Below are 72,089 nucleotides of genomic sequence, written 5' to 3' on the forward strand. Positions count from 1 at the left end.
ATCAATAAATTTAAATATGGAGGCATAAATTGTCTTGAGAAAATTCCAGAAATATTTTTATGGCTATTCGTGCTTTATAAAGTAGTATCGATATAGATATAGATATAGATATAGATATAGATATAGATTTTCACTAAAGCTGTGTTTGGTTTGAAAGAAAACATAGAGAAATCTATACAAAATTTGTATATGTTTCCCTATCTTTCCCTTGCTTTTTCTTTCAAACCAAACACAGCCCTAAAACACCTTTCAAAGATATGTTTCATATTGAAAGATACGCATTGCCGATAACCACATGATTGTTCTATCAATAAAACAGGTAGAAAATAGAAATGTATTGTACTAGCACGCTAGGATCATGAGTCAAGAGTTTCATCAAATTCAAGCTCAATTACACACAACAAAAATGTTAACATAAATATTTTACATGGAAAGAAAATCAGGCACCCCAATTAAGGGATAAGAAAGAATGAATCTATAGCAATCAATACTACAAGCATTCTAAATGAATATAAGCTGAAATTTGTAGATATTGTACATAATGAAACAATTAAAGAAAAGAATCATCGTTTCTGGGTTTGACAACAGGAGAACGTTACACTGTTGTAACATCTAAAACCAGGTGCTATTCATCATCCCAAGTATCTGAAAAGTGATTCTTGAACCTGAATAGATGGAATGAAAGAAAAAGTCATATGAGGTAATGCAGACTTAACTGTAAAGAAATATCTTGTTAAGTAGCAAGTCGGCATTTTCCTTTCACAAAGCAATGTGAAAAACGTAAAATAAAATGTCAACTTTCATGGTTTTATATTTTTTATTTTCTCAGTTCCTACGCAAACATCAGAGGGGAGAAAAAATGTAAAAAAAAAAAGTGCTAATGACTTTGAATCACCAAACAGTATCTGCATAGCAACTCATGTTATTATTGATATAGCCAACATGATAAACATCTTTGTCAACCAACAAAAGCAAAATGCAAAATGCCTCAATGAAAGATTAGCCAAACTTGTGTCATGGTATTGAAGTGGTTGCGTGTTATATGGACAACTTTAATGAGGTCGAAATCTACTCCAGCTTGTGAGGAAGGGCTACAACTGATATTGTTTAACTTGAATATTTAAGAACGGGTTTTCTTCTTTACAGTCATCATTTCTGCCTTAGCCCACATAAGTGGAGATTTTCCTTATCAAGGCTGCGTTTGATTGCAGTGGAAATCTTGACTGAGTGCAAAACTTGTACCTGTTTCCTTTCACAAAGCAATGCGAAAAACGTAAAATAAAATGTCAACTTTCATGGTTTTATATTTTTTATTTTCTCAGTTCCTAGGCAAACATCAGAGGGGAGAAAAAATGTAAAAAAAAAAAAAAGTGCTAATGACTTTGAATCACCAAACTGTATCTGCATAGCAACTCATGTCATTATTGATATAGCCAACATGATAAGGCTGCGTTTGATTGCAGTGGAAATCTTGACTGAGTGCAAAACTTGTACCTGTTTCAGTTCTGCTTTCGTTTGTTTGTAATTATGATTTGCATTCCTACCTGATATAAAATTTGTACCGTCTCTTTTGCACTAATTGGCAATGCAAATTTTGCATCCCAAAAACTGATGCAAAATTTGCACCACCTTCCTCCTACAATTCTTTCTCATATAAAGTGGGACCACATGGTATTTAATCCTACCTTTTTTTTTAAACTGTAATGTATTCATTAAATCAAAAAGCCAACAAAGAACCCCTCTACAATGAGAAACTGAACAGAGGATATACAATTTGCTCCCTACAGCCCAAAACCCAAAAAACAACTAAATTTTCCTTACAAAAAGAAAATCCAAATCAAAGAAAGAACTAGGATGTCATTTTCTAAACAAAGGGTGAACTGCCGCCAACCAAGAATGAGCCATCCCCAGAATTTTACGTAGGATTTCTTCCTTTGAAGCCTGAATCCCTTCAAACAGTCTCCTGTTTCTTTCACTCCACACAGCCCATAACACTGCTGAAGGGAGTATGCTCCATGCTACCTTTCCAGCTCTACTTAAACGTTCTAGATGCCATGCCTCAATGAGGCCCTTCACTTTAGCTGGGAAGCACCATTTTACATCAAACACACCTACTAAACCAGATCCAATGAGTAAATTCACATTGAATCAGTAAGTAACCAGATTCGCCATAAGACTCCATATTACCATTGCATAAAGGGCAATCCAAATCTGCCACCTGTAGACCTCTTCTGACTAGATTCTGCTTTGATCTTGTCCAGCACTGCTGACCAGACAGCTAACCCTTGCATCCTACCTTTCTCCTAGACAGTTAACACTCCTATCCCCGTTGTTCTTTCATTTAAAGCAAGGTTCAAAGTATTGATATGATACGCCCCCTATCGGGTGTATCTTATCGTATCGTTGGCTTCTTGATACACCTGCTTACAGGGGTTTTGAGGAAATCGATTTTTTATTGATTAAATTATATAAAAAGCATGTAAAAAATGAACTTTTGAAAACAAAATAAAAAAATGTGGCCTAAAAAAGTATCAATACACCCCTGCCGATACAGTTGGGTGTATTGATACTTTGAAGTTTGAACCCTTGATTTAAAGTGGAGGTCATCATTTTACTTCTGACAAACAAATAAGACAGTCAAATCTGAAGAAAAAGCAAACCAGAATTTACACTCAACAGTTTTGCATTCCCATGCATTTACACTAGTACAAATGAAATTTGTACTGCAACCAAACACAGCCTAGGTAATTTGTTTAATTTTATTACTACCTTATTGGATGTTTACAAAAAGAACTGATGCGATTAGGCTTAAGTACTTTTTACGTAGAAATTCCAAATGGTTTCCTTGTAATGTGTGACATTAATGGCAACATTGTTTCATTAGCGATAGGTTTAGTTCAGCTGTCTTGACCTATGGTGTATAGTCATTAGATTGGGGCTTATATTTCCTTTTAAGCTTATCCTCTTGGTTATATACTGTTCCCAACAGTTTTCCAGTTTTCTTCTTCTTCCACAGTTTCTTCTTGGATTTATTGGAATTTCTTAGGCTTTGATTATCAGTAATTTAGACAAATCAAGCCTAAACCATCTCACGTACAAATTCACAACTACCAATAAATTAATTATCAATTAGCAGGTGGTGCATAATACATAAATAACTAATGATGGAAGTAGGTAGTACCTCAAGACAAGATGACAAGCCCTAGGTACATAGCTCCACATAGAAATAAAAATGATATTAGTCCCCTGCAATGGGATTTAAATAAAGTTAACCTCCAGAAGATGAGTTGGTTAGAATCAGAAAGAAAATCTGCATCTCTGTGTATTTTTTAAAAGAACTTTGACTGCTTGTATGAAAAACAAGCAATCTTCCCACTCAATTATGCAAAGGCAAGGATAAAAGCTCACGCTACTCACCAGATAACTCCCCATGCAACACCATTGCAAGGGCACAGGCAAAGTTCTGCAAACTTTTCTGCATCACTGGAGTGAACTCTTCGGGATATTAGATCATCATATATATCTGCATAAATACATGTGGATGATACATAATTTGACATAATAGAAGAAAAGAGCTACCCCGCATTATTAAGGTTATTTAATTGGTTAAATTCCAAAGTGCTGAACAAAAGAAACCTTAAAGCAATTTTAGTAGAATATCATACCATAAACTGAAAACAAGCTGTTCATAACACCTGCAAATTGGCAGATTAACATAATCAACATATTTTCTTCTAGATAAATGAACAAAAAAAAAATCTCTCTCATAAGGAAATGGAAACACATGCAGAAAAGCATATACCAATGAACAAAATCACATATCGAAGAATGTGGACTTTTGTAGTTTCTTGCAGTAGCCAAATTACGGCAAGGAAAATAATAAACCCTGAGAAGTTCAGTATTTGAATATTAGAAATAATATTAGATGATAATGCTAGAGAATGCAAAGACCATCAGGATCATGAAAGAAATTACCAATACAAAGTCCTCGAAGTGTCCACTGTTCAATAGGATAAAGACAATCAATAAGATGACAAAGAAGTCAAGCAGATAAACTGATGTTAAACTCAGAAGTTCTACAAAAAATAACATCAAATGTTGCATTTACATTTCTAATATATCTAGTAAGTGTGCACGTGGAAATTTAGATGATGACAATGATAGTAATAATATATCCAAAATTTTCTATAAATTTTATGTATTTTTTATTTTTTTATTATTAATCGGATGTGGATTGCAAAATCCAAATCTGATTACATAAACACTTCATCCAAATATGTGATAATCGAATCGAATTGTGAAGTTTCAAGTATCATTGACAGGCCTACCTTGGCTAAACTCTTCTTTTTGTAGTGTTTTATCTTTTTGGTGTATCCTTTTTCTTTTGCTCATATATCAAAAAAAAAATTGTAAGATTTAAATAAAGGGAATTGAATGAGGTGAAAAGTAGTAGTTCAATTACAATTTAAACCTTATAAATAAATAGTGACTAAATTCAAAAATGAGTATTTTAGTCAAAAGAAGGTTCCACAATCTTATTCATATTTTTAATAGTAATGTAAATATAGAATTATAGATGCGTTCAATTTTTTCTACAATTTTTTTGTATTTTTGTGTGTAAAAATAATTTTGATATATCACACTTACATTTTGTTTAATATGATAAATATATGATATTATACATGTGCATGAATGTTTTTTTTTTTGCAAAGTTTATGTATTTTTTATATTTTTATATTTTATTAATTTTTATTATTTATTTATGATATTAAAGGTTAACACATTTAACCCAAAAGTTAAACTATTTATTGTTAATTTTTATATTTCATTTTTGGTCAGTTTTAGATTATGTATTTCATTTTCATTATCAATAAAAATAATTATTGTTTATTACACTTATTTTTTTTTAATTTGAATAATAAAAACATTATAAATGTGTAACTTTTTCTACATTTTTTTGTAACTTTCTATATTTATTTATATTTTAAAAATTTTATTACCTAACTATGACTTCGTAGGTAGATCAATTAGATTCATATGGTTAAATTGCTTAACCACCACTTGGATAAAAAATGGTTTTGTTTTTGAGCCAATTTTAAAATATATGGGTTTATATTGTTAAAAATATGGGCTAGGGATGACAATGTTCCCCATTTCCCTGATCCCCACGGGCACCCACCCCAAATGGGGTGGGGATACCCCTCCATGGGGACGGGGAAAGCACTCCTTGCCCCATGGAAACCTCGATTCCGATATGTGTATATGTATGCATGCGTCTATATATGTATACATACGTCTATAACCTTTAATGTCATAAATAAATAATAAAAAATAAAATATAAAAATACAAAAATGAAAAAATACATAAATTTTGCAAAAAAAAAAATCAGGCACATGTATAATATCATATTAAACAAAAAGTAAGTGTGACATATCAAAATTATTTTTACATACAAAAATACAAAAATGTCTATATTTGTTTGAGAAAAGGTATAAAAGTCATTTTATTATAGCTTTAATGGCTACTAAAATGCTTATATTTGTGTATTTAATCCATCTCTAATTGTAAGGGTTGAAAATGTAATTACAATTATTACTCTCCACCTCATTTAATCCCTTATCATTAAGTCTTATACTTAAGGTATTAAATCCCATTTTCTCTTATTAAATCTTATATTTTTAAGTTAATTTTCACTAATAAATGCTACTAATTAGATCTATGCCATAAAATAATTAAAGTTTACAATCCTATTAAAAAAGATTGGTTGATAAGAGATTATATTTTTAATAGGACTGTAAACTTTAATTATTTTATGGCATAGATCTAATTAGTAGCATTTATTAGTGAAAATTAACTTAAAAATATAAGATTTAATAAGAGAAAATGGGATTTAATACCTTAAGTATAAGACTTAATGATAAGGGATTAAATGAGGTGGAGAGTAATAATTGTAATTACATTTTCAACCCTTACAATTAGAGATGGATTAAATACACAAATATAAGCATTTTAGTAGCCATTAAAGCTATAATAAAATGACTTTTATACCTTTTCTCAAACAAATATAGGCATTTTTGTATTTTTGTATGTAAAAATAATTTTGATATGTCACACTTACTTTTTGTTTAATATGATATTATACATGTGCCTGAATTTTTTTTTTGCAAAATTTATGTATTTTTTTCATTTTTGTATTTTTATATTTTATTAACTTTTATTATTTATTTATGACATTAAAGGTTAACATGTTTGACCCAAATTTTGAACTATTGATCTTTGCCAAATAGTAAAATAATTTCATTATTGGTTAGTTCTAAATTATGTATTTCATTTTCATTACCAATAAAAATAATTATTGTTTATTACACTTATTTTTTAATTTGATTAATAAAAATATCATAAATTTGTCTACTTTTTTCTACATTTTTTGGAAGTTTCTATATTTATTTCTATTTTAAAAATTTTATTACCTAACTATGACTTCGTAGGTTAATCAATTTGATTTGAATGGTTGAATTGCTTAGTCACCACTTGGATTAAAAATGGTTTTGTTTTTGAGTCAGTTTTAAAATATATGGGTTTATAATGTTAAAAATATTGACACTGATCTAATTTAATAAGAGAAAATGGGAGTTAATAATTTAAGTATAAGATTTAATGAGAGGGGATTAAATGAGGTGGGAAGTAATAATTGATGTTACATTTTCAACTCTTACCATTAGAAATGGACTAAATACACAATTATGGGCATTTTAGTAGTCATTAAAGCTAGCATTAAAGCTGTAATAATAAAATGGCTTTTATACCCTTTCTCAAACAAAGAAGTAAAGGGTAAATTTAGTCCAAAAAATGGGAGTTAATAATTTAAGTATAAGACTTAGTGAGAGGGGATTAAATGAGGTGGGAAGTAATAATTGAAGTTACATTTTCAACACTTACCATTAGAGGTAGACTAAATACACAGTTATAGGCATTTTAGTCCAAAAAAAGTTTCACATTGCATTCACACTTATATATATATATATATATAACAAAGCCCTCAGGTTAGAGAATTTCTCCCTCAGACAAGTGGCATCTTATTTTCTAAAGAAAAAGCATCTAAAAATTGGTTATTCCCACTCTCAAACAAAAGCTTCATTCCTCGGACATGCATCTACCCACTCAAGTGGTACTTACCTCTACTCTCAAAAAAGTTAGTGGTAGTTACCTCCACTAAAAAGAAAAAACAAACAAAAGCTCATTTCAAATGATGTAGGATCCATAAAGTGAGCTATTATTTAGAAATAAAACATGATTTAATCTCTTAAATTAACTAACAAGTCTATACATAAAAAAATAAAAAAAAATAATAACTTAAACTTACAACACAAAAATGGGTGTTAAACAATTATAATACATAAATAAAAAAAAATCCGAGTATTGGCCCCATACTTAGTATTGGGGGTCATTCTCTAGTCATAGTATTATATTTAGTAGAGAGTTTGACAAAGATATAAGATATACCCACATTTTTAGCGACAAAGAGCACAACAAGCAAAGCAACACCAAGACATGCAGCAGCAATTCTTGCAGTAAGAAGATTTGTAGATGCCAGTATAAGAACCATTCCCCAAAATGATGAACCGAGGTCTGGATGCAAAACAGAATGCCATTTAATTTTAACCATTAACAAAATGAATATCCAATACTCAAAAGTATCAACTTAAATCTTAGATAGGTCCAACAAAGCTTGAATATGAGTTTTGCATAATTATGCATTACTGGAAATGGAATTCCAAGAAAGCTACTGAAATAGGATTTTAATAAGCCAATAAAAAGGTTAAGAGAATAAGAGTATTACATCCAGCAGGCAAAATTAACCAATATATACCACCACGTGTTTGTGTGACTCCACCTTCATTTGCATGAACCTGGATCCCCTCCACCTGCATATTTAAGCACAATGTCTTTATGTCAGATGCAAATCTAGAGTCAATACATAGAATTGTAAGCATATAGATGGGAGCATCCTAACAAAAAGTGGAACCCAATCACCAAAAACTGTGTATACCTGTACAAAAGCTGCATGAAAACCATAACTATGTTACTAATTGTTTCATAAATAAACATATAAATAACCAACCCTGAAATTATTTAGATATTTCACTGGGGCTAAGCTAACTGATAATGTTTTCTTTAACAGTCCATTAGATACAATAACAATTCGCATATTAGAAAAAAAAACCCTATAGTTTGCAATTACTTTACTTTAATTAACCTTCCATCAAGAACCGTTTGTATTTATGTCTTGGAATGGTCATGTAACCTCTTAAAATGATTGAGAAATATGAAAGAGCATGACTCAGGGGTTTTTCATTCCAAAAATATCCCTAAATGTTCTAATAGCACATGCACTCCAGGCCTTCTCTAGGCCAAGTAATAATGGGTGGGGGATTCTAAAAGGTTGATATGTTAACTACTAGGGGTGTAGGAGTTAATGTGAAATGCAAAAGATACTAAAGGTTGTGCAAGGGATTTCTGGGTCAGTATAAGTTCTCAATTTACACCCTCAGGATAAATCTGTATATCTATTGTTTTCTTAATAGGGTTATTTTGATTCCATGATTGGAATAGAAGATAGGGGCCTAAACAGGGTGGAATGACAGAAAATAACTCGTTTATCTGAAACAAATTATACTTCAGCTTTGATCATTGATTAATTGGATGAAAATACGCTCTTTTACAAAAGTCACTTGTGTAGTTGGCACATACCTTCAACTTAAAAGTGTTAAATAAAAATTGTACTATTGTAGTCAGTCTTTTATCATCATTTTAATAAAGCATTTGAAGATCCTGTATGCCTGTGGATCTATTTATTAGACATAAAAATTACCAAGGGAGATTGCATTAGTTCCCTTTCCTTTAAAATGATCTTGAAAAGGTTCAAATAGTGCCTTACTGTGTAATTGATCTTGTGAATCGTAAGGTGATACATTGTGAAGCTTGTTGAGTGACAATGTGAAGATTAAAGAGGTTTGAAGGTGTAACAGTTGCCCAATTTATGAATTCAAGTCCCCAAATCTAGGAAACTTCAGAAGTTTGATAAAACATATGGCTCCAATATTAGAGATCTCAACAGAGTTGAACAATTCAAATCTTAGAAATAATAGGAGTACCATTGGAAGACAGATGTAGATTTAAGAGCTAGCTACAGCTGTAGTAGTTATCTCAGAAGTGGCCTATGAACTCCTTAAGTAAGTTTAGATTTAAATAAATGAAATCATTTTACTTTTGCCCCTTCTATTGAGGTGTATGTTTCCCAGCTATGTTACTCAAACAGGTAAAAGTGAGGACACAAAAGTAAAACATAGTATCACTAGAATGGGAAGCAAAGTTGAGAAGCAAAACATAATGGGTAGTCAGGGTCAAAAGGTACTTGGGGAAACACAGAATTTAAGTGCACCCCTTTTTTTTAAAGGAAAAAGGGCCATTGCCCAATGTTGGCCCCGGCTATCTGGGGTCTTGGAGGGTTGGACTGACTATGGACCTAACCTTTGGCAAATTTTTTGTACAAAGTGGCTGCTCTTATACTCAAACCTACATTCTCACGCTTGTCAGCTTGAGATCTTTTTAATGGAAGATCACCAGAATTTCAATGGTTCATTCTTTCTTCTATCTCTTGTTTTTTCCATTTCCCCTCATTGTAAATGGAAACTTTTCTTTTAAGCATTTCCCATTTACCAGATAAAAGCTTTCTTTACTAATTATTCTCCCTTTTTTGTTTTACCATTATGTTTGTTCTTCATCTTTTCTTTTTCCTGTCATTCGAAATTGATTATTTCTTTTAGTTTCCTCTAAGTTTTAGGTACACCTGTGTTTCTATTGGAAGACCACTAAAACTTTATTGGTTCCTCCTGTCTTTTTTTACCTCTCCTGATTATTGTCAGTTTTGATGAGTTCTTGTTTATTTTCTCTTCCCTTTCATTATAAAAGGGAAATATTTGTTTTATTTATTTATTTCCCATTTCTTGAACATATCAAAACTTTATTTACTAATTATTCTCTTCTTCTTATCATCTTTTATGGTTCCTTTCTTTTTATTCAAATATTTTTCCTTTTCTTTCCAAAGCTTCTTTAGTTTTTATCTCTTGACATTTCAACATTGTGCCCCAATTACTTTCGAAAATGAACCACATATCCACATTACAAGTTTTTCCCGAGATTGAATTTTTAATGAAATTTATGTTCCCAAATCGTTTTCAAGTCACTTCTTGAAATTATTTCCCAAACAAATTTCCTTTGCTTCCAAATGCACTTTCTAGGAGGTTTCCTTCCACTCTAATGGTGGTTTTCTTGCAACTGTGGTTGGACATGGACATACTGAAGCCAACATACTCAAAACTGACATATTTGTTTATTTCAAATTACACATCAGTGTTTCCATTGTTCCTTTAATGCACATGATCAAACCATACCCATCAGCTTTATTCATATTTCAAGATACGATGGTTACCTCTTGGTTCCTAGGAATTTTGTTCATTTCTTGTTTATTCTTCCTACCTTTCAATTGAATCCCGGAAACATCCTCATCTTGCATTTGAATTACTTGACATTCTTCTACAGCAGCTTGGCTGGTCTTATGGCTTTATTTTTAAACTTTTACTTCAGTTTGGTTGTTATGAATTAGTCAAATAACACTTGGAGAGCACATTCTGAGATAATCCACCTAGCACTAATTCCCTGGGCTATGTCCCCTTTATCTTCTCTTTCTCCATATGGATCCTTTCTTTGTTATGAAAAAATGTTTCAAAGATTAGGCAAAATATGCTTTGCTCAATTCATTTAGGTTTTTCAATATCAAAAGAATGTACTTTGAATAAGAAATCAATATGAAATGGAAAAATGTCAAATAAGTAATCGTTGAAAGGAAGGGATGTAATTTCTTACTTGGCCACATGTTAGTTTACAAGCAATAGCATGACTTGCTTCGTGGAGAAAAACAGTGATGAGCTTGAAAGGTGTTAGCAGTATTGTTCTCCACAGCTACAAGGTTTAAACACAAACACAAACAAAATAAATGAACTATCGTATCAAACCATAAATAACTAGAGCATGGGTGAAAATTAAAAAATTTAAGAGAAGATGGATTGAACATCTGGAATTTCTCTTCCCTCTAACATGTAATGAGCTAAACCCACCACAACATATCGTTAGTGTACTCATTTTTCTAGCACTCGGCTCCATCCTAGAACACATACAGATTCCCAATACCACAACATCTAGTGTACTGATTTTTCTAGCACTCACTGTACTATATTATTTTTCTAATCTAATGAAATTTCACAGTTATTGATCAAAGAAAATTTGAAAAATTCCATATCCCAAAAGAAAGCCCCGTCAATGTGATAACAAAAGGGTTGGTCGAAATTAAATTAATTAATCAAAACCATTTATAGTTCTAGTAAAATTCTGTCTAAAAATCTACCTTACATACTCATACGCCTCCTACCCATACTCACCCAAAACCAACCGAAACACATAAAGGAATCTGGACAACAAGAAGAGTATCCGTGAACATTAAAGAGAAGAACAGAATCATACCAGAAGGATTACAACAGTAAAGATTCCTGTGATCGTTAGAAACATGACCTGGTCATGCTTGCAACAGTTTTTGAGCTCCCAGTTCGGCATCCCCGATGTGTATTCAAGATCCAAAAAGACCAAGCAAACGATTACTGGCGTAAGCGAATCAAAAGAATGGAAGAAAACGAATGATAATCAAATGAATATCTTATATCTGTGGTAGTGGATATTTGGTGAACAGAGAGAAAAAGGGTTGAAGTTTCCCTTCTCCCTCTCTCCAGTTCGCTGTCTGTCTGGATTTCGAGAGGAACCCGGTATGTTGGTCGAAATGTCTTTTTTTTTTCCTGCGTAGGTTGGTGGAAATGTTAAGCGCCAATTGCGTGTCGAGAATTTTTATATTGTTTTTGCTGGAAGTGTTAAAGAATTTCAAATTTTGAAATTTTCAATAATTTATTTTGTCGAACACAACTGCCGCAGCTAGCAGTAGCTGCATTTACCGAGCTCACAACGTCCAACAATACATCCTATCCGTGTATTTGCAAACATCATCGGAAGATGATTCCAATACATGATTGGGATGTGCTATGGGACGTTGTTGGGCGCCATTTGATCAACCATAACCCATCTAAAAGTCCTTTGACCTGGTCATACTCTGCTGACCAACGATGTTTGGCAACACGGCTTGGGTTGTAATTTTTCGCTTCAGATCGGGTCTTAGGGTGTGAACGATACTTAAAAATTTGATTTTGGATTCGAGATTCGATATATCCAAATCAAATTTTGAATAATTTGAATATCTAATGGATCGAATTTAGATATCATCTGATTTGATTTGATAAATATCTGAATTGGACCAATTATTTAATTCTTATATACAATATATAAAATATTTAAATGTTTGATATAATTTATATATAATAATTAAATTATATAAATAATTTATATACTTTATATAAATAAAATACTTATTAATTACCTAAAATAATTAATTGGTCAAATTCAAATTTGAATCGAATCAAATATTCAAATGTTTAATCGAATTTGAATTCAAACATTAATTTTCAATATCCATCAGATATTGAATTTTCTAATCGGATTCAGATTCAGGTATTATCTTATTCGATTTGAATTTGATTTGTTTACACCCTACTAGGTCTCGATTTAAAGCAATAAAGTCTTAGATTGCCTTAAAAAGTCCTAACCTCGAGTGAAGGAAACCGGAGGTGGAGGCCTGACCCTTTGTGCATCTAATATATGACATAAGGTTTACTAGTTGACTTGTTTAGTGAGCTTCTTTTCTTTTAAATGGCAAACTTTCACCCAGGATGAGACCCAAACCTAGCCATGTTTGTAACTATTTAGCTCGGGATGGGCTAGGGTTAGCTAAATCATGGTTAACCTCAAGCCTAGTAGGAATGGTAACGGGTGGGGTCGGGTTGGGTTTTGCATGCCCTGTTCTTGACCCTGAACTCAATTGCCTTGCCTTGTCTCCACCCCAAATCCCATTGGGTCTAAAAATCCTAATCCCATCCCTGTCCTCGTGGGGAATGGGGATATTCAAATTTGTCCCATCCTAGTCATTCCTATTTGCATGTTTATAAATTTATTTTATATATATATGGCTGGGGTGGACAAATACCATCCCTACCCTGTCCTCGATCCCTAGAATTTTGGGTTCCTCGAAACCTGCCCCAAATCTCGATTAGTGATCAAGAAACCCACCTCGACTAGGACGCATCAAATTTCCATCTCTAGGGCCTAGGCCGGGACAAGTCAATAGAGTTGAGCTTGGATACGCCTTAAACCCGTGCTTGCCCAAGTTGCACTCTTACCCTTGCTTACACTATGAGATGGAGAAAAGAATAGGTGGAGTTTGGGCTTCTCCAATAAGTGCTTATTCTCTTTCCAAACACAAATAAATACTTATTGGTGTGGTCCTAGTCCATAAGTGTTTATTTAAATAAGCACTTTTTAAGAACTCCTAAACTTAGCCTTACCCTTTTAAAAGGATTTCTTTACTTTTCAACTTTTAGGCCAACAAATGTTGGGGTATTTCTCATGGTTTACTCAATGTCACTCCTTGTCCAAAATAGTGAAGCACTTCAATTCCAACTACTATTCCATAATCTCTTACCTTATGTTTGGTGAGAGGGCTCCACATGAACATCCTATAACTTATGTTTGGTGAAAGACCCAGAAGTCCAAATTAGGATGTATTGGGTATTGGTTTTCAAGGGCACTACTCTATACTACTAGTAAAAGTGTGAATAAGAGTGTGGAACTTTTGTTTGACTAAAATACTTCAATTTTTTAATTTGGTCCCTCTTTCATTGTAAGGAGTAGGGACAAAAATGTAATTTGACCAACTACTTTTCTCTTTATTCAAATCCCTCTTAGTTAAGTCTCATATTTAAGGTATTAACTCCCATTAAATTCATTGAATCCTATTATTGACTAAAATACCCATATTTTTGAATTTGGTTTCTTTCTTGTTGTGAGGGCGCAAAATGTAATTAACTACTGGATTTCTCCTCATTCAATTCCCTCTCATTAAGTCTTATATTTATGGTATTAACTCCCATTCTTTTATTAACTCTTGTATTAATTGACCATATTAAAAAATAGGTGTGACTAAGAATACTTATTTATTTGTTTTTGTTGATGATAAAAGTAAAATACAAATTTAAATTCAATCGAAAAATGTAATTGTTTTACTCTTTGGTGGCAAGTCAACAATTCATCCTTTTGGGTCAAATGTGTAAACCCTTGCTGTCATAATTAAATAATCAAAATTAGGGTAAATTGTAGAAACCTTCCTGAAAGTTTTAGGTTGTTGCTTAAAACTCCCCTACAGTTTGGTTATTGCAATAACCTCCCCTAAACTTTTTGACATAGTTGCAAGAAGACTGCCTTTGTTAGAATCCTCTAAAAAGAGGCATGAAAATGTCCACAATACCCGTAAATGTAGTTACTTTTGACCAAAATGTTTATTTTCCAAATTTCCCTTTTATATGATTCACTAGCCCAAATCCTTCCAATCTCTTTTCTACAATTGATTTATTTTCCAAATTTTTCTTTCATATTAGTCGCTCAAAGGTAAAACTGCAACTTTAAATTCTGTATTTTTTTGTTGTTTATAAAGTTCACATTGTTTTTCTGTAGTAACCAACCTCAATAGTAATTGCTTAGTATTTTGGACATTTTAGTGCCTCTTGTTAGAGTATTCTAACAAAGAGGGTCTACTTGAAACTATGTCAAAAAGTTTAGGGGAGGTGGTTGCAATTACCAAACTTTAGGGGAACAAGGTTTTAAATGGCTAAAGGCGTAATGGCCCAAAAAGGCGAGGCATAAGCCTCAAAATTTAAGAAAATTTTAATTAAAGTTCATAAACAATAAAAATAATTATTTAAATGGGCATTAGAATTATTCAAATGCTTATAATTATTCAAATGGATATTAGATTTATGGTCATCTAACATTTGGGAAGAAAAGAAACAATTTAATTGATTTGATCTATGCAAAAAAATCAATACAAAGAAAAATAAATTCATTAGGAAAATAAAGTTTTTGCGATGTTAGATCAGAATATTAGAAAAAAATCCACTTGATCTATCCAAGAAAAACTAATAACTTGATTGGCCCTTTTTTTTGCATTGAACTCTCTTAGGCTAAAATACTAAGAGAAACTGATAGAAATTGATTTGCCCTTTGTTTTTTTGTTTTTATTCCTTTTATTTGGCCCATACTTATTGAAATGCTTTTTTCTATGTATGTTGAACTATAAAAAATGCATAAAATATGTATCTTTTGCATGAAATCACTAATTAGTGTTGATACTTGAGGCTTACGCCTTTTTATGCCTTGTGTTACACCTCATTTTGACAAAGGCTTAAGCCTCAAACCAAAGTTGTGAGGCTTAAGCCATGAAGCAAAATCTGTGTGCCTCACGCCTCAAGGCTTGAGCCTTTTAAAATAATACAGGTGGGGTTTCAGCAACGGTTATAAACTTTAGGGGAGGTTTCAGCAATTTATCCTAAAAATTAATAAAGATGAAAACACATAAAAGTATAAAAAATAAAAAAAATGTAGAAAATATTTGGACACATCTCTAACATCGTATATTCATCACATTAAACAACAATAAGTATGATAAATAAGATAATTTTTGTAGACATAAAAATATAATAAAATATAGAAAACTTTAGAAACATATTATTTACTATCATCATCATCATCATCAAAAATTGTAACATGCAAAGAGTGCACACACACACATTTACTAGTACAACAAATAAATGAAATTGGGCCTTTTGAATGCTTTTGGACATTAGGCTTTGCATTTGTACAGAACATAATTGTATTTACACTCGTCCCGAATGGATCATTAGTATTTAATGGGATAAATAGTATGTGAAGTAAAAAAAAGTTTAAAAATTAACTGTATTGATAAAAAACTCTATATTTTGTATATTGAAAGTATCAATACTTTGAACTTGTCTTCAGGTGAGGATCGTTTTAGTAGCTTCTTCAAAGCAGTTAAGTAAAAGCAGCTCAATCAAAGCTCCATTTCTTACAAATAGACTCTTACAGTTTTAGACACCAATATTGGTGAGTAGGGGGAGTTTGGGTTTTCTCCTCAGTGCACTCCTCACACCATCCTTACAGCACTTGGAGCCACACGTTTGGAACATCTAGATCTGTACTTATAAATTATCAATCGTAGGGAGATGTTCCCAATGAACGACTGCAATGTAGTGCAAGGTTGGTGTGAGACATGTTCTGTGAGGAATAAATCCGAATTTGAATTCGCTAGTGTGAGACATGCTCCTCGCTGACCCCTAAAATTTGTTGGTTTTCTATTATTTTTTCTTTCGAAAAAATAAAAACAGGAGCAATTCATAGCGATCTGATGTGGTCCTTGGTAAATTTACAAATTTTGTCAAGAGAGAGATTTTCTCTTCTCTCAACTCTCTATTTGTCTCTTATTTTATATCAAACCAAGCATAGCCTTAAGCCAAAAGCTGGGGTTTGAGGAAATCAAAACCAGATAGGGCGGCCCTCTAATTTGCCATGCTTCTTATATTCAAAAGATTAAGATCCATTTAGGGGCTGTTTGGCAATACAATAAGATTTAATCACCTGCCACTCACTACTGATATTGTAACAGAATTATTATGAGAGGCATTCTCGTTTTCATGGTTGGAGGAATCTCGGCTACTTGATTCAGAGATTTCTAAACTATTAACTCTGCTACCTTGGTATCCTAGCCTTACTGGAGTGGGTACTGATACAGACTGGTTTGAGAGCATGACCAGTGCAGATGACATAATTGGTCTTTCTCTTGTCCTCTGTTGACAGCATAACAGCCCCACCCTTATGCATCTCAATACTTCATCTTGAGGAAAAGAACCAATTGTCACATCTACCAAATCAATCAATTTTCCTTGTTGTTCTAGCCTCCATGTCTGCAATATATGTACCAACACCTTCATCAAAATGTATCTATATATACTCAGATTTATGGAATGAGATTTATTGGTTTTGTTACTTACAAGATTCAAAAGCACCTGCCTTTGTTCTTCCAATTGTGAATCATAGTTCCTTCTCCCACTTATAATTTCTAATATCAACACTCCAAAGCTATAGACGTCGCTCCAGGCTGACATAAAGCCTCGAGCTGCATATTCAGGAGCCATGTAGCCGCTGCAATTAAAATAAAAAGATTTCATCTAAACAAGTTATAATTAATGGGAGTATAGATAACGGCAACACAGAAATATAGGGAAAAGTGACATCTAAACGGGTGCATTTAGATTTGCTTTTGGAAGCAACTTTTGGTAGCCAAAATGGGCCAGGAAAAAGGTTCAAAAAGTATGCTTAGCTAGACATGCTAATAAGTTGTCTTTCTGAAAGCATACACAAATACTCCTTGTTTATATAAATGTCAATTAAAAAAAAAAAACAAAAGATACCCAATATTGTTTGCATATCAAAAAGGAAGATCTCATATTTACTTCCAGAAGTAAAAGTAAATTTCCATTACTATTTTTACTTTCAAAGCAAAATCTACTAATGCACCTTTGGTCCATTTGGTGTATTGGGCATACAACTGATGGACTCAATTCTATTTTTCTTGGTACTAATTTGATGATAACTTTGGATATACTTACAAGGTTCCAGCAATTCGTCGTGTTCTAAGTTGGCTTCGCTCATCAGGGAACAGCTTTGCTAGGCCAAAGTCTGATATCTTAGGATTCATGTGTTCATCTAATAATATGTTGCTTGCCTTGATGTCTCTATGTATGATTCTATACTGTGAATCTTCATGCAGATACAAAAGCCCCCTCGCAATTCCTATTATAATGTTGAAACGCTTTGGCCAATCTAATAGTGCACTCTTGCTCTTGTCTTTTAGTATACATAGAGGAAGAAGAGAAATGAGAAGTTAGGACTCACATTCACATATAAATGAAAACACATATTACAGTTTAATAAACAGAAGTTTCCACTCAGACTCAGTAATCTTATCTATACAGGAATTAAACTTACCAAAAAGGAAATGGTCGAGGCTCCTGTTGGATAGGTATTCATAGACCAATATCTTCTCTTGTCCTTGAATGCAACATCCAAACAACTTTACCAGGTTCCTATGCTGCATTTTCTGTAATAACCTCACTTCATTTGTGAACTCTTCTGTTCCTTGTGCTGAACCGACAGTGAGCTTCTTCACTGCTATTTTTTCTCCATTGGGCATTTTCCCCTGAAACATGAAGGAGCTCCATATATCACGAAATAGCACTTTATAAACTAATCCGAGCTTTGAAATGATAAGATCAAATAGTTAATATTTTCTTTATTGCTTAATCTTTACAGGGAATATGCTTGTAACCTTACACCTTTCAGTGTTAATTTCAAAGCTAATATCCCAAGTGGGTAAGGAGGAATGCAAATTTTTATGTCTAATTAAGATGCTCGACACCTTTGGATAAATGTTAAAAAACCGTTTCTATATTTACAAAATTATACCTAGCTACCTAGTGTATTTTTTATTATTTTTAGTGGGCTTTCAAGAGAAAATATTTTTATTGAAAACTCGTTATCTGTAGCAGAAGAGAGACGATCCAATGAAAATGTGCTCATTAAAACTGTGTTTGGTTTGAAGGAAAAAGTAGGGATAGGAAGAGAAAGGTAAGGAAACCTATACAAGTTTTGTAAAGGTTTTCTTACTTTTCCCTTCCCCTACTTTTTCCTTCAAACCAAACATAGCCTAAGTAAGCAAATGATAACTCTACCGTCTTTATCACTCATTGGCTCCAAGACAGAAAAAAAAAAAATGATCCAGTAAGTTCTTGGGTTTGGGGAAGGGTGCAACCGTGCAACTTGGGTCGCCCAACCCAAGCTCAGACCGACCCAGCATGCAAATTTACATGGGCTGGGCTGGGCTGGGCTGGGCTTGGACTTTCGATCTTAAGGCAGGAGTTAGGCCCAAACCTCAGACTTTATTATTTTTTGGGCTGGGTCCTGACCTAACCTTTAGGTAGCCCAAACTCGGTTTGAGCCCAATTCAACCTTACCCCAACCAAGATCTGGCCTGACTATACAAATATATACATATATACATACACATAAGCATGTATACATGCATGAAAAATATACCAAATTCCTATTTAATGGTTTAAATCAATGATACAAGCAAAGCCCATGGATGGTTATGGTTGGTTTGGAACCAACCAAAGCCCAAGTCCAATTTATGTCAAATTTCAATTCGGGCAGAGACTGGATTGGATAGATTGGGCTTGAACTCGAGCTTGGCCCCTTAGGCCCAATTCTTAGGATTGGACATTGATAGACCTTAAACCCAGCTAGCATAGGTGGGTGTAGGCCCGCTATAACTTGCCATCTCTCTCTCCCCCCCCCCCCCCCCCCCCCACACACACACACATGTTCTAATAACCTAAATAATCTAATATCCTAAAATTTCTCCTAAACAACTTTCCCACTATCCCCAACTTTCTCCAAGTTATGTCTAATTTAATAGAGTTTCTCTCCTAAATTATCTCAAATTCTTCTTTATCCTCTCCCCCACTTTTTATCTACATATATCTAAAGATAGTTTGAAATTTATGAATTATTTAAATATTCTAACAAAATTATATAGTAATTTTAAAATATTTATTAAAAAGACAAAAATAATTATAATCAATTTAATAATATTTATTAAAAAGACAAAAATAATTATAATCAATTTAATAATATTCGTATTATTAATAATTATATATTTTTACAAAGTTCATCACGAAATTATGTACAAACAATATAAATAGTGATTTTCTGGATTATTCAATCTAAATGTTATTCAAATAATAAAAATCTAATATTAAAAATGAAATATTATTTAAATATTTCAATAATTAAATATCTTAAATAACAAAATATTAAAATTAATATTTTTAATCAATTAATAATATATTTTAAATAGTTACTGAATAATTTTTAGTAATAATAAATAGATTAAGATTTTAAATATTTTGTTAAATAACTAAATATTTTAAATAACAAAATATTTAACATAACTAGATTTTAAATAGTTAAAATAACAAAATCATGTATTAATAGTACTATAATTTTATGGATTATAAAATTCAACAAGTAATTAATATTTAAAATTTAAATAATGATATTATTTCAATAAATAAATAATATTGTAAATAACTAATTTCATTTATACCAATTAATAATTCTAGAAAATAACTTTCAAAAAAGTTATTGTTTATTAATAACAATTTTAAAAACTTAATCTTTATTTATTATATATTTATCTATACTAAAATTAATATTTATTGTATTTAAATAATTATTTATTGTTTTTTGATAAATATATTTTCAATAATTATATATAAATCTATTTTTTTTTATTTAATTGAAAATTTTCAATAATTATTGGAGTTTAAACTGCTATTGTTTAGCTTTTTAAATTTAATTTATTGTGTATTTTCGCTATAAATGTTTAATAGTTATTGGAGATTAAACTACTATTCACGAGTTGGTTCGGCTTAGTTGTAGGTTGTTTGGCTAACCAAATCGACCTGGTTAGGTTGAGGGTTGATCACTTAGGTTATATTGGTTTAGGTCAAATTTCGGTTTGGTCAGTTGGTTCAAAAGATTTAAACTTAAAAAATTAAATTTAAAAATTAAGTTTAAATTAAAAAAAATACAATGGCAATATTAAAAATTAAATTTATGATATAAACTAATTTTGCCTAAGAAACATTATTATTTTCCCACTTTCCCATATTAAAAAATATATTTAAAATATAAAATATTAATATATATCTATGGTCGGGTCGTTTGATTTTAGTCAGTTTACAAATGGCTAAAGCAAAACTAATCCAACCCAATCGAGTAGGGAAATTGTTGAACCAAAGTCGATTGGAAATACTAGAAATCAGGTTGGTTAGTTCATTAGTTTGATTCAAAATGGCAACGGGGCGGGGTAGGGTTAAGGAGCCTCTCCCCACCCCATCCATGTGAAAATCCCCATCCCCGCTAACAAGGACAAAGTTATCCTCATTCCCGTGGGGATCCACACTCCTTGTGATTCCTTATAATGTCAACTATTATATTTTTGTTTTTATTTTATTTAAAATATAAAAATAAAATAATTAAAATTTACAATCCTATTAGAAAAGATTCATACATATTCAACAATATTTTTAAAAATATTAACATATAGATATATGTGTACATATATACATTTATAAACATATGTGTATATATACATATATATTAGCGGGGATCGGGTCCACGCGGGGCAGGGAGTGCTCTCCTAATCCCCACACCATCCCTGCCAATGTGGATGAAAATTTCCGCTTCTCCGTCCCGCAGGAGAAAATCATCCCCACCCCCACCCCATTTGGGGCAGATTCCCACGAGGATTGGGGAAATGGAAAAAAATTGTTATCCCTAAGTTTGATAAAAACCCTATCTAACTCTGATTATTATTGATAAAAAATGTGTTGACAATCACCCCAAGTGGCCCAAGTGGAATGAAATGTTACATTATTATTGATAAAAAAAAATGTGTTGACAAATAAAATAGTCAGGAGACCTGATTATCTGCACTTGATTGCTGTGTTAGGGCAGTGGCCTTAAATATTTGATGTCATGGTATAACTATTATTGGGGCATATACAGTACTTGATGGTGGTATAACTACTATTTGTATTTGGTGAATGTAACAGCCCTAACACAACCATCAAGTGTATATGCCCCACAATGGTGGTTATACCATAATATATCTAATAATTTAAAGCCACAGACAGGTTCATAGAATGTAAATTAGTCAATGACAGTTCTATTGAGGCCAACATGTAATGAGATATTTATCACAGACTGAATGAAAGTTCAGCAAGAAGAAAAGAAGAAAAAAATGAGGTGAAGCAGATCCGGGCTTCAATTAGAACTAACTGCATGTGTAGTAGTTACTACCAGGTGGAAAGAATAAACTAAATGGAAGCCAGGATTTTACCTTATAAACAGTGCCGAAACCACCACATCCAAGCCGATTTGCAGTGGAGAAATTATCAGTGGCAGCCATCAATGTCTCCAAATCATACAAAAAACTTCTTGTCCCAACACTCTCTGTCACCGTCTCTCCTACCTCATCATCTTCCATCCTACTCCCACTTCTCTTCACTTTCTTCTTCCCCTTCATAACCATCCACGAGCATCCAACCGTCAAAATCACTGTCCCAGATGCTGCACCCGATATCCCAATCACCATGCCGCGTCCTCCCCCACCATTCCTCTTAACACGGGTAAGATCAGTTTGAATATCCGATTCTGGTGCCCAAGTTGGCGGTGGTGGCAGCGGTGGTTCTGCCAGAATTTCCGGCACTGCAGCAGTAGTGTTGTCAAAGAAACCGGGGTCCATGCTGAATTGAACAGAACAACTTGGAGTAGCGACCCAGGCTGCCCACTGCCCCATACAACAGTTCTCAATTCCAATCCTAGCATTCGACAAGCATCTGGAGCAATTGTCGGCACTGAGGTCCCGGGTGCACTCTACGTACCCATAAAGTATCCTGTTATCAGGTACTCTGGTCCACCCCACTGCGTGTAGCGTCTGGGATTCGCCTGCCATGTTCGACAGGTTTCGCATTAACATCCTTACACTTTGATCGTAAACATCTTGGTTGGAGACCTCCATAGTGTTCCATATCGACAGAACGACGGAAACATCGGCCCTGGATAGGAAGTTAACGTCGGCGTATCGGAGCATGCAGTCGTTGTACCATATCTGGGCAAACCTTTTCATGGGGCAATTTTTCTGGCGAATGTCAACTACGGCAGCGTCTATGCAAACTCGGCAGCCTGCTTGGGTTGTGTCCGCGCGGCAAAGAGCAAGTGCGGTGACTGATTCAGTCCCGTTGCCTACGATGGTGGCATTGAAGCCGGTGGGGGCAGTGGAGTTGCTAAGAGCGTCAAGTGCTTGGCCAAGGTTGGCCGCGAAGGTCGAGTTAGCGGTGTAGTTAGTGGCGCCATCGCAGTCATCCCACCGAGGTAATTCGTAGGCAAGGGCAGCTGGGTTGAGGGAAAGGAAGAGGAAGGAAGAAATCAAACTGAGGAAAGAAAGATGAGTCATTTGTGAGGGTGATATGAAAGAAGAAAGGGTTATCCCACTGCAGACTGCACTATACACATGTAGCCATGGAATTAAGATATTTGTATTCAACCATATATATATTTGTATATGGTATAATAAGCTAAGTTGGAGGCTTTTTTTATTTGGTTTCTGGATTCGACGACTGCCTTAAAAAAGTCAAGATGGTCAAATAATGGATCCTCTGACTCCATCTTGCTTGGGGGCGTTTGATCTCAAATTTTAGGTGGTCGTACCAGGAAGTTTGAATCAGGCAGAATTGACAAACAGGGGATTGATTCATTTATCTGGGCCCAATCTCATTTCATCCATTTGAAAAGACAAAACCTACCCTCACCAACACTTGTACAATAAACAAAAAATAAGGTGGTGTTGGGTTATTTTCGTCTTCTGAGAAAAAAAAATAAGAACTGAGTAGTTGTGTGAAGTGTGAAATCACCAAGCTTTTATTGAAATGGGTACAAAATTTATAGACTTGACTGGGTGCTTCACTTCCAACACAAACATCCCAACGAGGAATTTCGCCGCCGCCGCTGCAACCATCGCCGCCCTATATATACTGTATGTGTAGTCAAGAAGAGATCTTCTTACTAAGCCATACTACTATAAATTGCTTTGTTTGAATTTCTTCGCTTACTGCACAATTTGATTTTTTGGATGTGCAAAGTCAGAGCATCTTTTGTGGAACGTATTAGAATCAGGACAGAATTCGCTTTTTGAATTCTGTGATTGTCTCAATTTCATCGTTTAGGTTCATTTCAGCACGATGCAAGAATTTGACAAAACACAGAATTTTAACATTCGAATCAAGTTTCCCCAACTAACAAGAGCTTCAGCTCATTGTGTTTGTGCCTTTCCATTGAATCTCTCTCTCTCTCTCTCTCACCACGAAGAAGAATAATCACTCTCTTACCTCTAGTTGTTGACAAAGTTGATGGATATGAGATGGTTAATATAAAAGAGAGGTGACTACCGAAAAAGGAAAAATTGAAAATAACAATCTATCTGGCGACTTGCATCGCAGCATTCCAACCGGCACTCTTCATGGGGCAAGTGTAAGCCAAATAACCCTTTGCCAAGTGGCAATAAGAGTCGCACTATTCTATGCGGCAGGTGTAAGCCCAGTGATCTGCTTAATTATTGGTTGGGTCGTTACTCGCTAGTGTGCCCATGTTTTTATCAGGAGATTGCAAGATTTTGCTGTCACGATGGTTACTTACAGCAGATGCAGGTGTCATCTGTTAAGAAATAAAAATGTTCATAATCATGTTAGGTTGTATTATAGGGTGATAGAAAACGAAATTTCACTGCACAACTACGTTAACAGGCCCTGAATCACAGAATGTTCACCTTGTACTCAGCCAGTAGAATTATTCATCCAACCCAGCTAGTATTCTGTCACACTTGACCCAAAGCATGAGAAGAAACCTTCATTCCTACTGTTACCCTGACCAGTTTTAGTGGATTAGTCAACTTATTGATCAGCAAAATAGATGCGGGAATAGATGTACAATCCCAGCTTTCTTTGACAATGAGATGACTAACCTAAACCTTTAGCATGGAAATTCATAGAGCTGGAAGTAGGGATAGGTTAATAATTGGCGGCCAGATATAAAAGGTAGGCTCTCTGTGAAGTCAGCCTACCTAATAGCTCATCAGTGGTGTTATGACTTATGGCCCTGCAAATGACTGGGAGTCTGAGATCAATTCAACTCATCAAAAAAACCATGAAAGATAACCTGGGCTCTAAATATTCCTCCAAAAATAAAGAATTTTATCTGGAAATGCTGTTGCAATGGAATTGCTGGTTAAGGTAAATCTTGCTCGGATTGGTGTGAATGTTAGTGAATTATGCTCACTTTGTCAGGGGGTTGCTGGTTTTTTTTTTTCTTTTTTCGATTGGTGGAACTCGTGGTTTGATTTTCATGAGAACAGTAATGACAAAGAATAAAAGATATCTCAATCCTTGAATACATTGCCGCTATGTTTTTGTCAATATGCAAAGTTAGAAATGATCGTACTTTTAATGAAGTGCAGCCAAATCCAAATCTATTTGTTGTGCATGTGAGGATGACGGAAGTGAAGAAAGTTTTGTTTCATTCTTTTCACTTTGGAGATGAATTTCGTACCCTTTTGCGAGGCTGAGGCAGCTTTGGACCTTATAACGCAACCTCTTTTGAATATGCTGAATGTTATGCAATTCGTGAATGCTACATTTTGGCTCAGGACATGGATTTCTGAAATCTGATAGTAGGAGACTGCAAAACCATAATAAAAGCTATTTGCAGCAAATCATTTGAATGTGCAAAGGATGCTTGATCTGTTCTGAATGACATTTTCTGTTTATCAAATAGCAATATGAATTTTAATTTCATTGGTAGAGATGGTAAACAAGGTTGCCTATGAATTAGCCAAGAAGGGTTTTGGGGGGGGGGGGGGGGGGCAGCGTAGTCTATTAGACACCCCCAAGTTGGTTAATGGTTTTGCTCGGGGCTGATGTGAAGGTTAGGCTGCAGAGGATAGCAGGAACCTGGATCCCTCCTTAATTCTTTTGTGGATGTGGCTTTTTTTAATTTTAGTTTGGTGTATTGCTTGTTTGTTTGTGTGGATGTTCTGATTTGGATTGCTTTTTTTTTTTGTGTTGGATTTCTGTCCTGTGTTGGTTTTGTTTGTTCTTTGTTGTGTCTTGGCGGTGTGTATCCTAGTTGGTTTTCCTTGTAGTGAAAGTTCTGATATTAAAGTGTGCCCTCAGGTCTTTACTCACTGCTCCAAATACATGCTCTTTTAGTAATTTCTCAATGCTTTATTAATCCAATGGCTTCATTCTGCTTGTTTAATTAGTTGAAGTTTTGTCACCAACAAATAATAGTAATTCTAGCTCAATGCCTGCAATATGATATCCATTTTTATGTCCACAAACTTATGATCTTCCTGATAATTCACCATGGCATATAGGGCTGCCACAAAACTGACCAGAAGCCTGAATCTCGATATGTTTCAAAGCAACGCTTCCACTTTTAATGTACAACTGTACTGCCAATTAAATTCTGCTTACAAATAAATAAAATGAATTAGACCTTTACATACACAGCTCTGATGAATGCTATACGGAAGAATATTATATCTGGTTGTCATCTACCTTCATCAACAAAAGAAACAGAGATGGAGTTTCTAGAACAATCTTCAACCATAGTACTAGTTGTTGAAAGCTTATTTGTACCAGTGGTGCTATCAGTAGCATTTGTAGCAGTGAGAGCAGAAGAAGTCGTAGTCCAACGTCCTACACGACCTTGAATCCCTGGTTTCCCAGGTTTTGGTAATGTAAATGAGTCGCTTGAGAGCATGAGATGAACGGAATTCATGTCAGGTCTATCTGCAACATTTGCTTGGCAACACAATAAGCCTATCTGAATGCACAAAGCAGCCTCATCTGGATTGCAATTGGAAAGAGTAGGATCAACTAGGTCCAATGTCCTCTTTTGTTGAAAGAGGTTCCATGTCTGCACAAGGAAGAAGGGAAAGGCAAGTGCATGATATACCTTGGTGCTTTGTAGAAATAAATTCAGTCACTAGTCCTAGGTAATCAACATTTGAAGTGATGATAAACTAAGGGTAATTTAGTCACTTTAGAATATTTTGTTTTTTAATCATTGTGAATAAATTGTCATAGTGATCATAATATACCTATCATGGTATAGCATTCTATTCATAGTTTCATGTAAATTTAATTTCCTCCAACTGATGAATATGCCCATTGGTCCATATTTTAAAACCAATTGAATAAATCCTGGATGGTCCAAAACCCAAATGTATACTCATTGGGAAATCTTGAACTTTTGTAAGTCAACAGTCAGGTTTCTCGTTATTTTAGAATGACTTTTCTAATATAGTTATTATTAATAATGTGGATCTTCATATGACAAAAAGGTAATTTTAGTCCAGCCATGGCTCATAAAAAAGGTGGGTGTCAATTACCAGTTTGGATTAAGAGTAATAAAATTAAATGAAACTGTAATAAAAATATATATAAGAACTAAAGTGTAATTCTATTATAAACTCAGCAGGCATCATACAACTTACATAGCTCAATAAGTCTGCTTTTTCATCATTCAACTTCTGAACATGATTCTTTCTCCCACTAACAATCTCTAACACCAAAATCCCAAAGCTAAAGACATCGGTTTTCACGGATAGGTACCCATGTATTGCATACTCAGGCGCCATATAGCCACTAGATTCAACAGAAGGAAATGCTTAGTTTCAAAACAAAGTAGAGAGAGAGAGAGAGAGAGAGAGAGAGAGAGTTGTGGCAAAAAGGTTTAGGAAATAAACTACTCACTGAGTACCAGAAATCCTGAATGTGTTTACATGAGTGTCATCCCCCGGAAAAAGCCTTGCAAGGCCAAAGTCTGAGATCTTCGGGTTCATCCTCCCATCAAGCAATATGTTACTAGCTTTGATGTCTCTATGGATAATCCTTTCTGGAGCCTCTTCATGTAGGTACAGAAGACCTCTTGTAATACCAGTAATTATCTCAAAGCGTTTTGACCAATCCAAGGATGCAGATTTGGTCTTATCTAGATAATTCAAGCCACATTAACTACCCAGTGAGATTCTTTTGGATTAGCTTTCAAATCTACCAAATGATCTGGTTATGTGTCTAGTTAAATCTATGTAAATAAACTACAGATATGAGATAACAAGAAATGTACTAAGAATAGTTTTGTACCAAAGAGGAAGTTGTCAAGGCTCTTATTGGGCAGATACTCATAGATGAGCATCTTCTCCGGTCCTTCTGCACAGCATCCTAACAATGTGACCAAGTTCTTGTGCTGAATTTTTATTAACAATTTCACTTCATTCATGAATTCTCTCAGTCCCTGTCTTGAATTTAACGCTAGCTTCTTTACAGCTACTTCTTGGCCACTTGGCAATAACCCCTGTAGGAAAACAAACACCACATCTATATTAAACTCCAGGCAGTTGGCAGTGAAAACAAAATGTTATGAACTTGGGGGTAATTCAGCAAACAAATAACATGAAGGGGGAATAGTCCACAGCCTTTCTTGAAAGTTAGCATCCCTTTTTTTTAGAAAGTTAACATCTACATAAGGTAGGTGGTTATAGCTGTTATAATTCTGTGCTATTTCAATTGAGGGGTCATTGTTATATTATAACAATTAAAATATGAGGATGTGCTAGTGGCCCTAGTATACTGGTGGAAAGGGTATTCTAACCTTCCTAGGAGACAAAAGCGTATCTCTGATCTTTTGCAGTCTGTTGGGTTGTGAGATACCAGAAGAAAAGAAATGGAAAGAAAAATTTTCTTTTACAAGAGAGTGGAGCCACTTCTGTTTTTTTTTTTTTTTTTTGACAAAAGGTAAGGTAAAGTAATTCATTATATAAAGTAAAAACCTGTACAACTTGAGGCTGTGCACTGGAAATATACAATCAAAATATAAATCCCTATAAAATAATCCCCTGACTGTTTACAAAAAGATTTTCATACACAAAAATAAATAGGGTAAATTACAGATAGGTACCCTGCACTTTGAGGGTAGTGACAGATAGGTACACTGAACTTTCAATTGCAACACATGAGTACCCTGAACTCTCAAAAATAGACACTTGGGTCCATCTGTTAGTATTCCATCAGTTAAACATTACATAATGACAAAAATACCCTACTCGTGTATTTTTGAGATCATTCTACGGAGTAAAATCATCACCAGAGAATGTTGTTGTCAGAAAATTTGAATTTATTATTTGCTGTCCGTGTGAGAACGTCATCATGGGGAGACGTTAGGTTACCTGAGAATGATCTCAGAAATACACGAGAAGGTATTTTTGGCATTATATGTTTTTTTTTTTTGATCAATTTTGGCATTATATGTTTAACTGACGGAATACTAATGGATGGAACCAAGTGTCTATTTTTAAGAGTTTAGGGTACTAAGTGTTGCAATTAAAAGTTCGGGGTACCTATCTGTCACTACCCCCAATGTACAGGGTACCCCTAATCCCCTATCTGTAATTTACCAAATAAATATTGTAGCTCTTCCCTTTAAACAGCTTGTGAATAACCAACCATGAATGCAATTTTCCCACCATCTTCTGAAAAACAGAGTCTACTGAGCAGATCTTGTTCTGGAAACTCTTGCATTTCTTTGCTGCCATAATACCTAAAACACCAGCTACAAGCACCATGCTCCAAGCAATCCTACCTCTTGTTCTTAGGCCTTCCAACATCCAGCATTTTATAAAGCCCACCACAGAAGCGGGACAGTAGCCTTTAACTTGCAAACACACCTAAAATCCTGCTCCAAATAGAGTATGAAAAGTTGCATGGAGGCAGTAAATGGTCTACTGACTCCATACAGCACGCAGAAAAATCCTTCTCTTCAACAAGTTGTCTCTAGTGAGAGTTTTATTCAGATGCACTCCAAACTAAAAAAGCCACTTTAGATAGTATGTTCTTGCACCAAACTTTGCTGGCAGGAAAATATTAATCATCCAAATTGACCAAATAGTGTTATAAAATGATCTGAAAGAGAACTTGCCTGATTTCTACCATGTCCACCTTTCATCTCCGTTAGATTTGATCTGTAAACTGTTCAACCTCTGCAGCAGATCTAACATGAGACCTACTTCCTAACTAATTAAGTTTCTATAATTGTGGTACCCACATAATACTTCCATTCTGTACTTGCATACAACCAGCCACATTTACCTCTTTGTCCACTTCTCTCACTCCCACTTCTCCTCTTCTTTCTGTGAGAAGCTACTTTTTTAGATTTTCCTTCCATTTTTTTTTCACAATCAAACGCAATGTTGTGAATAATGTCAAAGAACCAAAAAAGAAATATGTCACCATCTTAATCACTGGGAAAAAAAAACATGTTCACTTCTCAGTTATGCAACATCTAGCAATGCCACCGTAGAAAAGGGCAATACCTTTTAATCATCATTAAATTATTTATTGTACTTCTAGTTCTTTTTCATGTTGAAAATATTTCTTAAAAACTGAGGAATTCAACCTTTCATGAAAAAGCTTAAAATGAGGTAATTGCATCAGTGTCTAATACACTTTAAGGAACAGCTTGAGTGGAATGGAGAAATATGATTCATCTATCCAACTTTGTATATACGCTGGGGTTAGGCCTTGTAGTAGGAGGACCAGGCCGCCACTTGGTTATTTAGTGAAGAATTTGAAATGTAGGAGATCTGGACTGCCCAAAAGGGCCTCAGATGTTCCTCTTGGCGGCATTTACTTGTGGCCTTGTGGGGCACATTTTTCTTGAAAATCCCATAGCACATGAGAAAATAAGCCTTCTTTCAAGCATTTTGTTTAACTCAATATTGTAAGACAGATCATGCATATAACCAAAATGCTCACTGGGTCATGGGTTTACTGTTAGCCAGGCTGTTAAGCTTTCAAATTGTGAAAACCATCTCAGGTCACCTCTTCAGTGTTCACCAGTTAACCGTCTGGTGTGGTCTGAGTCTTACAATTGGTTAAAATTATTGGAACTTTAAAGGTTCAACTTAGAAAAAACTCGACTAGGGTTTTTCACCATTAAAAATAGGGGGAAAACCCTCAACAGAGGTGATGAATAGGGCTAAATGTTGACTGGGGAGCTAACAAGTGACTGACTACTCCAAAGCAGCAATGATAGAATAGACAGTTTGGATTGGTCACCCCATCAATACATGTCTCTCTGGAATATGGTAAGATGTATAGTGAAGGTCCCTATTTTTTTTTCTTGATAAGTAAAATAAAAATTTTATTAAAAATAAAAGAAGCTACAAAATAGGGTGACAAGTCATCACCCAAATACATAGACCAACTCAGATTAAAGAACAAGCTCCGCATTACAAATCTGATAATCCAGGATCTCTCCTAACCTATTTCCAAAATCCTCCTTTTCTAACTGACTGAATTCTGGAAGAATCAGCAACCATTCTAACACTGATCTGCCCACAGCCGCGACCATCTTGTCCATGCTGCAGGCTTTGTCTTCATAAGTCCTTCTGCTCCTCTCCTTCCAAATGTTCCAGCAAATTGCAAATGGGATACAGCTCCATACACCCTGACAAATCCACTGTATCCAGCTCGGCCCACTCTCCTCCGTTTGACCCCCAAATTCATTCTTCAACCTCAGATCAAAAGACTCCAACTTTGTTTCTTGCAGTAGTACACCATCCAGATTGTATTTTCTCAAAAGATTTTTAACCACTTCTCTCCTCTTCCCATCTCTCAGTCCCCTTACGTTCCATGATAAAAGCTTCACTTTCCGCAACTTCCTCCCCCCTCCAACAGCCCTTCTATTCCTCTTCCGTCGAACCTACTAATTTCCCATCTCCCTCTTCCCCTCCTTCAGAAATTCCCCAGGCAGCCTTTTTTTCTTGCTCCTCCCTTCTAGACCTTTCATACTGATCAAAAGCCCTTCTCACCACCTTTTCTCCTCCCAGGAAAAACAGACCCAAGGATTTGCCTACCTCAATCTGTCTTTCAGCCAACTCTTCTATGCCCACCTTCCTCCTCCCCACTGCTGACTCCTGCCTTTCTTCCACCTCTTCGTTTTCTTCCTGATTGCATTCTGCATCACCTCTTGAATCCTTCTCCCCTGTTTCACCCTTTCCTGACTTGTCCTCCCCACTCTTCTTTTTTTTTTTCGTCCTGCTATAGACTTTATTTTTCTCCTTCACCCCTCTTTCTTTTTGTGCCAGATGAGCACTTCGGTGGATCAGGAGGTTTGGTTAGTGCATCCTCCTCCTTGGCTGTTATACTCTTTTTGCAATATCATCTCTTTGACTGCTTAATATGGTATATTTATCCCTAAAAAAGGTTCCCACATGTTCGTTTTGCTTGCCTTTATTTACAAGAAAATTTCAGCTCGAAAGCACAAGCTACATGTCCATAAAAAATTTTATATAAAAAATTATGAGAATCATTTTCCTAAATAGGTTAGATCTCAACTACCCAATTAGATTAAAAAAACACTTGATCTTCATTAGTCAAGGAGGATGCCCTCCTCCATTTCTAGCAAGGAAAAGATGTTTTTAATATTAGCTAAATGTTTGTAGCCAAAAAAAAAAAAAAGAGCTAAATGATTTTTATGTGGCAGCAACAGAGCTTAAACAGTGCTGAGCTCTGTCTTTAGTGTTTACCATGTTACACTAACCAATAACATCAACAAAGAAGAAACATGAAAATACGTCGATAAATAGATATAAGAATAATTATATCCGTGGAAGACACGCACCAAAGAGACGCATCCACTACTTCAATGAAGGGTCTTAATTCGGCTCTTTTAACCGGCCGGCGAGTTGCTGGCGGGCAGGACCACTACAAGGGGCATGGAGCTGTCAAGTAGATTCCAAGTTGACGATAAAAAAAAATTGATTTCACTGGGCTTTCTAGGAGAAAAGGGAATCGGCTTAACCGTTGGATTTACTAAAGAGGGAAATTGGTCTTATACAAATCAGGTTTTTAACAGTTTCAAACGGGGCCTCACCTCATTGAGAAAACCAACCATGTTATTTCCACCGAAGCACATTGCTCACTTCTCATACAATTGCAACCGTTAATTGAAAAGCGCAAGGTGATGAACTTTGTAATTCGTAATTCTGACCAATTTCAGGTCTATTTTAACTGATGCTACCTTCCAGTTCATCAGAAAGCAATTGGCCAGTTGAGAAAGAGCAAGGAGCAAAGACAGAAGAATTCTAAATTTCAAATTTCTATATGCTTGGTTTGAAGGAAAAGGTAGGGAAAAAGAAGGGAAACATAGGAAAACCTATACAAAGTTTGTAAAGGTTTCCCTATATTTTCCTTCCTTTCCCTACCTTTTCCTTCAAAACAAACACAGCCTAAAGGGAGAATCAACAGAATCTCCTTCCCAGTTCCCCCCTTTTTCTACTTTACCTCAAATTAAGCCTTAAAAAGAGTAGCAAATACGAAACTTACCTTGAAAACGGAGCCAAATCCACCGTGACCGAGCTGATTCAAGTCGGAGAAGAAATTGGTGGCAACTTGCAAGCTCCGAAGCTCGAAAATAAGGCCGGATGAATCTCTGTAATCGTCTGGTTCTTCTCCTCCCTCAGCGCCCTTCTCTCTCTTCCTCTTCAAACACCCACAGAAGATGTCGAGAAACTCCATCAATCGAACCTAGCGCTTAGAGATACGAACCATTTGAATCCACCTTTCCCTGATCGAACGGCTCCTGAAGCGAGAGAACAACAACAGGCGAACAAGAGAGCCGAAATCTCAATTTATACCTCCTACCAGCGAAAAAAGACAGCTCTGTCTGAAGCTGCCTGGTTGGTCAAAGCGAAGCTTGATAATTTCAAATAAATTGTTGAGTATTATTTGGCCATTTTTCACCAATGAGTTATTACTTATTAGAATTTTGCAATCATAGATGCTTTTACAAGTGTCCATGCAGATGCATTTACTTTATCGGTAAAAATCCTCACATTAAAAGACAGATATGCCCAGATCTGGATACGCGTAAAAGCAGGGAGTATATAATTCTAACTCTCGGCGTCGTAGCAAGAGTAGTGGCACAAGCATTCCTCCAAATTCCAAAATCTAATAGAGAACTTCGAACAGATTATGGAAATTGAAAATTGGAAACCAAACCAAGTCAATCCCGTGTCCTGACTTATGATCTCGGCGTCTCTCGGTAGAAAAAGCGGACTTGGTAGTTAGATTAGATCTAAGGTGTCGGCGTTAACATGGAAAAGATTCTCCTGCGTGCGTAAAAAAGGAGACCTGGTGCAAAATGCAAATCAGTATTTTGATCCACTTGACCCGTCCAGGGTTGACGATCCAAGTAGATCAAAGTGGTTGATTTTTAGGGGTTTTTACTGTTCAGTCAACCCTCACAAATCTTACCTCCATCTAGATCTGTTCATGGGACGGGTAGCCCGATGGCCCAGCCCGCATTCCGATTGGGCTTGGTCATGTAATTAGGCCCGTAGGCCTGACCTCGGGCCTGACACAGTAAGACCGACTGTGTTTTGGGTCGGGTTCGAGATTTGTCAAAAAATCCTAACCCAATTCAGTATTATATATTTTATAAAATATATAAATAATATAATACTTATTGAAATATATATTTATAATTTAATATGTACATTTTTTATTCTTTTCTTTATAATTTCTCTCTCTTTCTCTCTCTCTCTCTCTCTCTCTCTCTTTATTTAGCTGCTTCAACAGTAGTAACAGTATGTGCTAAATTTCAAGCTCGGGCCTAGGCCCAAGCTTCGGGCTTTTTATGAGGGCCAAGCTCGGGCCCAAGTTGTAGGCCCGATGGTCTGGCCGGGCTCGAGCTCAGGCCTTAGAAAAATCTGTTAATATAGAGTGAAAGCCCGACCCAAGCCTAGCCCGGCCCGGCCCATGAACAAGTCTAGCTCCATCGTATAGTTGGGTAGGTGTCAGTTTGGAATCGATGCCAATATATAGGCAGGTATATTAGTGTTTAGTTGGGAATTAGGATCTGCTCCTAACACAGGGCGCCTCACACCAACCTCACAAGCACATCCCATCGTGCATTTGAAAGATCTCCAGTAAATAATAACACATAAACACGGAAGATATTCCAAATGCACGGTGAGATATGCCTATAAGGTCGGTGTGAGGCGCCGTGTGTGAGGAGAAGATCCGGTCTCTTTAGTTGGAGGAGTTTAAAATTTTGAATTGTTGTGGGTCAGAAGTGGAATTCAAAATTTTGGGGTGGAGTGCTTCTCGATTAGTATCCTTGTAATTTAGTGTCTACCCTTAATCATCCTTTAAGTAGCATTTGAAAAGACAAAAATGCCCTTTTAGTGTCATCTAATTTTTTTTTTTTATCAACCATCCAAATGTTGACAAAAAATGAATGGCCCCAAATGTTTGCCTCTTCTGTTCAACAAAGTTGGGGTCACAAGATTGTCCACTCAAATGTGACCCCAACTTTTTTGAATAGAAGATAAAATGATTTGAGGTTGTTCACTTTTTGTCAATGTTTGGATGGTTAATAAAGAAAATTAGATGACACTTGAAGGGCATTTATGTCTTTTCAAATGCCATTAATGACTAGTGATGAAGGAAGATTTGGCCCGACCTCGTAATCACTCAACACGTGGCAAAGGCAAACAGCTTGGCACAACAGCGCGCCCAAGGCGTGAGCACCGAAGGGAGGAACCAACAGTCCGAACTCCCTACCAGTAGTCCGAACTCCCTACTAGGAGCCTGAACTCTCCCTTAGGCCCTGAGCCTCACACAAGGCAATGACCCGAACTGGCCCGCCTCATGGCAGTTCGGGACACTCCCCTATCCGAACTCAAGACTTCACCTCGCTCACCACTCCAGCACTTCGCCTCTAGGACGTCGAACTGAACAAACATGCCATACCTGACACCGAGGAGGTCTGTATCCAAGGGCGGCGCACCTGACTGACTTGGGATCTAACGCTTGACAGCCGCTTCAACGGCCACCTGCCACCGTCATCGCCAGAGACGACTCCGACAAAGAGAGCAGTGGTGGTTCTATCCTGCAAAGGGAATGACACCCAAACTGGCAGGAGCTCAGAGATAATCATACTCGACCTGACAGAAGCTCAGAAGTGAGTGCACGAGGTGGTTATAAAAGGCTCCCTACCCCCCAAGAACAAGGTATGTGAACTTTGCGCCATCGGGTTTTATCTTGCCTTTGAGAGAATTCTAACTTGAGCTTCGGAGCCATCACACCGGGTTCCCCCCGAAGCTTCCTCATCTTCTCCGTTTCAGGTTCCCTGTAGCTCCGTTCAGAGGCAAGGTCGTTGACATCTAGGACCGGCCGGATTGCGCACCATCAATTGGTGCCGTCTGTGGGAAACCTTCTAAAAGCCTCCCTCTAAAACTCTCATAACCTCTTTTTTCTCCAAAAAACCCCAACACTCATGGCTTCTTCCAGAAATGCCGAACGTGGCACAGAGACGAACACCACCGGGGAAGTCGCCGAACTGCCACCCGTGTCCTGCCCGAGCTCAAAGGTAAGGAAGAGAAGAGCTCGAACGAGGTAAAAGATGCCCCAATTCTCTCAGTTCCTTCCCCCCTCGCATCAGAACTCCTGGCAGTCCCCATGCCCAAAGACTTCAAGCTCCCACCTTTGGACAAGTATGATGGGTCCTTTGACCCCAACGACCACGTCGATGCTTTTCAGTCCCAAATGCACCTCGCTAGGGCCAGTGAATCATGCATGTGCGTGGCCTTCACCACCACCTTCAGGGGTGTGACCCGCACCTGGTACAGGAACCTAGCCCCTGGGTCAATAAGAGGCTTGACCCAGTTCGTGCAGGTCTTCATCGCACACTTCGTTACTAGCAAGCGGTGCCCCAGAATTGAGGAAAGCATCTTCGGAGTAGTTCAGAGAGAAGGAGAATCCATCCGGGGCTACATCAAGTGGTTCAATGAAGCGTGCTTGTAGATACCGCGATTAGACTCCGCGGTACAGCTTGCGGCTGCCAAGAGAGGAGTAACGCACAAGGAGTTCAAATGGCACATGGTAGCCAACCAACCTGCGACTGTGGCCGAATTCCTCAAGCTCGCGGACAAGTTCATGAGAACAGAGGAAGAGATCAACCAAAGGACTGAAGGCGGGGTCGAGAAAAGGAAAAGATAAGGTGAGCCCTCCAACCCAGGTGACAGAAGAAACCCAGCCCGGGAGGTGAAGCCAAGCCAGCCGTCCCGAGTTCCCTTAGTAGTTTGGACAGATTACACCCCGTTAAACACGAGGCGGACCGAGATCTTGACGACGATCAAAGATGCCCCATACGTAAAGTGGCCACCTCGCCTAAAGGGGAATCCAAACGAGAGAAATAAAAATCTGTACTGTAGTTTTCATAGAGATCACGGTCATAGTACCGAATAGTGTAATAATCTCCGGGACGAGATAGAGGGGCTCATCCGTTGCGGGTACTTGAGAAATTTTGTACAACATAATAATAATAATAATAAGGCAAGTCGACAAGGGGAGCACGGGAAGGATGCCCCCAAATCCAGCAGCAGACTAGCCGAAGAGTTGCAACGACAGCCTCCGAAAGAGAGGCCAGTTTGGGGAACTGGCCTCCGAATGTCAGTTCGTGAGGCAGCCCGAGAAGAACAGAACCCTCCAAAGAGGCCGAAGACAGAAGAAGCGACCTTCTTCACGGAAGACGATGCGCGAGGTGTCCACTACCCCCATGATGATGCGCTTGTCATAAAACTAAGGATCAACGACTTCGAAGTCAGGCGCATACTCGTGGATTCAGGTAGTTCGGCGGGCATCCTCTTCAAGTCGGCATTTGACCAGCTACAGTTGTAGAGAAGCGAGTTGAAGCCCGCAAACACTCCTCTGGTGGGCTTCAGCAGAGGAAGTCAGGCCCCTCAGGAAGATAATAGTACTTGTGGAAGTCGGCACATGGCCTTGTGCGGTCAGACTCAACCACGATTTCCAGGTGGTCGCGACCCCCACCCCATACAATGCCATAATAGGGCGGGGTGACCAGCTTGAAGTTCCCTATGGACTTCGGTGTGGGGGTAGCGCGGGGCGATCGGCTTGAGTCCCGCAAGTGCTATGTTGCCGCCTTGAAAGGAAAAACCAAGGCGGTCAACGACCTCGAGCTAGAGCGGCCTACGGTGCAGGGCGAGGAACGAGCTTTGCTCACAGAGGAAACGGTTGCAATCCCAACTTTGGCTACGGATCCGGCTCAAACGCTACAGATCGGTGCTTCTATCAAGGAGCCTCTACGAACCGAACTGGTGAGTTTCTTACTTCAAAATTTAGATATTTTTGCATGGTTTGCAGCCGATATGCCCGGTATTGACCCTGGCCTTATAACTCACAAACTTAACACTGACCCTGTAGTCAGACCCATTAGACAGAAGAAACGCAACTTAGCCCCAGAGCGCGGAGGGCGGTCGACGAGGAGGTCGAAAAGCTCCTCGCAGCGGACTTCATAAGGGAAGTTCATTACCCGAGCTGGGTAGCCAACCCAGTACTGGTGAAAAAGGCAAACGGCAAGTGGCGCATGTGCATCGACTACACCGACCTGAACCGAGCTTGCCCAAAAGACTGCTTCCCCCTCTCCAGAATTGACCGCCTAGTGGACGCGACCTCGGGACATGAGTTGCTAAGCTTCTTGGACGCCTACTCAAGCTACAACCAAATCAGGATGGACCAGTCCGATGAGGAAAAAACCAGCTTCATAACCGAGTTCGGCCTGTACTGCTACAAGGTCATGCCCTTCGGACTGAAGAATGCTGGGGCGACCTTCCAGAGACTTGTAAATAAGCTGTTTCGACCCTTAATTGGCACGAAAATAGAATGTTATGTAGACGACATGATTGTCAAGACGTAGTTTTCACAGGAATTAATAAAAGACTTAGATTCTGTCTTCCAAATTCTGCGTCAATTTAGCATGAAACTGAACCCAAACAAATGTGTCTTCGGTGTCACCTCGGGTAAGTTCCTAGGGTACATTGTCAACCGGCACGGTATTGAGGCTAACCCAGACAAGGTAAAGGCCATCCTAGATATGAGACCACCCCGAAAAGTAAAAGAAGTTCAGAGGCTAAACGGCTGCATAGCCGCTCTGAGTCGCTTCATGTCCAAATCGGCAGACCGTTGTCTGCCTTTCTTCAAGGCAATCAAAGGCAAAGGGTTCGAATGGACCCAAGACTGCTAGCTTGTGTTCGACAAGCTAAAAAGCTACCTTGCTACTGTGCCAACCTTAGCCAGGCCCGAGGAAGGCGAGGTCTTAGGACTGTACCTCTCGGAAAGCGATGAGGTGGTCAGTTCGGTACTAATAAAAGAAGTAAATCGGGTCCAGCGGCCCGTCTATTATGTTAGTAAAATTCTGCAGGGAGCAGAGACGAGATATCTGCAAATAGAAAAACTAGCATATGCACTGGTAATCGCAGCTCGGAAACTCCGCCCATATTTCTAGGCTCACACGGTCATGGTCTTGACCGACAAACCTCTGAGGCAAGTCTTGCTCAAGCCCGAGGTGTCTGGTCAGCTAACGAAGTGGGCCATCGAGCTCAGCGAGTACGACCTCCAGTATAAGCCACGAACTGCTATTAAGGCCCAAGCCCTAGTAGATTTTATTGCCGAGTGCACGTTTAGCCTCGAAGCCCCTGGGCCAGTCAAGCCCGAGATCCCCAGTTCGGGTGAGCCCGGAGCTCCTAAGCCAATAGAGTCTGAACCCCGTGGAGTAGCAGCTAGTGTGGCATCTCTCCTGGTTACGCCAAACACGAACTGGGATGAGGAGCCCTGGATCCTTCACGTAGATGGCTCCTCGAACCAGCAGGGCAGCAGGGCTGGAATAGTGCTACGTGGCCCGGGTGGCACAAAGTTGGAATACGCACTACGCTTTGAGTTCGCGGCATCCAACAATGAGACGGAGTATGAGGCTTTAATAGCTGGGTTGAACCTAGCGCAAAAGGTAAGAGCAAAGCACATACTTATCTGTAGTGATTCCCAGCTCGTGGTCAACCAGGTTACGGGCGAATACGAAGCACGCGAGCTCACTATGATTGCATACTTGGCAAAAGTAAAGGAAGCTCTACTCAACTTGCAGTCACACTTCATCAGGCAAATCCCGAGGTCAGAGAACACTGAGGCCGATGCCATGTCCTGGTTAGCCAGCACGAGTCACAACACCATGAGAACTGTGTACATAGAGGACTTACCTCGGCCTAGCATTCTCGGTGGGGCAGCGGAGGTCACTCCCAACCTTGAAGTAGAGCCGAGCTGGATCGACCCACTCGCGAGCTTCTTGCTAGATGGAACCCTCCCTGCGGACCGCAATGCAGCCAAGAGGGTGCAACGCCAGGCAGCCAAATACGTCATAATAGACGAACGGTTGTACCGACGGTCCTACACGCTCCCCTACCTGCATTGCTTGCGACCCACCGAAGCCGAGCTCGTACTCCGTGACACTCATGAAGGTCTATGCGACGGACACCTAGGGGGCAGAGCCCTCGCCCAAAAGGCACTTCGACAAGGATACTACTAGCCAACGATGAAGGCAGAAGCTGTCGAGCTCGTCAGAAAATGCGACAAGTGTCAGAAGCATGCCAATATCCACCATCAGCCTGCTGCCGACCTCAAGTACCTCACCAGTCCATGGCCCTTTGCACAATGGGGCATCGACCTCCTGGGGCCATTCCCGCCAGCAACAGGTGGGAGTAAGTTCCTAGTGGTGGCAGTAGATTACTTCACAAAGTGGATAGAAGTTGAACCCCTGGCAACAGTTACAGCCCGAAACATACAGAACTTCTTTTGGAAGAACATAGTATGTCGCTTCGGGCTACCTCGGGTACTGATCTCCAACAACGACAATCAGTTCGAGGATATCAAGTTCCAAGAATGGTGCCAAAATATGGGAATTCGTCAGAACTTCACGTCGGTGGCACACCCACAGGCAAACAGTCAGACAAAAGTAATGAATAGAGCCATCCTCCGCGGACTGAAAGCACGACTAGACCGAGCTAAAGGGTTGTGGGCAGACGAGCTACCAAGTGTTCTATGGGCCCACCGAACTACGGAAAAAACCGCCACGAGAGAGACCCCCTTTAACCTCACCTACGGCACTGAAGCGGTAATCCCGGCGGAAATCGAAATACCTACACTGCGACTAGAAGCATATGACGATCAGACAAACGGAGACGAGTTACGTACCAACCTCGACCTACTGGATGAGGTAAGAGACCTCGCGCACATCCGAACAGCGGCCTACCAACAAAAAGTAGCTCGGTACTACAATGCCAGAGTAAAAAAGTGGAGCTTTCACGTCGGCGACCTGGTTCTCCGTAAGACCATGGTACCCGAACCTAGCGTGGGAAAACTTGGACCAAATTGGGAAGGGCCCTACAGAGTAAAGAGAGCGCTCGGGGGGGCATACGAGCTCAAAACCTTAGAGGGAAAACAAGTACCCCAAGTGTGGAACATCGTCAATTTAAGGCGATACTACCTATAGACCACCAAGCGAAGTGGACAAAATCGCTACCAAAGCCCAAGGGCTAGGGTGCCGAGCTAACGAAGGAACCTCGGCATAGGCAAGCAAAGAAAAGTGTCAGCCAAAGGCGAAGTAGAGACAACGAACTAAAAGGGACATCGGCATCTCAGTGACTAAGCATTAACGCCAAAACAGGCCGTGCAAGTGCAGTAACCCGGTCAAGAAATAGATCGGGCATATGGTCAGTTTGGCAAATACGGTCAGTTCGGGAGAAAGGACAACCAACACTTAACCAAAAGAAAAATCATTCCATTCCAAAATAAGAGTACATTTCGAAAAAATAAATAAATAAAATTTTTCACAGGCCCGAAGCTACTTCTTCATTATCAGAAGGCACTTTAACGATACCCGAAGGTCCCGCCTCGCCCTCAGAATCTGGCTCACCATCAGTAGCATTGGTCATCTCCTGAATTATGTGCGAAGTGGATATGGCACTGGTATCGAGCTTGAGGTACGTATTCCGGATCATCCACCGATTTATTTTAAAACCCCTTCTGTACGAGTCCACCATCAGGTCGTCAAAGCTCGGCGAGGCGATGTACTCATCGACGACCTTCTTCTTGGCATCTTCAATGCCTTGAGAAAAAATCTGCATCCTCTCCCTAATGTCCTCCTGAAGGTACTCAACCTGATGCTGCAAATCCAGCCTCAAATCCACCATGTGCTTCACTACGACTCCCATGGCCTCGGCATCTCTTTGAGACCTCGCCTGCCTGGTCTGTACAACGCGAGCAGCCACCTCAGCTGTGCGAGCAGCCGCCTCAGCAACTCAGGAAGTCACCTCTATAGCACGGAGAGCCTCTTCGGCAGCTCGCGCCTGCCTCGAGCTCCTTTCCACCTGGGCCGCCAAGGCATGGATAGAAGAATTCACCTACCAAAAGGAAAGAACCAAGTAAACAAAAGAACCGACAGCAAGAGGGATAAAAGCAAAGAACCCGACAAAGAATCTGACTTACCACCATGGCATGAGTAATAGCGCGACAAGCCACCTGGTTCAAAGGAAGATCTGTCCACGCCACGACCTCCTCGGGGAAAATGGCCTCCCTACTCTTCTGAAGAGCGTGGTTCGGCAACAACACGCTCTTGAATTCTCCTTGGGCTCTTGAGCCTGAGGGCCCAGCTCGCGTATAAGCAGACCCAGAGTAAGCGGGATCCCCCGAGTAAGTGGGAGCCCCCGTGTAAGTAGTCTTGGCATAAGGGGCCCCTGCCGCTTCTTGCATTAGAGGAGCCATCTCGGGCTCCCTGGGCGGATCCTTTGACGGGTAGCCTGGCACCTCGAGCTCCGCGTCTCGAGGCAGCTCGGCATGAGTTCGTTTGGTGACTCGCTTCCTCCTCTTCATGCCTTGAAACAAGTGCCCACCACGAGTCCCTCCTGAGTCAATCACCCCTGCAAAAAGAGTTCGGCATCAGAAAAAAAAAACAAAACAGAGCAAAAAAAAAACCCTTGTAAGGAACCTACCTGAGCTTAGGCCGGCCGCAATGAGTTTGGCCTCCGTCAGATACTGATGGCATTTTAGCCCAAGTCGTGCCCATTGCCGGAGGCCCTTCACCGTCTCTTTATCAAGCGTAACACCGGAGTCAGGGGCGGCCATTCCCCACCCGGTCTGAAACGGCCACCCCAATACACTTCGCACCCCGAAGTAGTCCCGCTTCCACACCGGGACCTTATTGGGAAGTTCATGCAAAAGCTTAAAACTCGGGTGGGGAGACAAGTAATACGCCCGCCTACGCCCGGGAAGGGGACCCGCTTGCTTCTTAAGCATTAAAATGGAAGAAAAGATCTCTAAGTCTAAAGGAAAGTCCTGTTCGCAAAATAGGGAGATTGTCCCCACCAAGTTACGAATGGAGTTCGGGTGAAGCTGGCCGACCGTAACGCCAAAGTGGTTCAAGACCTCGACAAGGAGGGGGTGGAAAGGCAGTCGCAGCCCCGCAGTGAACTGCTCCCGGAATATCACGATCTCTTCAAGACCATGTTCCCAAGGAAAGTTACCCGAAGGTATGAAATAGGCGTACTCCCCAAGCAAGTTGTAATAGGTAATAAGGGCTTGGAGCCCCTCAGGCGTCATGGTCGAGGGGCCAAACTTGTCTAACGTCCGACCTCGACGAGAGGTGGACGCCAAACTACCCGAGGCGACTCAGCCTACAGGTTCGAACTCTTCCTCGAGCTCTACCTCCGGCTCACTAGAATCATCAGGGGATGCAACTCGGTTCGTAGAACCTGCATCTGACCCACTTGAAGAACCATCTGAGCTATCCGAGCTAGACATCGAGGAGAGAAGATGGATTCTAGGAAGGTACTCACCCGGAAAAAGGCTTGAACAGACTACGGGAACTTGAACAAGCAAAAAAAAACCTTGAACGCGAACTAAAAGCCTGGACGCGAGCTGAAGCTTGGACGCGAGCTGAAGAAGCAAAGCACAGAAGTGACAAAGTGACTGGGGTCCCCCACTATTTATACCCACAGTGACTGAGAAGCAACGACGCAGATCAGAGCCAATCCGACAGTCCACAGTCGCGCTAACCGCACGTCCCCTGAGATCGAGACGTGATTGGCGCACGTCTTTCTGAAACTGACAGAGCGCCGGCGCACGTCTTTCTGAAACTGAGAGAATGCCAGCGCACGTCTCCTCACATTAAAGGCGGCAGCAACACGTTTTCAAATTTGAAAAGACGCCTGCTGTCATGTCTCCCAGCGGTGCGCTTTTTGAATTTTTTAAATAAGGCGCGCGTTGTCACGTCTGTCATCATTTGTAGGCAGTTCGGCGCATTTCCCGCCTTTTGGGCGCTCGAGAAACCCAAAGAACCGTGACAACGCACCTCGCGGTATCAGTCAACCAAGATTCGAAGAACGGGACAAATCCACATGGCACCTCGCGAACTCCCCGCGCCAGGGCAAGACCCTTAGCACAAGGAGTGGGGGGCAATTGATGAAGGAAGATTTGGCCCGACCTCATAATCACTCAACACGTGGCAAAGTCAAACAGCTCGGCACAACAGCGCACCCAAGGCGCGAGCACCGAAGGGAGGAACCAGCAGTCCGAACTCCCTACCAGCAGTCCGAACTCCCTACTAGGAGCCTGAACTCTCCCTTAGGCCCCGAGCCTCACACAAGGCAATGACCCGAACTGGCCTGCCTCATGGCAGTTCGGGACACTCCCCTATCCGAACTCAAGACTTCACCTTGCTCACCACTCCAGCACTTCGCCTCCAGGACGCCAAACTGAACAACCGTACCATACCTGACACCGAGGAGGTCCGTATCCAAGGGCGACGCACCTGACTGACTTGGGATTTGACGCTTGACAGCCGCACTTCAACGGCCACCTGCCACCGTCATCGCCAGAGATGGCTCCGACAAAGAAAGTAGTGGCGGTTCTGTCCTGTAGAGGGAATGACACCCGAACTGGTAGGAGCTCAGAGATAATCATACCCGACCTGACAGAAGCTCAGAAGTGAGTGCACGAGGTGGTTATAAAAGGCTCCCTACCCCCCAAGAACAAGGTATGTGAACTTTGCACCATCTGGTTTTATCTTGCCTTTGAGAGAATTCTAACTTGAGCTTCGGAGCCATCACACCGGGTTCCCCCCGGAGCTTCCTCATCTTCTCTGTTTCAGGTTCCCTGTAGCTCCGTTCAGAAGCAAGGTCGTTGACATCTAGGACCGACTGGATTGCGCACCATCAACTAGTACTCGATTGACACATTTTGAAAATTTGGGTATTGAATTATTGCATTTTAAAGTCCGGAGGCCAAAAAGGAGCACTAGGCCCAAAGAACAAGTACTAATTGAGAATTTTCCCTTTTTTAATTATATAAAAGTTGTAAGGTCTAATGACCAACGTGATACTTGCCCGAATCTAATTCAATTGTGTCATATCTTGTCTTTTTTTTTTTGGGAATTTGTCTAAAACTCACCATGACTTTTTTGCGTTTCTCTAAAACTCAACACAACTTTTCAAAATGTCTAAAACTCACCATCTCAGTGAGTTTTTATTTTCTAAAACTCACCTTCTGTTAAATCACCATTAATATTCACTAACAGAAGTTATCCATGTCAGCATAAATACAATTCACATGACCAAACTGCCCCTAATTGGCAAATTATAGAAAAAGGCTCATTTAGGGTTAAATTTATTCTCTCTCTCTTTCTCTCTCACACACACACACATTTTGCTGATCTTCTCTCTGCCTCTGTCACTTAGAACTTCCAGCCTTGCACCATCTCACTCTCTCTCTGGTCTCTAGATGTCGCATCAACCATCTCACTTAGATCTTCCCTCTGCTCACTATCTCTCTCTCTCTCCACTTAGATCTCCAAGGTAGACATCGCACCACCCTTTCTCGCTCAGATCTATAGTAGATGGGCATCGCACTGCCCATTCTTTGCTCAGGTCTTTGAGATGCCACACCACCCTCCCTCGCTTAGATCTATAGTAGGTGGGCACCACACCACCCACTCTTCGCTTAGATCTCCTTGATGCCGCATCACCCTCTCTCACTCAGATCTACAATAGGTGGGCACCACACACCACCACCCTCTCTTTCTCCATCACTCAAATCTATTGTTTGAAGGCCGCCACGACACCACTATCTCTCTCTCTCACTCACTCATATTTTCTAGTTTGAAGATGTGGAGGAACAAATACAATGATCAGAAATTTAGGAGATTTCTACTATTTTTAAATATTTGCAATGTATTGTAAATTTTTATAACTTGAATCTAGAATGTAAATCTTCATCGAGGGCTTTACAAATTTATGCAAAAATATTGTTGTAAATTTTTATATGATTGTCTGAAATATTTTTTGAAAATTTATTGCAATATTCCTTGGATGCGATGCCTAATTTTTGTTTGATTCTATTGAAAATTTTATCGTTTTATTATTTTCTCTGCATTTTTTTTTTATTTTTCTAAATCTTTCTCTATATATATATATTAAAAAAATGAACATTTCTTTTTTTCTGAAATTCCTGCTTTTTTAGTTGATATATATAAATTTTTATCACTTTATCTATTTTTTGTAATTGAGTTTTTTGAAAATTTATCATTTTCTTGTTTTTTACAATTTATTACTTTTTTCTATATAATGTTTATCATTTAATGTATATTTGCAATTTCTATTTTTATCTAATCTTTATATTTTTCAAGTTTTTGTGTCTTTTTCGGTTTTCAATTTGCTTTTTTTCATTTTTAGTGTTTTGTTATAATTTCCAATGTTTTATTATAATTCATTTTTTACATTTTTCTATTTTTACAATCTATAAATTTTTCTATATAATTTTTATTATTTATTTGCAATTTCTGTGTTTTTCTTTAATTTTTGATTTTTTATATAATTTTTATTTTCTGATTTTGTTTTTCAATTTCTATAGTTTCTATAATTTAAAAATAATTTTTATTTTTTTTGCAATAATTAATTTATGATGGTGAATTTTAGATAATTTCCTTTTTTTTTTAAACCCCGCCATATCTGGTCTCGAAGAAAGAAGTCTTAATATTATGCGCGGAGACGGGAGACCCTCGTGACTCAATAATGTCAGCTCTTGGTACCATGTTGCCTTTTAACTTCATTAATTTTGAAGATTGACTTTTGACGAACATCGGATCCCGCTACATTTCAATCTAAATTCTTCGTCATTAATAAATTAAATAATAAATATTAAAATAGTATTTTTTAATCTAAATTCTTCGTCATTAATAAATTAAATAATAAATATTAAAATAATATTTTTTAATCTAAATTCTTCGTCATTTCAATTCCATCATTCTAGTCGCTCCCGTAACCAAAATCTTCCACTGATGGAAGATTTGGTGCAATGAATCAGATATGATTTGCTGCTTTTAATGAAGACTCCTAAATGGTTGTTAGTAGGTTATTGGAAAATTAACGAGAATGAGAAAATTTTATGGGAAAGTCTTTCAGAATTTGATAAATCTCGAATATTTTCTCATAAATTTTCCTTTCGTATTAATTCTCTAACAAATCAAAATACATGCAGCCTCAAGGATTTGGACCTAGGTGTGTTCAAAATTGATCGAACTCTGGAGCTATTTTTCAAATCGAACCAGCATCATCGTTTTTGGAGAACTGTAAATCGAAATTGAATTGAAGCCAATTGTTTGATCGATTCAGTGAAACCCGTTTGGTTTATCATTTTTTTTTGGTTTTTTGATATTTATAATATATATTATAAATAAATATATAAATATATAATAAAATACTAGAAATACATATATATCTTCATTTATAGTATATAAAAAATATAAAATATATATGATACACATAAATATATAATATCTATAAATATACATATACCATTTAGTTCTATAAACCATAATTTTATTTTGTATTGGTTAACCGAAACTGAACAGCTACTTTCAATTTTTCAAAAATACTGAATCAATCGATTTAGTTAACCAGAATTTTTGGTTTGGTTTTTCAAATTTTTATGATCACCCCTACTTGGACTCAGTGAAACTGCATAAAATGAATGTTCCTTTGGAACCCAAACCAGGGGGGAAGTAAGTTTCATTAGAGGATTTGATTAGATGCATCACTTTTTTTTTCAAGCTTAAGCTATTAGGTAAACTCCTTGAATGGGTTTTTATTTTCTAACATGCCTCCTAACACAAAAGTCCACTAGGCTTGAAGTGTGGACAAGCAAGGTCCACTCATATCTTGTGCTTAAATTTAATTAATCGTAAATGAGGACGATGAGGATGAAACACTGGACTCACTTAACGTCTGTTTGGCATCGTTGTCATTGCTCCAAAAAACGGTGTCACATCAGCACCACGTCGAAAAAAATGGTGTTCTAGAAAACTGACATTTGTTTAGAACTATTTTTCATAAAAAATAATGCTCCAAATCACACATTGGAAATTGGGAAAGCATTGACTTAGAAAAACACCAAATTTGACATTTCCTGGAACTGCATCTCATTGCCGTGAAGTGACAATAAAGAGGCACTGGATAATGGATACTAGTGCTGAAAACATTTCATTAAGCATTGGTACCAAATAGAAAACGTTGTCATTGGTCCAAAAAACATCCAATGGCAGCAATGTTTCTAAACAAAAAAAAGGCACCCTTTTCTTCCAACCCACAATCAACATCGATGTAAAAAAAAGTTAAATAGACAACTCAAACCATTAATAATTATACGCACCAAATGGTCTCTTTAAAGGTGATGCGTGAGGACTTCAACGATTAAATCATTTTCTTTTTTTCTTTTTTATATTTTATTATTCTTTCATAGTTTTTTAAAGTTCTCTTGATGAGTGGTGAGTTGGTTCGATCCAAATGGGGTTAAATAACTTCACCTGTTCCTATGTAGTTGTTAGATAGAAGCTTCCCCTCCTCTTTCTGGAACTTGTTGATTGTTTCTTATTTGAGCTACTTGCAATTTGGTATTAGACAAGTGGCCTGCACAAGTGCTGTTTTTATATTTGATGATAAAGAATGCCAAAAGCCAAGCTATCTCATTTTCTCTGCCTTGGGCCTTAAAAAAAATTAAAATAGACAGACAAAGACCAAAAGAAAAGGCAAAGCGTTGGCATTGTTAAGTTCCTTGAATAGTAAACTTATCAGACTTCTAATCCTAAGTGACTTTAGCTAATGACTAATTAACGTGAGGATGGGAAGTAGAATTTGGGAATTTCTAGCTTTGAGGATTGACCCCCAAATAAAAGTTCAAATGATCAAATTTTAATTTGGCCCGTGTTGTGGCAAAAGTAAAACCATGATTATATAAATCCTATAAAAATCTATATCAAGTTTGAAAAGTCAAGTCCATGTTGGAAATAATTTCGATGTGATGTTTGTAGAAAAACCTGTTGCTTTGAGAGGTCGAGAAAATTTCTGAATTACGAAGATTATGAATGGGACGTGATAAAACCATCCACCCAAGTGCTGGATCATTTTTTTGTGATGACCTTTGGATTTTAAAGTTTGATTATTCAAATTAGTATATTGCATTTTGTTGAAAAATGGAAGATTACAAAAGTCGTACTTGCCTTTATTTGGCTGTACCTCGTGACATTTCGTAGTTTCACCTTGCCATACAAACGCTGAATCGGGTATTATGTGATGCAGTACGATTTGGGCATTCGTAGTTGGTTGAAATCTGACTCTAGTTGTGACAGGTGGTATCTGAGACGGAGAGGAATGTGAAGGATTTTCGAGGAGTTCTCCCGGTGGGAACATTCTGATGGCTAAGTTAGAATTTTGAGGAAAACTCAAGGAAAGCACAGAGAGAGTTAAGAGTGCTGAAAGTGCGGGCTTCAATACCTTTGTTTCGCGAGGGTCGGGGTCGTCTTATACTTGAGCTCAGTCACGTCAGGCGTAACCGCCATTGCCCTAGTCGTTACTGCCAGGGCTGAGATGGCGGGTGCAGGCTACTGCTGTAGGGTACGGACCCGTCAGGCGTGCCATGCTTTTCAGAGATGGTAGGCATGACGCCGCCTGGCGAGAGACATGGGCGCTGCCACTAGATCCAGCAAGTACGGATGTCAAGCGGATCTTCCCTGCAGGTTGCCGAGCTACTTTGCACTGAACCGCTTGGGGCTGAGTTACCTTGCATCGAGGTGCTGAGGTACCCCGAGGTGCTCACACTGGAGGCAAACCTTAAGCAAGTAAGAACATGAGTGTCGACGGTGCTGTCTCGAGGTACTTCTCCCTCGAGACACTTAGCCAAAAGCTAGGGTGCTCCCTTCTTAGGAAGGGAGAGCTCGGAGCCCCTTAGGAGGAGCTCGGGTCTCAGGGGGAGCTCGGGTCCCTTTGCACAGAGGGAGCTCGGGGCGCTCCACCCTTAGGCTTGGGGTGAGCTGGGCCTTGCCTCTCGGCGAGTTGCCACACCCGCTGAGCCGTTCGGCCGGGCCTCGGCGAGCTTGTAACGCCGAGTTGTGGCCAGGCTGTCGCGCAGAGTTGTCACTTATGCCAGGTCATGCCCACATGTCCCCGTGCTACGAGGTCGGGACAAATCACCCTACATCATTATGCATCCCGGTTCGTGTTTGTTTGATATGTAAAAAAGTAATAATTATTAGAGCAAAAATGTATTTTTTGACACTTTTATTCTATGAGAAGAGAGTATTAATGTACCTATTTTTGGGATATAAATTTGTGTTTTTTTGATAGGCCAAAGTTAATGCATTGAATCATAAGATAGTTGAATCATTTAATGATGAGCCTACACTTTTACATCGATTTCAAAAAAAATAAGATGAATGCAAAAACGGTTTAAAATGTGAATCATATTTGTATTCATGAACCGAAAAATAGGTATATAATGTATATATTTGCGTTTGCATTGCAATCAAACGCAGCCAAAAGAAAAGGACTTTCTTTCAGGTTAAAATTGGAAAGGAAAAAAAAGAACAAACCCTGTTTTTTTATTTAAACTTTGATTGATTAATAGGATTAACAATCCAGTTGAAGCCTAAATAGGATTGAAACCTTTGAAGCTGTTCATTTCGTTAATAGAAATGCAAATATGCAAATATTTTAGAATCGGAATTGGAATGGGCCAACCCTAGTGGAATGAAATCTTTGAGGAAATCGCCATTCCCTCCCCCTCTCTTGGGAATGAGATCTCATTCAAGTTGATTTTAATTTTAATTCTGTTTGAACCAAATAAAATATGAAAATAGACCATTGCAGTTCTGATTCCGATTTTCATTTGAACCAAATAAGATATGAGAATAGACCATTTCAACTCTGATTCCAACGGTGGATCAAATGTACCTTTTTTTTTATTTTAGTGAATTTATTTATGGCATTGAGCTGTTGTGAGATGGTCAAACTGGTTGACCATGATCAAACCCAAAATGTGAATGGAAGGCCTTTCTTTGTTAATTAAAAAGAAAAGTTCCCGGTTTCACTGTTTTCATATGTTGAATTAAGGGAAAGAGAAAGAAGATGTTATTTTACATTATTTAGTTGCATGCAAAATGCATGGCTATTGGAAACAAATGCCTTTTTCTTCCAAAAATGTAATAGCAGATGTAAGAAAAGGACATTCCTTCTGATCTTTTTCAAGTCGTTTGTGGGACAGAGGGTTGGTACTCTCTAGAATCAAATGGGAAACACATAACACTTCTCAACATCTCAGGCTTTCTTTTCAAGTTGAACCAAAAACCACGAAATTGAGAAAAATGAGACGATTTCCTTTTTAACATCATTTTCCAATGAAATAATTTGTTTCCCTTTAATTTGTTTAGGCTGTGTTTGGTTGTATTGCAAGTAAAATTGTAATGATGCAAAATTATGACAGTGCAAATTGAGTCCAGATCTCTTGTCCACAAGAACTTTGCCCATGTCTATCCATATAACATTGTAGCCACACATAGAGAACATCTCATCCTCTTATATAGTATTATGCATGTGGAGATGTTCCCAATGCAAAGGGGTAGTGTGTTGTGGGTAGACGTGGGTAGAGTTCTTGTGAGTAGGAAATCCAGAGTCGTGCAAATTAGGAATGGGGATTGCTTTGGCGGGACAGGGATTAATAGAGATCCCCGACCGGAATCAGGGTCAGGGATGGGGATTGAGGTCCCCGCCTCAATACAAATACAAATATATAGAGTGCAAAGCCTCTTATTTTGTATGTATTTGTTTTTATGCTCCTTCAAAACTAAGCCTTATACACAGTTCTATCTAACAAAAAGACACAAAGGCATTAGCAAGACCATATTTATCTTGGTAAACGCATTTATCTGTATTTTTTTTTTCAGAAAATTTACTTGCACGAGTGATATGGGAGAGGCATTTTAGTCCTCTAAAAATTTGGGTAGCTTTCCCTTTTATGAGAAAGTGATTTACCCACCACAAAGAAAGGAAACACTGACTTGGGGTAAAAATTTACCCGCAAGAAAATGCATTTTTAAAAGAACAACAAAAAGTTGATCAAACCCCTTGAAGTGAGACCAAAGAGAGAATGGAAAAACATTGTGTTTATTGAATTAGGTTTAGGGGGTGCAAATGGATTAGATAATGATCCAATCCAAATTTGATCTACCCCTTATCAGATTTTTGGATTGGCTCGGATAAATCGAATTCAGATCACCCTCTTTTCTGATTCAATAGAATCTGGCCCTAATATATTGTTGCGCAAAAGTCAGAAATGCATATTCAAATGGCACCCAAAAACAAAAGAAAATGAAGATAAAGAGAAGCAAATAAATATAAAATATAGATTTGCATGGTTTGGCTTATAGCCTATATCCATGGGGAAGGAAGAGCAGAAATCCACTATGTATTTCGTAATGGAGAGGAACATAGAGTTGTATATTCACAATCTCACTCATAGAAAACCCTAAACCCCAAATATATAGAAATATATGTATACTTGTCGGTTCAGTTAACCGTTGATTCTCTGTATTGGTTAACCAAAACCGAACTAGTACCTTTGGTTTTTTGAAAACATCAAACCGACCGATTCGGTTAATCGATTTTTCTATCTAATTTCGGTCGATTTTTTGATCGGTTCAGTTTTTCATTTTTTTCCTCACCCTTATATATAACTAGGTTCTATTTTTGATGGGTTAGACCCCAATTAGCTTGACATTGATATATAGGGATTAGGCCTGGTCTATAGGGGCTCATAAAAAAACTGAAAAACTGAATTGAAAATTTTGAGTAACAGGTTTCATTTTGATTAATCAATATAAAAATTTACATATATATATATATATAAATTTTAGATTATCCTTATGATTTAGTGAATTGACCAAGTGTATTCCTTGAAAATTGTCTAACGGTACTCTTACTGTTTCCGACAATTGACCAAGTTTTATGAGTTTAAACCCGAATGGAATGACTGAAATGTCTATTTTACCTTTAAATTAAACCAAGCTAAATTTACCCTTGGGTGCGTTGGAGTGAGAGAGGCCGGTGGAGGGTTCCGCTGGGCGGTGACGAAACAGGGGAGAGAGAACAGAGGGAATGGAGGGAGAGAGAGAGAACCTAAGCAAAGCTGTGCCGAAGGAGAATGTGTCTGGTTCTATAAACTAGCTTCTCTTCTTCATAAAGACGTACCGTGGTCAGTTGTGGCTTTCTTCAATCTCTTCTCTCTCGCTCGTTTTCTTTTTCATCGACATCATCGATATCTGTCTGAGAATTTCAAATGGGTATCGGTGAAATCGTCTTGGATCCATGGGAGAAATATTTCCATTGAAGTGTTTCCGGTTATTCAATTTGAGTTGAACAATCTTTTCTTCTTTTGATGTATTTGATCATCTTCGAGAAGGAGGTTCGGTATGGGAGGATATCCAATTGGTTTCTGAGTATTCTTATGCTATTGTCTTTACCTTTCCAACAAAAAGCTCTCCTTCTATCTACCGAGAGATGTTCACAAAGTTGCTGGCCGGTTAACTTAACTGGGGCCGGATGTGAAGGGGTCCTATGCTATTGCAACTTGCAGCAGCGGCGGTGATGAAACAAAAGCGAGAGGGAGAGAGAACGAAGGGGATGGAGAGAGAGAGAGAGTTGCATAGAAGTTCGTAGCCATGGCTTCATCTCTGGTTTGCTGCTCAGCATATGAAAGCCCTCTGCAAATGCCTTAAGAAATACAGTTAGGGTTTCTTCTTACTAGGAAGCATCGACATTCAACGTCTGGTATGCAGATGCCGGTGCCAGTGCTGGAGATAACCAATTTCGAGTCCACTCTCTCCCTCTTGAGTTGATACCGGTAAAGGTACTTAGACAGAATCGTCTTTCCCAAATAAGGGCATGGGAATTTTAAAAAATATAACAGTCACGTGAACGTACATGTGAGCAGTTAATGACGGAAGGAAATATTAGTCAATTGTCATAAACAGTAAAATTATCATTGGACAATTTTCAAACAATAAAAATACACTTGATTAATTCGCTAAATTATAAGGATAATTTAAAAAATTTATCCTATATATACATTATATATAATATTATTTATTATTTATATATATAATTAATAAAAAAACTGAATCGATCAACTAACTAACTGATTGGTTTGATTCAACTTTATTTCACAGTTTTTCATAAGCCAACAGTACCCGTTTGATTTGAAAAATAGTTCTGAACGTCAGCACCCCTAGACTTGGCTTCGGTTGCACTCCTGATACAAGCCTAGGCCCATGAGACATTGAGACTCTAGTTCTAGTCTTCCTATATTCATAATGTAAGACACGTGGCAAGCAGTTGCAATATTGATCCGGCTTGACCTTACCAATTTCTATCTTGAGTCTCGCAACCAAACCACATTTGTTACGACACTGTAATAGAGTTGCACTGAAACAATAAAATCAAGGTTAATTACGTTTATTTATATATATTCTGTACATTTGAGAAACTATTTATCCTGAACTTCTAAAACAACTTATGTCTTATTGATCGATCCCACATAATATAAATAGGACATTTGTCATTGTACCTTTTAGAACCATTAACAATTCACTTCAAAAATATTCATAAAACCAATCTTACCTTTAAACGTTAAAAACATTGGACAATAAAAAACATTCAACCCCAAGATTTTACATCGACTTTGGGAGCTTTCAAAATGATGGTTTGGTGGCCTGCTTTGATGGAAATAAGGAAGTGGGAAAGCATAGGAAGAAAGATTGAGAGAAAATTAAGCAGTAGAGAGCGATGGGAAAGCACGTGGAGACATTGGATGCATTCAGGATTGTAGCAAGGATTCACTCTTACTGTCAGCTATAATGATGGCAATGTTCTATTGTTGCTCAACTGTGCTATTGCAGATCTAGCAATGGTGTTTGCAGTGTTGAAGAAAAGAAGGGAAGGAAGAAGAGGAGAGAGAGAAGAAAAAGAAGAGGAAGAATGAAAATGGCATATTTTGAAATTTTAATGAATAGTGATAAATTTGTCTTTTTACATTTAATCTGTTAGACTTAACCTTGGAAAGGTCATAAATACCTCCACCTATAACATCCATACCTGCTCATGAATTGGCATCAATTCCGAGTTGGCACCTACCCAATTGTAGGGTGGAGCTAAAATTTTTGAGGAATAAATTGAACAGTAAAAACCCAATAAATCAAAGAGTCCGAATCTACTCCTCGCACTAACCTCACAGCATGCTCCAATCGTACAACAAGAACATCTCTCGTACTCGTATGTTATTATCTATGGGAGATGTTTCCAATGAGTTCAGATCAGCCCCTCACCAGATTACCCCCCCACAATGTCCCACAGCACATCCCCACAGTGTATTGTCATCATTTGGAGATGTTCACAATATACGGCGGGGATGTGCTGTGGAACATTGTGGGGGGCAATCTTGTAGGGGGCTGATTTGCTCTCGTTTCCAATACATGGTGGAATGTTGATGTGAGGAGTGCTCCCTAAGGAATAGATCCCAATTTTAAATCAAAGGCCTTGTTTTTTATTTGGGTTAAATACTTAAAGTACCCCTATGATTTGCAAATGAAGAAAAAAAATCTTATTGTTTGAAGAATTATTTAAAGTACCCTTTTTTTGGGCAATGGACAAAATACTCTCCTAAGTTAGCATGCCCTACAATACGTTCGCATGTGATGTCACACAATTTATATAATTGCTCTTAATTCCCAAACTACCCTTTTGCGGTCATTTTGCCCTTCATTGTTCTATAAATTTTCAAAATAAAACCCAATAGTTTTCAATCTTGCTGCTCCCCTCTCAATTGTTGAGTCTTATTTTGAATGAATGAGTTTATTTCTCAATTTTCAGAATGATCTCTCTTCTCCAACTCCTTCTTCGCTCTCAATTACATACAACTAATAACTTTTTGGGTAAAATATAAAAAACCTCCTCTAAGGTTTTTGGCAATCATAAAAACCTCCCCTATGGTTTCGTTTTCACAAAAACCTCCCTTATAGTATTGAAAAAACCTACAGTTGCCTTCCTTTTTTATCGTCATGGACAAAAAAATATCGGTCTAATGCATTAGTTTTTCAAAAATACCCATTTTACCCTTAAATCTATCAATTTACATAAAAATTTACTAAAATACTCCTAAAAGAATTTTTCACTTTTAATTAGAAAAAATCTCTAAGTTAGATAGATTGATTGATTTAAAAGAATAAAAAGTAACTTTACTCTATAAAAATGCTAGGTCTAGTGAAATTTAGAAGGACAAATTTGGCATTTTAAATTACATTGAAAGATTCCCTAATAAGTTGTAAGGGTAATTTTGTAACTTTGAAGTATTCATTAGTGGAACAAAGGCACAAGGGAGGTAACTACAAGTTTTTGGTAAACTATAGAGGAGGTTTTTATGAAAGTGAAACACAGGAAAGTTTTTATTATTGTTAGAAACTTCATGGGAGGTTTTTATATTTTACCCTAAGCAAATAAACTCATTCATTCATTTTCCCAGCGAAAATATCATATATGTTTGGCATCCGTGCTGCATGGTCTCTAATTGGGATTTAGAGACCACTAGGACACTTTTCCAACCTCATCAACCCGATTTAGGAAGATTATCATTTAGAAAAGAGACATGGTCTCTAAATCCCAAACCACCAAAGAGTTTATTTTGACTTAGGTTTCTCCAACTAACCCAGTTAACCCCTTTCCTTGTCCCACCAAAAATCCTTATGCATCTTCTTTAGTTTCTTACACACCCTACTTGGCAACTTGAAGTAATGCATGCTATAGACAGTGATTGCATTGAGAACAACTTTTATCAACACCTCCTTCCTGTTGGGCTCAACCACTTATTCTTCTAGTTTGAGACCTTTCTCTCCGCTTTGTCAATTAGGAATTCAAACATTCTATATTTTGATCAACAAAAGTGGGAGGGCTGACCCAAATAAACAAAGGTTTTTCTGTTCTCTGGATTTTGCATGCTTCTATCCAATAGCTTTTGAATCCTATAGTGAACATTTTTACTAAGAGTAGCTTTAGATATGTTTAGATTCACCTGATGTCCTGAAGCTTGCTCATAAGCTCTAATTGCCTCCAAAACCCTCTGACCTTCAACTGGATCAGCTTTGGTAAAGATGAAACTGTTATATGCAAAAAAGAGATTGTTGGACATCTACTGTTAAGCTTGAAACCAAAAATTTTTCTTTTCTTGCACCGTCTTTAAAAACATCCTAGAGAGCACATCTGAGCAAAGGAGAAAAAGGTGAGGGGATATTGAGTTACCCTGTCTGAGGCCTCTAAAAGGGAAGATTTTCCCACTGGGAGAGCCATTGACCAAGATTTGATAAAAGACTGAGATTACACACTCCATTGACCAAGATTTAAGGCCATTATTCATTTTTTGTTACTTTTGTTTTCTTCAAGTGGTGGAAAATCTCATGAGCTATTAGGATGTTATCTCCAATGGACCTCCATTCTTTAAAAGCACTAGGATTTTGAGAGATCAATTTTGCAAATTTTGACTTCAATCTATTGGCCAATACTTTTGCTATGATTTTATAGATTGTATTACAAAGACTGATTGGCCTGAATTGACTTGGTTTCTGGATGGTCAATCTTAAGAAAATTGAACTTAACCTGATCGCTTGGAGAGACAGGAGCAAACTCTGAATATCAAGGACCAAACAATCTCCTTGGCATCAGTCTCAATGCACACTCGCTTGGATCCCAAAGAGATCAATTCAGAACTTCACAAGTTTTGGATCAGCCCATGGCTGCCTCTTTTGAACTTGTGCACATAGGTCACCAACATTTGTTCTATAACGTTGATCCAATATGGCATTTTTTGTTCATCTCCACAACCTCAGCAAATGTACGTTCAATTGTTCATCTAACACACTTAACACTTACCTACACTACACCACAAGTTACTCCAAAATCATTCAATTGAAATTACTCTCGACCAACGCATTGCACTTGTAAAAAATAAGAAACCTGCGAGCTGAGCTGGGGTTTTTATCTTCAATGAGACCACGTATTCAAGCAATGTGGGCCGATGTACAAGTGCATCGTGTATAAAAGATTTCCAATAGCCCTGCTATACCCATCAGTAACACCAGCCTCGTGAATGGAAAGAACGGTGTGATGTCCGTCCGGTAGAGGGGTTTGATTTGGGCTAATGGGAATCGGTACGATGGCCGAAGGGAAATGAGGTTTCACGTGGCCGGACGGGAGCTGCTATGTGGGTAGTTGGGGTAAGGATCTCAAAAAGCAGCAGCTCAATGGTACGTTTTATCCCGACAGCGTTAAGGATCAGAGTTGTAATCAGAGGAGTCCATTGGTTGTTGGCAAGTATGGCATCCACGAAGAGGTCTTCGGTCGATGTATGGTGCAAGGGGGGAACTTGGCCGAGAGGAATTTCCCTTGGATTTACATTTGGGAATCAGATGGGGAAGTTGGTGATATCATCGATCATGTGGAGGCCTCGATGTTCTAACGAGACGGAACGAATTTGGATCAGGGAGTGGATGCCTTGCGGCGGAGGAGTCTGTGTTGTTTCACCGGTGAGGTTAAGAAACCCGGGAAGACGATACCGAAGGGACATAAGAACTACGATTTGATGCTTAATCTCCAACTGGGTATCAGGTAGCTTGTCGAATGAATAGTCTAGGGCTTGTTCCCCTTTCCTCTCGGAAAAAATCCCCCTCCGCCACTCCCCTTCCTACATACACCCTCCAGAGTCCAGACGGCGAACTCTCCGCTCGCCAGGATTTGCAGCGGCCACCTTCTCGGCTTCTCCAGTGTATGGAATGATGGAAGCAAATTAATTTATAAGGGCAAAACAGACATTTTTCCATTATTCAAACGGTAACTTGGAGCCGAAATTTTTTTATGGGTTCAGTTTGAAAAGCGTTCACCCGAATCCGAATAGTTGGACAGTTCCTTGATTAGTTAGGAAGGCATAATACTACGACTTCACACCCTCGACCCGATAATTTCAATACTCACCCGATTGCAGTTCGGCTTCGCCATGCCTATGACCGATGGATTTCGCTATTTCCTTTTTCCCAACTGTGAGAGAAGAGAATGAGTTCCTTCTGAAACAAGTAGGCAAAACAGAAAAGCTCCAAGAGACATGAGATGCAGATGCTTGCTCATCAAGAGGAATCAGTATTGCTGGCAGCACAAAGACACTTCATGTTGACAATCGTATTTCTCCCTTCGTTATTACCATCGGATCGCCAATGATCTCATTATTTTTTTCTCTCTCTTGTTCAGTTAGTTTCCCTAAAACTTGAACGTCGAGATGTTACTTAGTTCACTTCGGTATTTATTCTTGGTTACTCTTACACAAACTGCGATTTTGAATCTGTTTATATGGAGAGCTATTTAGGTTGATTGTTGAATGAGGGAGGTGAATCCATTATGTTATGCAAATAGGTTGTTCATTTATGGTATAGAATTCTATAATTTGTTTGCTTGTTCTGGGAAGGGTATCCGAATAAGGCTAAAAATCTTATTCCAGTAGTAATATAAGAAGGTGGAAGAGATGCTTATCGTTCCCATTGGACAATCATGACTCCAATTGATCAATGAATATCTCATAGAAGTGTCGATTGGTTTTCTTTATGATGTATTTCGGTGAATTATAGGTAATAATTCTTGATAATATGCAAGGCATCTTAGTTATTTTAGTATCATCTTGAGTTCTTGATTGCAATTTTGCCTTACCACATTTAACACCAGATGCAAGAGATGAACATTGAATCTAGTGGAGTGGTGAATTTCCTTGTAGTTAAGCGATGGCAGATACTGAATGCATATCAATGCTCTTCAAGGAGTTTCTGTCACTTGGTTCTTTTCCCTAGTAATCATCCACATGACATTGTTGCTCCCAATCAAACAGTTTTGTGCCTAAATGGACTGTAATCCTTGGATTGCATGCATAGTTTGGTATTTTATATTTCTAAACAATTTCCATTATCAGGGAGCAGATTTTATAAAATCAGGAGTGGAAAATAGGGAAGAACTAACATTAATGATCAAGAAGGTCACCTGAACCTGGCCATTTTTTTTTATATCTTGGATCAATTATTATTAAACAATGCAAGATTGATGATGCTGGTGCATGTGGAACTTGGATAAGGTGAATGATGTAGGGAATTCTTATTACCAATGCATACCAATTGAAACTGCAAAAAAAATGTAATGATACAACATAATGCCAGCCATGAATTAAGATGGGCACGTGAAAAGAATGGGAATGATAGGAGGAGGTTGGTGAACACTTCCCCTGTTCGATGCATAAACAGGGAGGTGACCATGGGTATCTTTTAAGAAGTGACTATAGAAATATGTGGAAAGACCAAAAGTATCATGGTGCAAAGTAGTGTAATGCAAATTGAGACTTGAAAATCATGAAAGATAATATTTTTAAGGAATTGTGGGGATAGGAATTGAATGGCTTAACAACTTCATTCAAAAAATCCATATTTATATTGGGATTTTTTATGACTTTTTTTTTGTATTGCGATTTGGAAAAGGAAACTATGACTTTTCTGTCACTTTCAAGAAAGGGAAAGTTTGTTGGTCTTCTGTTCCTTTGGCAATTCTCTGGGTTTTGTGGTGCGAAAGGAATAGTAGAATTTTTGAGCATGTTATTTCATCTGAAGCTGAAGTCATCAATCATGCTCTAGGTGTCATAAGGAACTGGTTGTCTGTAATTCATGTTTTCAAAGATAATATATTGGATGGCTCTTTTTTGTAAGTGGACATTTTTTGAGGTCCTCTTGACTTGTACAATCTCTCTTTGTACAATGGACCCTTTACTTATACTTATTTTAATACAGTTATACTTAACCTTTCTCTCAAAAAAAAAAAAAAAAGAATTGGGAGGACACTTGATGCAGATATGCTTTATTCATAACTACTCAACCAGAAGTTTAGACTAGAATGTGTACAGTGTACTTTTGGTTAAGTGCTATGAAAGGATATCATTATCCAATGTTAGTCCTGGCTCTATCCAGGGTTGGGAGGGATGGATTGGATAAGGACCTAACTTTTGGCATTTTTTGCACAATGTGCCACTTCAGGTTCAAAACACGTTCTCATGCTTGTCAACCGGATATCTTTACCTTTATGATTCCAGAAAGGTGTTTTAATTTTTCTGAAGTTGGATTTTTCTTTCTTAAAGCTTCCTGGTTCCTTTCATTTCTGATGGATGGTCGGAGCTTGTTACTTATTTCATTTGAAACCTTCTTTTTGAAACCTTCTTTAGAAAGAAGGGAAATGGGGAGAACAGGAAAAATCTTTGAATATAAGACACCCCCAGAGTGGGCTACTGTCTTTTTCCACTCTTTTAGGTTGTATCAGTAAGGAGTTGAATGAGACATCCTAATCTGAATTTCAATCTTGTTAGTTGCATCCTTTTATAAGGGGTGATGGTGTACACTGTACAGTTTTGTGGTCTGACTGGATTTATCACATCTATTATGTTTATAACTAAATTCTGTCAACATTGGAGAAGACTCCTAATTGTTGCCCCTGCCTTTCTTTCCATAAGTGAAATTCTTATTACTATATAAAAATAAAAAAAAAAGAAAGTAGGAAGGATAATATTACAACTGGATATATTTGTGGGGATGCTTTGATTTGTTCCAGTTTATTGGAAACCAATCTGTGCTCTAAGACATGTCTGGTGCAGTAGAAGTCATAAAAGGAAACATATTGTAGCAGTGGAAAAAACTCATTAGTAGAAAAAACAGTCATGGATGAAGTAAATTGATAGATTGATAAAAAAAAATGAAGTAAATTGATAGAACATATTTTTAATGCCTTATCTCAAATGGCCGGGATATGCTATAGTTGAGTTGTATAAAATATAATTGTGTTTGGAAGGGCTTTTGAGAAAATATCTTTCAAAGTGCATATGTGGTTTAGATCTTTTTGTCTTTCAAAGATCTAGATAAAGTTTGGCAAGCTCATATAGTAATTTCTATTCAAAAGATCCTGCAGGAAGCACACAAGCTTAGGAAATTGCTTGAATGTGACCCATTTGAATCCTAATAATATTTTATATATATCATATTTACATATTTACCCACATATTTATTGAGCTCTTAATATCTTATGAGTTATGAGTATATATATATACATACATGCATAAAAAAGGCCATTATGTTGGTTCTAGCTATTTGGGGTCTTGGGAGGGGTTGAACCGGATACAGTCCTAACCTTTGGCATGTTTTTTGGGCACAAATTGGTCGTTCTCAGACTTGAACCCACATTATCAGAATAGACAGCCCAAGATTTTACCATTACACCAAGTAACAGTCTATTTTTTTTTTTTTCATATCTTAAGATTTAAGAATTAGAAAATCTGAATACAGATCAGGTTTATATCTGGATGCAAGTAGATGCATATGCAGGTTAAAGGGTTGGGTCTGGGATAGGTTATATTAAATTGGGCCAGATATGAATCATGCTCTCTGGATCTGATATGGCCCTTTTTTGGATTCAGGTCCAGTAAGGTTAGATCCACTCCAGATCTGACCTGTTGCATGCCTTACCTACCATATGAATAAGGTTAATGTTATTTTTTTGCTTTAGGTTGGTTAAATCCATGCTGAACAGAAAGAAGTTTCATTACAATGGTTTGTAAATCTCAACCTGTAATTTTCCATTGGTGTGTTTATCCGGTCTTTTTATTTTACTCCTATGAATAGAGCCACTCATCTAATTTGTTTCCGTCACCATTCTTGTTCAGGTATGCAGACTGACATCTTCCAAGAAGAGAAAAATATAATAGATCTATATGTTATGCTTCTGAGGTTTTCAAGGTTAGTAAAAGGATGCAGATGGCACAAATTTTAGATGGGGAGATTGGATTCATTATTTGGAATATTTTACATTTTCTTTATCTATTAAGTCCAAACCAATAATCCTAATGTGCTTTTATGTTCTCCAGTCTGATTACATAAACTATGTCATGCCATAGAGATTTCAAGGTGTCAGTACAAAGTAAAAAATTCTTTTCAGGTGTTACTACCATTTTTATACTTGTGAGAAAAAGTTTTTTTAATTAAGTGTTTTTTTTTTTCTTTTATATTTTTGATTCTCTTCATTATAAATTATTGAGTGCTTTGAGTGAATTGGAGGAACTGAATCAAGTAACTAGGTTTCATCAAAATGATGTTTTTGATTGTGACTTCCTGTCAATAATAAGATTCCAACAAATTATGAAATCACAAAGATATGAGTAGAGCTTTGTTGTTCCATTGCAAACTCAATATTCCATTTTTATGAGAAATTTATAGACACAATGTTGACATAAAAAACAGTTACATAATTGCAATCTCTAGTTCTGGCCATGATTATTCTGTTTCTTTCCGAGTTATTTAAAGTACTTCTTTTACATTTATCAGATGCAGAGGCTTGTTGGACAAGAAAACCTGAATCAGGATTCAAGGACTCACCAAATCTTACATGAAAGGTCCGTGGTAGATCAATTTTACAAATTGTAAGTATTCCATTTTACTATTAAAAGAACTCAGGTCAATCATTGCCCTCTGAATATAGATAGAGATGGCCTGGTTTTGACTTTTGACACATGCACAGGTCAATCTTGCTTCTTGTTGTTAAAAATCCTAGCATTTCCTTCTTTTCAAATGCTCCATAAGATAGCTACTCTTATAGACTTATACATCTGCACTTGATTTTTTTACTCTTCTGGAGTGGAGCTAAAGTAAATTGGATTGAAACAATTCCATGATTTCATTTAGAGGTGATCAGGAACTCCATAAAGAGGAACTGGTTGGATCCATATGTCTGTATTATAAGTGCAAAGAGTAATAGATGATTGGCATTCTCACTGTTATTTAAGCAGAAAATATGCATGAGGCAAGAGAATCAAAGTTTCCGTCTCCATTGGAACATCTAACATCCGTTTTTTTTAGAATGATCTTTATGGTGAAATTTGCTGATTTTGTTTTGTCATTGAGGACCTTGGAGGAATCATTTTGGATGATCCAGTTATAGGTTGATAGATGATTGTGGGATACTCTCTTAGAAGACAATAAAGAATGGTGATTGACATGTACTAGAGCAAGAAAGTTGAATTTTGATGGTTGCAGCTTAGGCAATCCAGGTACTTTGGACATTGAAGGGATAATAGGAAATGACAGGGAAACATTCAATTTAGTTTCTCTGGGTCCATTGTTGTTGAAAACTCACTAAAAGGCAGAAAAGTTAGCTCTACTACGAGGGCTAAAGTTGGTTTCAGCAGCTGGCTAGAATGATTTACAAGTGGAAGGAGGCTGTCAAGTGGTTAGATAAGAAAAGGCTCTAACTGCTAACCTGAATTGCTTGTTCGGGTGGATCCCTAGAGCTAAAAATACTTTGCCAGATTCTCTAGTTTGAACAGGGGTAACAACAGACAGTTTTGTATGAGGTAATCCATGACAAGGAGCAGATTTGTAAAGAGCTTTTATTTTGAAACGACAGGAGTAGTTTATATTTACTGCTTTCTCTATTTGTACCCTGCTATCATCCTTATCTGATTCATTTACGAAATTCTCTTGCCTGTTGCTTATTAAGAAAAAAACTAAACCATTTTAAATTTGTAAATAGACTTGAATCTCTTAACTAAACCATTTTAAACTTGAAATAGTCTTTCACAACCAGCACGGACTAAGAAAAAAACCAAGTCATTTCAAACTCGGAATTAGACTTGAATCTTTTAACTAAACCATTTTAAACTTGAAATTTTCTTTCACAACCAGCATAAACCAAGAAACTCCTTGGAAACTGATGAATTATGAAGATGTCAATAAACTCTTCTTAAAATCCCAACACCTGATATCAACAAATGGTGCTTGTACAATTATGATATTGAATTTAAACTGGAGCATGTTACATACTTCCTTACTTTTCTTTTCAGACCATATTCTCCATAGGATAGCTTCCCTTGTGCACCTCCACATGATTTTAAGGGCCAATTTATTTGTTTCAAAGAGATCTGTTTATCAACAAAAGGTACCAAAGCTCCAAAAAGAGGGAAATCGTTTCCTTATACTTGTAGTATAAGAACAAGACAGGAAAAGGTGGTTGGCATCAAGGATGAACACATGAGGAGAGAGATGCAATGTTTTTTGTTGCTCTATGCTTGAGCATCTCACTTGTATTGATGATTTTCAAAATGGTTTTCCGAAAGGATTTGACTTTTATAGGGGTAGGACCCAAGGTTCAAAGTATCGTTACGTATCGGCTGATACATATCATATTGGGAGCACCCCGATACACCCTCTGTCAGTTTTGACCGGTTCAGGGGGTAGAGGAACCTTAAACCGCCACCCTGAACCGGATTTGAAAAAAAGTTAAAAAATGTAAAAAAAAAGTACCAATACTGCCTGATATGCCCCTATCGGCGTATCGGGCGCATCGATATTTAGAACCTTGGTAGGACCATTCAAAGAACCTTAATCTGGAAAGGAACTGGGGAAGGGAAAGATACCAAGGCTTTTCTAAAAAAAAGAGCAAGAAAAAAAAATGAAAGCTAAGGACTCTATGGCCAAAATCGTGGATTCTGCTCCTTCCAGAAGAAATAGTATACCCTCAAGAGAGTTTAAAAGACATAACGCTTTTTTTCACTCTCAAAATCTCTAAGACCCCTTCTAAAGCCAAGATCCCAAGCAATATTGGAAAAGATGGAGTCTAAGTCCGAAATTGTTTTGTTTTTATGCAAAAGAAATGGAATAAAGTATGGAGATATAAGATGCACAATAGTCTACCTCCAAACCACTGATCCTCCCAAGTTTTACATTTTAGCTTGAAACCAAGTCATACTTTATACACTCAAGAAGGGCATCATCTATAACCTTCCAATGGCAATGCAGCGTTACCATCAATGCTAAGCCCGAGTCCCAACTATTCCATAAGGAATGTTGAAGAGATTGTGGCTCCATAAGCGATCTCCAGAACCATTTGCCAAGAAAAGCAAGATTCTTATCCCTTCACCCTTCCCAATTTCAAGCTCTGTCAACCGCAATCCACATGGTGCCTGGTTGACACTTTCTGCTGTTTTCTTGTTTGAGTGAAAGTCAGAAATACTGACAAATAGAAACAAGCTCCCTCTTTCCTGCTTTATTCTACTTTCTGAGTCCATATTATGAGTGATAAACATATAAGTGGTTAAATGTTTCTCAAGGTACTTATTGTTCCCCATTCATGTGCTAAGGATCCTTGTTAGTTGTTAACATGTTTGCTTAATTCATTCAGCCACTATTTCATGACACTGATTTTCTTTTGAACCTGTAGACTTTATTCAAATGATTAATAATTTTTCATGTTTCATGTAATGGTCAGACACATACTTCACAGTCTTGTTTTACGCCATCAATTGATCTTCACAGTCATTAATCATAGCAGGTGAACACCTTGTCATGTTCCCCATTAAACACATTGGTTTACATTTAAGATTTCCCACAACTTTGCTCTATATTGTGTTAAATTGCTGAAATTTTTTTTGCCTTATATTTCAACACATCTTACCGGGTTATGTTACCTGAAGCTATTGCATTTGTCATGGCTCCCAGAGATGCATCAAGGTGAGGAAGTCGTCTGCCATATGGTAAAAGGAGTTTGTACTAGACCTGTTCATGGGCCGGGTAGCCCGATGGCCTGGCCCGCACCCCAGTTGGGCTTGGTCATGTAATTAGTCCGCAGGCCTGACCTCGGGCCTAACACAGTAAGCCCGACTGTGTTACGGGCCGGGCTCAGGATTTGTCAAAAAAGCCCGGCCCGAGCCCGACTCAGCATTATATATTTTATAAAATATATAAATATTATAATATTTATTGAAATATATATATATATATATATTTATAATTTAATATATACATTTTTTTTATTTTTTTCTTTATAATTTCTCTCTCACTCTCTCTCTCTCTCTCTCTCTATTCAGCCACTTCAGCAGTAGTAACAACATGGGATAAATTTCGGGCTCGGGCCCAGGCCTGGGCTTCGGGCTTTTTATGAGGGCCGGGCTCGGGCCCAAGTTGTAGGCCCGTTGGTCGGGCCGGGCTCGGGCTCAGGCCTTAGAAAAATCTGTTAAAGAGTGAAAGCCCGGCCCATGAACAGGTCTAGTTTGTACCATGGACCCTTTCTGAGTAATAGGTAGTTTCTTTACAAGTATACAACCCATGGTATCTTCCAGTTGCCAAGGTGGCATGTCGGTCATAAGACAATGCCAGCAGCATGGCTTCCATCTACACAAGCCCTCCTGGCGGCCAGCCAATTTATGAGCATTGTACAGATGTATACATTATTCCCAATCGAAATTTTGATGATTGATATCCAGTAATCGCAATCCATTGAACGTAAGCAGACTCATTTGTAGAAAGGGAAACAACTTGGAAACTGGAATGTTTATATATTCTTATGAGTTATGAATCGGTTTTCCATGTAAAGAACTGCCTAATTCTCTAGACTTTTTGCCGATTTTTTTTTTTTAATCACAAGTAAATTCATCATTCAATTCATGGATCCTTTCATTTCACTTCTTTACCTTTTTATTATCAGAATCATGTATTGTTTACATCACACGTTATGTTGTTGTCCTTTGTCATTTTATATATAGATGAATTTTCATTTAATTCATGTACAACCAAGATGTTTGTTTAAACCAGGATCATATCAAAGTCAGTTTTCATTTTCTGATGGTTCAAACTGTCAAGTGGTGGACCACTATACTCGGCTAACCATATGTATTGATCAGTAAGATGTCATAGGCTGCTTTGTTTTTGGGTGATCGGCCTTGTGGTATGTTCAAAAGATGGCCTACAGGTTGGTGTGGATCGCTGAGTGCCATATGGTAAGAGACATTATTCTCGATACCTTTTCTAACTTGGCTCTGTGTGTTTTCTTTGAAGGGCAGTTCTATGCGAGGTTGGTATAGATATCTCCATGTGGATTAGCATGAATTTTTATTGACAAAAGTGCCCTTGATGCATTATTTTCTTTTTCCTTGTCTATTGGCGAATAAGCCCTTAAATCGCAGGCACCTAGAGGCTTGGTATTCCCCACCTCCGAAAAGCATGGTGAGTGGGTGTGAAGTGTCGCATTGTGTATTTCAACACTCGTTTGAAATTATAGAGATGAAAGTGAAGCTGATAATAAAAAGATAACTTGGAAAGGAAGAGTGAGAACAAAGTTACTTCTTTCAAAAAAAAGAGAACAAAAGTCACTCATACTGCAAAGGCCAAAAGCAAAGATGAACTATTCCTCAAGGCCTCAACCGAATCTACAAGGATATGGAAACTTTATTGGATGCTTTAGACACTTTTGTGTTTCATGGTTTTCTTTTGAGGTTGCTAGAACACTTCATTAAAGTAATAGTGATCTGGGCTTCTACTTTTTATGTGTTTTTTTTCCTTGTAATAGGATTGTTTTGGGTAATTAATTTTTAGTTTATGTTTACTTTTCTTAGTATGACAGTGTGTAGAGCTGTTCACATAGGCCGGGCCGGACTTTGCCTCTACATTAACAAAATATGTTCATGCCCGAGCCCTGCCAGAAATTTGAAAAGAAAAAAAGAAAATTCCTTTTTAATTCAATTAAAAACTAATTTATTTATATTAAAAGACCTCAAAACTTAAAAAAATGAAAGATCTCATTATTACTTGAAAAAAGAGAAGAAAAATATATTATATATATATATATGTTTTTTTATTATATAAAATATATTTTTATTATATAATACATTATCAAGTCAGGCTCGGGTTTGGGTTGGGCTTTTTTGAAAAAGCCCAAGCCCACAGGTCTGAAAATCTGTTCAAGTCCGATTTAGATCGAGCTAACCCATCGGGCTACCCGGCTCATGAACAGGTCTAATAGTATATTGTTCTAATTGGCCAAATAACATTAGGGAGCTGTTTTTGAGATGGGCCCTCTTGAGAAAATGGCAAAACATTTATTTTGGCTTTTTTTTTTGCTGTTTTTTAAGAAAAGGACCAACCAAACATCATATATCGATGAGTATTTTGCCGTGTTCTCAAAATTTGATGTTTACTTCAATGTGGTACCGTTTTTTCACTTTTTCAGGAAACTGCAACGGAACCAAACACCACCTAGAAATCTTCCTTTAGTTGTACTTTGTGCAATCCAGGCTCCATCCATCGACTCGCACCTCTAGTTCTAGCCTTTATTTTAGAAGTTAGAAAGATCGTTTATTCCCCAATAATCTATCGAGCCTTTGAGTAATTACATGGAAAACCATCACAACTCATTTCCTTTGTCGTTTCTTCTAAGACCCAAGACGTCAAGCATAGGATAGCTGAGACTAAAGTAAGCTTGGCTGACAAATAATGGAAGTAGGCATGCAGCCTTTGAAATCTCCTTCATGGAACGGTCGTCCGTCGTCCACTAGTTCCCACTCTGCTTCAGCTATGAACAAATGCTGTAAAGCCAACGGCTGTGGGGAGTGAGACTAGGATTTGTGAGACTTTGAGGCCACGGCCACATCCACAGTGTTTCTTCCTGCCTGCGTGGAACAATTCAACATGGATTGGCTATGTATGCTCTGTCATTTCCCACGTCACTACAGTACATCATCTTTGTCCCTGGGATTTTTCTGCCGTTCTGTCATGCATTCAAGTTGTTAAACTGTTGTTCGATCCAGACTCCAGAGTGTTTGAAAGGACGATATGATGATAATGGCAGGAACCCCGAACCCTCTGGAGTCTGGACTACTGAGTACTGGCCCACATGTACACAGTCCATGACTCCCTGTAGCGATGTACGCGTACCCTGTGGAAGAGCATGTTTGTCCCGGTTCAAATCGAGCGGAGGCGCAGATTACTCCTGGGGCTCGGTGGCTCCTCCTCCTGGAGTCCTGGGCCCTGAATGATGAGCAGAATTTGCTCTAGTGTAGGCAAAAAAGTCCACCTCACCTGACTCCCTATGCATTCACCTTTATGATAGCCTCTATCATACTAACTACTCGCTACCGGCCGGTAAGGAACTCCTCCGATCAGGTTGTTGGCCAATTGCAAATTAAAGAAAGCTGCAATTACATCTGTTCAAAAAAGCAACATCGTTGATCGTTCCATTGTTCCATCTAAGTAACTGATTCTTTGATTATTGATATGCATGTACCCAAGTATAAAATTCCAATCCAACGGTGGTTTGCATAGCCAAGGTCTATTTCTTCCTATTCCTTCACGTCCCATTCAAGGAACCGTTTCCTTTGTCTTTGATCGTCTTGTAAGGAAACCAAAGGGTCCCACCTCTGTCTCCCTCCTACTTTGCTTGTTACAGGGCTACAGTCCCCCCCTTAAGCCTTATCCTTTCGTGGGTAGACGGCATCTTATAAAGGGCACCCCAACATGGGAGAGAACCATTCGGAGGACGAGACAGGCATCTAATTATGCACCCAAATGATGATTCCACAAATGTCCTACTTTTTACATGGGGTCCACAACTCCACATCCATGATCCATCAGTGCCGACCGTTCTTCTATCTAGGTTTGATCGTTAAGGCTTTTCATCTCGTTCACCGACCGGAGCAACGGCAAGTATCACGGATTAACCATCCATCCACTGCTCCGTGTCATTATGGTGATTCTACCACGAGGTGACAAGTGGGTCCCTACCCTTCCACTGTGAATTGAATGCCCATTTTCTGGCCGATGATCAAACATTTCCGGCACCATCCGCAACAGCAACCATGACCATGAGAGTATCCACGGAGGGTCCCATACTATTGGTCCAGGTGGATTTGAGTTTCTCTCTCTGGTTGCTCTTGCTCACGTGGCAAGTATCCACGGAGGAGAAGATGAGATGGCTTATCAAAGCAGAAACACGTACATGGGCTGCCCTGGTCCATGTCCATCACTCCATGGAGCATGGGCCCAACCTACCATACCATAAAATGGGCTTCCAACAAACTCACCCAATGGGCGGTGCATCACTTTACCCACTTCTTATCTCTTTCAGGTTAAAAGTTTTGAGATTCTTCACCTCTTCAGCAGCAACCTAGAAATGTTTTTATTTTTCTGGTCTCTTTCTGATCGTTGGTCCATTCATTAAGCCGAGCGGTTCTGATCTGAAGGGTTGTTGGGCTTTGTCTTATGGGAGCTAGGTTCCGTTCCATGATAGTATTGTCTGTCTAAGTTTTTATCAGATACTCATGACTATGTTGTGATCATGTGTCCATTATTGCTATTGCCAAAGAATGATACTTCAGCATCACGCCCTCTGACAACCGTCAGATAAGAATAATTGGCTGGACCCACAAAACAAGCTGTCTGGAATCCGAACTCAGATCTTGAGAGGAAACATTCGGTACTGTCACAAGACAAGGGACCTCTGGTTTTCCTCCTCTATAGCTCAAATAGAATAGTGTGCAGGAACAACTTGGGACCACTGTTTGAAAAATGAAAATCCTCCCATCTGAGGCCTCGACTAAAGAATGCCTTAGACAACCATTGGATTGGAATAAATGTTCCTCACTTCCTCCTGATACACAGTGCCATTGCAAAAGCCTAAAAGGTGGTACGCATGCACGCGTGCAGCTTCTCTCTCTCTCTCTCTGACTCTAATACATTCAAAAGTCTAATTGGCCATTAAATATTTAATAATTGTTAGGAAATTTTTAAAATTATTCCACTCACAATATCTCTATATTTAATCAGGAAGTAAAATATTAAACAATTGTTAGAATTTTTTTTTTAATTATTCCAGGTACAATATCTCTATATCAAATTAGGATTAGGTGGTAAATTATTCTTAGGGATTCTTAGAAAATATTCCTAGTACATCATCTCTATATCAAATTCAATCTTCCATCATTTCTGATATATTGTTGGTGAAGATGTAAAACTTGTCCAATATATATACAATCAAGTGGTTCCTACCGGTTTTTGGGTGAGTGGTTTAACTGTCTGGTTCCCAAGATTTTGAAAAATAATAAAATGATTCAACAATTATTCA

General features: G+C 38.1%; 3 protein-coding genes and 1 long non-coding RNA gene across 7 annotated transcripts; 1 reads left to right on the top strand and 3 right to left on the bottom strand.

The window, feature by feature from the left end:
* Positions 1-359: 359 nt before the first annotated feature.
* Positions 360-11,927, bottom strand: LOC104602919 (uncharacterized). The gene is made up of 10 exons (XM_010266784.3): positions 11,582-11,927; positions 10,928-11,023; positions 7,842-7,926; positions 7,509-7,630; positions 3,976-4,000; positions 3,803-3,886; positions 3,666-3,695; positions 3,418-3,523; positions 3,182-3,246; positions 360-665 (listed from the first exon to the last, which is right to left on the bottom strand). The coding sequence occupies exons 1-9, from the start codon at positions 11,669-11,671 to the stop codon at positions 3,183-3,185; spliced, it is 702 nt and encodes a 233-aa protein (XP_010265086.1). The 5' UTR covers positions 11,672-11,927; the 3' UTR covers positions 360-665; position 3,182.
* A 4,035-nt stretch (positions 11,928-15,962) lies between these two features.
* On the bottom strand, positions 15,963-23,445 carry LOC148792101 (cysteine-rich receptor-like protein kinase 25). The gene is made up of 5 exons (XM_088886447.1): positions 22,092-23,445; positions 18,113-18,323; positions 17,734-17,971; positions 17,116-17,266; positions 15,963-17,028 (listed from the first exon to the last, which is right to left on the bottom strand). The coding sequence occupies exons 1-5, from the start codon at positions 23,205-23,207 to the stop codon at positions 16,699-16,701; spliced, it is 2,046 nt and encodes a 681-aa protein (XP_088742573.1). The 5' UTR covers positions 23,208-23,445; the 3' UTR covers positions 15,963-16,698.
* A 2,683-nt stretch (positions 23,446-26,128) lies between these two features.
* On the bottom strand, positions 26,129-33,585 carry LOC104603105 (cysteine-rich receptor-like protein kinase 10). Of its 3 annotated transcripts, XM_088902386.1 has the most exons (7): positions 33,196-33,336; positions 32,492-32,574; positions 27,955-28,165; positions 27,565-27,802; positions 27,306-27,456; positions 26,365-26,725; positions 26,129-26,272 (listed from the first exon to the last, which is right to left on the bottom strand). In XM_088902386.1, the coding sequence occupies exons 3-7, from the start codon at positions 28,088-28,090 to the stop codon at positions 26,223-26,225; spliced, it is 936 nt and encodes a 311-aa protein (XP_088758512.1). In that variant the 5' UTR covers positions 28,091-28,165; positions 32,492-32,574; positions 33,196-33,336; the 3' UTR covers positions 26,129-26,222. The 3 variants fall into 3 exon arrangements, with proteins under 3 accessions (XP_088758512.1, XP_088758511.1, XP_010265354.3); XM_088902385.1 differs by lacking the exon at positions 32,492-32,574 and having other exon boundaries at positions 33,196-33,585; XM_010267052.3 differs by lacking the exon at positions 32,492-32,574 and having other exon boundaries at positions 26,129-26,725; positions 33,196-33,583.
* Positions 33,586-57,813: 24,228 nt separating this feature from the next.
* On the top strand, positions 57,814-68,517 carry LOC104602916 (uncharacterized). 2 transcript variants are annotated; one of them, XR_016085229.1, is made up of 4 exons: positions 57,814-62,755; positions 62,869-62,941; positions 63,527-63,621; positions 66,465-68,517. It is a non-coding gene; the product is annotated as an uncharacterized LOC104602916 (long non-coding RNA). The 2 variants fall into 2 exon arrangements; XR_736128.3 differs by having other exon boundaries at positions 57,837-62,941.
* Positions 68,518-72,089: the final 3,572 nt, after the last annotated feature.

This window comes from Nelumbo nucifera, chromosome 4 (assembly GCF_055504915.1).
Source record: "Nelumbo nucifera cultivar China Antique chromosome 4, China Antique-T2T, whole genome shotgun sequence".
Taxonomy (NCBI): Eukaryota; Viridiplantae; Streptophyta; class Magnoliopsida; order Proteales; family Nelumbonaceae; genus Nelumbo; species Nelumbo nucifera.

Excerpts from the sequence above, each read along its gene's own strand:
- LOC104602919 (XM_010266784.3), bottom strand. The coding sequence starts at position 11,671 with ATGCCGAACTGGGAGCTCAAAAACTGTTGCAAGCATGACCAGGTCATG. Across the intron at positions 7,631-7,841 it reads GTTAATTTTGCCTGCTGGAT|ACCTCGGTTCATCATTTTGG; the intron begins GTAATACTCTTA and ends TTTTGCATCCAG. Across the intron at positions 3,887-3,975 it reads ACTTCGAGGACTTTGTATTG|GGTTTATTATTTTCCTTGCC; the intron begins GTAATTTCTTTC and ends TGAACTTCTCAG.
- LOC148792101 (XM_088886447.1), bottom strand. The coding sequence starts at position 23,207 with ATGACTCATCTTTCTTTCCTCAGTTTGATTTCTTCCTTCCTCTTCCTT. Across the intron at positions 17,972-18,112 it reads CCTCGACCATTTCCTTTTTG|ACAAGAGCAAGAGTGCACTA; the intron begins GTAAGTTTAATT and ends GTATACTAAAAG. Across the intron at positions 17,267-17,733 it reads CGACGAATTGCTGGAACCTT|CGGCTACATGGCTCCTGAAT; the intron begins GTAAGTATATCC and ends TTTTAATTGCAG.
- LOC104603105 (XM_088902385.1), bottom strand. The coding sequence starts at position 33,387 with ATGGAGTTTCTCGACATCTTCTGTGGGTGTTTGAAGAGGAAGAGAGAG. Across the intron at positions 27,457-27,564 it reads TTCAGGATTTCTGGTACTCA|TGGCTATATGGCGCCTGAGT; the intron begins GTGAGTAGTTTA and ends TGTTGAATCTAG. Across the intron at positions 26,726-27,305 it reads AAGCAGACTTATTGAGCTAT|ACATGGAACCTCTTTCAACA; the intron begins GTAAGTTGTATG and ends TTCCTTGTGCAG.